At 40.1% G+C, this 70,593-nt stretch overlaps 6 protein-coding genes across 7 annotated transcripts; 3 read left to right on the top strand and 3 right to left on the bottom strand.

Annotated features, from left to right (window-relative positions):
• Nucleotides 1-18,021: 18,021 nt before the first annotated feature.
• slc25a4 (solute carrier family 25 member 4) lies at nucleotides 18,022-20,583 on the top strand. Its single transcript, XM_071895701.2, has 4 exons — nucleotides 18,022-18,208; nucleotides 19,112-19,598; nucleotides 19,694-19,834; nucleotides 19,989-20,583. The coding sequence occupies exons 1-4, from the start codon at nucleotides 18,098-18,100 to the stop codon at nucleotides 20,144-20,146; spliced, it is 897 nt and encodes a 298-aa protein (XP_071751802.1). The 5' UTR covers nucleotides 18,022-18,097; the 3' UTR covers nucleotides 20,147-20,583.
• Nucleotides 20,584-21,280: 697 nt separating this feature from the next.
• cfap97 (cilia and flagella associated protein 97) lies at nucleotides 21,281-27,325 on the bottom strand. 2 transcript variants are annotated; one of them, XM_071895715.2, is made up of 5 exons: nucleotides 27,227-27,325; nucleotides 25,876-26,857; nucleotides 25,211-25,491; nucleotides 22,627-22,789; nucleotides 21,281-21,924 (listed from the first exon to the last, which is right to left on the bottom strand). In XM_071895715.2, exons 2-5 carry the CDS (start codon nucleotides 26,822-26,824, stop codon nucleotides 21,797-21,799), a joined length of 1,521 nt encoding a protein of 506 aa, XP_071751816.1. In that variant the 5' UTR covers nucleotides 26,825-26,857; nucleotides 27,227-27,325; the 3' UTR covers nucleotides 21,281-21,796. The 2 variants fall into 2 exon arrangements, with proteins under 2 accessions (XP_071751816.1, XP_071751815.1); XM_071895714.2 differs by having other exon boundaries at nucleotides 25,876-26,863; nucleotides 27,171-27,319.
• A 1,699-nt stretch (nucleotides 27,326-29,024) lies between these two features.
• On the bottom strand, nucleotides 29,025-34,594 carry ufsp2 (ufm1-specific peptidase 2). Its single transcript, XM_071895713.2, has 12 exons — nucleotides 34,474-34,594; nucleotides 34,026-34,116; nucleotides 32,726-32,909; nucleotides 32,568-32,634; nucleotides 32,109-32,263; nucleotides 31,703-31,895; nucleotides 30,848-30,994; nucleotides 30,551-30,715; nucleotides 30,342-30,466; nucleotides 30,160-30,236; nucleotides 29,619-29,743; nucleotides 29,025-29,522 (listed from the first exon to the last, which is right to left on the bottom strand). The coding sequence occupies exons 1-12, from the start codon at nucleotides 34,474-34,476 to the stop codon at nucleotides 29,436-29,438; spliced, it is 1,419 nt and encodes a 472-aa protein (XP_071751814.2). The 5' UTR covers nucleotides 34,477-34,594; the 3' UTR covers nucleotides 29,025-29,435.
• Nucleotides 34,595-35,512: 918 nt separating this feature from the next.
• Nucleotides 35,513-40,690, bottom strand: map9 (microtubule-associated protein 9). The gene is made up of 13 exons (XM_078282746.1): nucleotides 40,542-40,690; nucleotides 40,308-40,395; nucleotides 39,102-39,644; nucleotides 38,725-38,945; nucleotides 38,515-38,626; nucleotides 38,357-38,424; nucleotides 37,842-37,903; nucleotides 37,570-37,732; nucleotides 37,030-37,116; nucleotides 36,757-36,918; nucleotides 36,515-36,660; nucleotides 36,106-36,241; nucleotides 35,513-35,846 (listed from the first exon to the last, which is right to left on the bottom strand). Exons 1-13 carry the CDS (start codon nucleotides 40,623-40,625, stop codon nucleotides 35,727-35,729), a joined length of 1,992 nt encoding a protein of 663 aa, XP_078138872.1. The 5' UTR covers nucleotides 40,626-40,690; the 3' UTR covers nucleotides 35,513-35,726.
• A 6,859-nt stretch (nucleotides 40,691-47,549) lies between these two features.
• On the top strand, nucleotides 47,550-54,008 carry gucy1a1 (guanylate cyclase 1 soluble subunit alpha 1). Its single transcript, XM_071895698.2, has 5 exons — nucleotides 47,550-47,793; nucleotides 48,978-49,666; nucleotides 50,862-51,374; nucleotides 52,891-53,034; nucleotides 53,850-54,008. Exons 1-5 carry the CDS (start codon nucleotides 47,550-47,552, stop codon nucleotides 54,006-54,008), a joined length of 1,749 nt encoding a protein of 582 aa, XP_071751799.1.
• Nucleotides 54,009-56,359: 2,351 nt separating this feature from the next.
• Nucleotides 56,360-69,884, top strand: gucy1b1 (guanylate cyclase 1 soluble subunit beta 1). Its single transcript, XM_071895702.2, has 13 exons — nucleotides 56,360-56,472; nucleotides 56,815-56,888; nucleotides 58,362-58,462; nucleotides 58,680-58,798; nucleotides 58,948-59,145; nucleotides 60,351-60,581; nucleotides 60,813-60,929; nucleotides 61,880-62,013; nucleotides 64,542-64,739; nucleotides 66,341-66,578; nucleotides 67,301-67,441; nucleotides 68,845-68,999; nucleotides 69,295-69,884. Exons 1-13 carry the CDS (start codon nucleotides 56,470-56,472, stop codon nucleotides 69,446-69,448), a joined length of 1,863 nt encoding a protein of 620 aa, XP_071751803.1. The 5' UTR covers nucleotides 56,360-56,469; the 3' UTR covers nucleotides 69,449-69,884.
• The last annotated feature ends 709 nt before the right edge of the window (nucleotides 69,885-70,593 follow it).

The following is a 70,593-nucleotide window of genomic DNA, read 5'->3' as shown; positions in this document are numbered from 1 at the left end:
TTTGCTAACCATAGATTGTTCTGAAACACTCTTTTGTGAGTGTTTTAATATACATGTTTCTTTGAGGCACTCAACAGAAAAAGTTTTGAAACTGTATGAAACACTTGTTTTCTGATATGAAGATAGAGACTTTTTTCCCTCTGAACTACACAATATTGTTGTTTATCCCTAGTCACAGAATGTGAACCTCGTAACATATTTGTGTAGCATATAGTCCATAGAACTCTTTAGGGCATGCTTTTCACATGATAACAGGAAGGAAATTATTCAGTTTGTTTTTAAGCCTGTTTAAGGTTATTGGGACTTTATCTGTATGCAGCTGCCTCCTGATGCAGTGAACCAGACAGTTTCCACACACACACACACACACACTGCTGTGACCTTCACCAAAATAGTGGGATGGCCATCGCTGTCAGCGAGAAGGGATCGTTACGGCCTGTTGTTTACTTACAAAGCTCTCCAAAACAAGTTGCCTTTTTACCTGACATCTTTATTACACTTCAAACTGTGCGACTACCTGACCCGGTTGCAAACACGGCTAGTGCCAGAGGCTCCTCATGTCGGGGTGAATTACAGTGAATAACAAGCTGTGCTGAAACTGGACGTCCTAAACCCGCTGGATGATTTTAAGACCGTACTTGAAGCGTGGATCTTACATTGTTGTAACTATTTATAGTAACTTCTGATTTCTATTGTGTGTGTCTGTATTGTCTGTCCATGTGGAGACATTTTAAAAACAGGGCTCCTATATGTAAAAAAAAAAATTTGTTTTCTCATGAGATTTCCCTGTACATGGCAGGTTTAAAATAAAAAAAATAAAATAATACAATAAAAAAAATGTTTTTTCCAAACACCTAAATGTCAAAATCCCACTTTTGAACAACAAGTTCACACTTAAAATTATAAGGAACATTTCACAACCACACAACCAACACATTTCTTTCTAATCAAAATGTAGAGATTTGTCTTTCCTTAGCTTTGTGCTCCTTAATAGCTTAAGAGGAAATAAAATACTTTATTGGTCATTTTACACATGGTAACTGGAGGTTTTGTTTCTCTATATCCCTCCTCGTAAACACACATATCCCCTCACAAACATATGAAACCCTCAGTGCCTGAGAAGGTATATTAATATACTGTAGGTGAGGAAAAAAAAACAAATGGACACATATTGCAGAACATTAATCCTAATCTGTAGCCTTCTGCTCCCTCTGAACTTCCACCATCAGTTATGAGTCCAATATATCTGTGGGTCTGTGTTTGTTTTTCCAGGGGTATTTACTGCAGCTTTTCATATATTAGAGAACACACTGGGGAGTGTTGTTTTTTTTTTTGTATACCCAATGTTAATGCTCATTAGGAAAACAAACATGGGCTTGAGAGTGCATCATTCAACGGTTATCTGCGGCAGTCGGAGTTGGCAGCTTTCACTGCCAACATGCCACTTGTGGGAGAGAGGAGGCGGCCGGGTGTGTGTGTGTGTGTGTGTGTGTGTGTGTGTGGAGGGGGGGTGTCTAAATTGTCCCCAGGTGGGTTGGGATCCATTCAGTAAAATGATGAAACTGCTTTTCTGATTCCCTGTCCACTTACAGTACACAAACAATAAATTCTACCTTGTTAGGTATCTGATAATGTCACATAATATTAACTCATATTACATTTTCTCAATGCTGATTTCGGCATCCAGTCTTTTCAGAATAAATGAGCATGAACCAACATGATTTCTGTACATATGCTTTAATAATTTCCAAGAAAATATATAGACCTTTTTTGTACTTGCAGCATGAACTATGTGGGGAGGGATTAACTTGTTACATTTGTATATAGACACTACCCCCCTATTCACCTTTATATTTTTATTTTCAATTCATCATTTTCAGTCTAAAATCATAATGAAACAGAACAAACTCAAAGCATTCCTCCTTTTACTCTACACAATGGAGACAGAGTGCCGACATATAGTATGTGGCTTTCTCTTTTCGCTCCAACATGATGTCAGGGGGATGTATCACTGAGAAATACATCCATTTGTGCACTCTCTTTTTATGGAGAGCTGAGCTGAAACGGCTATGGGAACGCTGGTCCGTGTCAAAAATGAGAAGCAAACAAAGAAGAAAAAAAAATCCAAGTTTTATTCCTTTTGTTTCAGCCGTGTATAATATGTTAAAATCCAGAGGCAGAGGAAGAAATGAAGGGATAAAAATAGACACAGAACAAGTCGCCGTTTGTGGGCAGAAGACACCCACAGATAACTTTCTGAATGGTACGCCTCTCCTTTTCTCTATCCATCATAAGATGGGAGAGGAGAGAAAAAAGGACTAACAAGATGCACATTTTACATTGAAAACTGTTATTGTTCCTTCCCTAATCTGGCCCACCATCTGAGAGGAGGGCTGCGCTAAGAGCGGGGGGCTTGAATGGGAGGACGAGAGCCAACTCAGGGACAGGGGAGTGGGGGGAGAGTAGGCAAGGGGTGGGGGGGGTGGGGTGGGGGGGGTTAGTCTTTGGCTTTAAGGGGGGGATCAGTAGGGAAGTGTAGAATGGATGTTTCTTTTTCTCTATGGGGGGAACTTTGTATTTGACTGTTGTTTGTATCTGTCTTTCAGTGGCCTGATCCCCGTGGGCCTGGACAGCGAGATGCCTCTATATGTGTTTGCGTGTGTGGAATAGTGTGTATGTCTGTTTGTGTGTGTGTGAGGGAGGGAGAGAGAGAGAAAGAGAAAGAGAGAGAGAGAGAGAAAGCAAGGCTGATGGTGGGATCTACCCCTCTTCTTTCCTACAGCTGCAGCTCAGCGGATTAGCCGTCATCCACAAGGCAACATTACACAAGTAGCCTTTGAACAAAAGTCATGGATACTATTAATGATATGGTAATCCTTAATGGAGCTACCTCCCAGTAGTGATTATACTGACATGGGAAGAATGTCCAAGACTCCTGGACGCAACTACCCAAACAACACTGTGACTATTGTTACCAGGCCTGGTCTGAGGCCTGCACCTACATCCACTGGCATCAGCCGACTGACAATCCCTTCCTGCTACACACACACACACAGAACTGCCCCCTGCTTTCTTGACACCCTTCCCTCCACCCCTATCACCCTATGAATAAAAATGAAAACCCAAAAATGGATGGAGAGAAAGAGAGGGAGGGGGAGCGGAGGGAGGGGAAAACAAAGTGTCTTGGCCAGGATCAGCCGGGGATTTCTCCTTATGTGGTTCCCACACACTGATTTGGGCTGGATCCCTCCTCGCTCTCTCTCTCGCTCTCGCTCTCTCTCTCTCTCTCTCTCTCTCTCTCTCTCTCTCTCTCTCTCTCTCTCTCTCTCTCTCTCTCTCTCTCTCAGCCGGGGAAGACCACACAAACACTAAATGATTTCATGATTTAATCTGAGTGTGCTGAAGGAATATGGTGGTGGAGAGGATGAGAGTTGGGTCTGCACTCCCCCTTCATTCCTGGGGTGCTACAAGCCGCTAGTCGGGGTGTGTGGGGGTGAGTGTGTGTGTGTGTGTGTGTGGGGGGGGGGGGTGCTCCAGGGGGGTAGAGAGAGGCCTCTGTTTGCCTGGGTAAATGTTCTCTGTTAGACAGGCTAGGTCACAGCAGGGGTGTTTAACCCTCAAAACTTGTCTCTTTTAAATACAATTACCAATTTCTCTGTTCACTCCTGCTCCTAATCCACTCTGCCATTACTCCAATTATGAAAGTGAACACACTTATAGAAATTCATAATGTCATAACTGTGTATAATGCAATAAATAAAATCTGTAATAACAACTCGTAATTATCTTCTAATGATTAAGAATTAAGTTGAATCCATAACATAACTTGTTGTGCATAAGATATTAAATTATACATTGGTTATTAGTTTTAAGTATTGTTAAATTGTGCATGATATACAGTAGCTATAGAGGGAGAGTAAATGAGTGTGTAGCAACTTGTTGAATACATAAAGTAATAACTTTGCACATAATGTAATAAGTTATTACACTATACACTGGTTATTATATTATAATTTTAAGGATCTTTTTTTAATGAATAATATAATAAATTGACACAAACTAAAATCCTTTAGTAAATGTTTTAGTGCATTTCATGTGTTATATTTGATAAACTTTTGATTAGTTGTGTATTACACTGATCCACTACATTTTGTAATGTTTTCTTGGATGTAATCCATTTCTTACGGTGTTCATTTATCATTCATTCATTCATTTTCTTTACCCACTTCTTCCTGTTCACCAGTCCATCACAGGACTTTCACAGATTGACAATCAATCACATTCTCATTCATACCTGTGGGGCAAATTAAGCTGCCCACTCACCTGATTGAGGGAGGACACCCACCTACACTAGATGGAAACTGCTTTTCTCTCTAACACAGTCTCCATCAGAGGCTCTGTCACGCGCTCCTACTCTGCTTCTCACCGGCTTCAATATGGACTGCCACCCTGACTCTGATGTAGACTCTCACTCTGGCTCTGTCATTGGCTCTCACACTATTTCTCACCCTGGGTCAGATGTAGTCTCTCGCACTGATGAGAACCATTATTGCCATCAAATGTACTTTCAACTACTTCTCAGTTAACCTTCACTATAGACATGTTAGTGCTTAGCACTTTGAACAGAGTGCCGAACCTATTACTCTGCACCCCATTTCTTCGAAGAGTATACAGGATTCCTACACAGGCACAGAGTTTGAAGCTGGAGAAGAAATGAGCGTAATGTAGCTTTATAAAGGTGTTGACTGCAACAGTGGCCTCTCAACACAAAGCAAAAATCTTTCTGGTCAAGACAGCTGCTGGATGTGGGTCTGGATTGCACAGAGGCATACGGCCATTGGCTGGTATAGAGTGAAAGACATCGACTGGCAAACCACAGGACAACAACATGTGAAAGAGTCCACTGACAATCATGCGGACAGTGCCTAGGCATCACAAAGTTTTACCTGCAACTCACACATGTAGCCCACCCTCCACACAGACACACCCACACACACATACACACACACACAGATACAAAGACACAGATGCATTCACAAGTAATTTAATCTAGTGTTTGCACACACACACAGGTGCATACACACAGGTTTCTCAAAATGAAGACCACATTCCCCATAAACCACAAAGAGGATGGTGCTACTCGTCACACCACATACATTTGTTGTAAAGAGAAAGAAGAAGGATGTGAGCCAATAACAGATCTTGATAAGAGATTTCCTTTGTTTTTGTGCCATAAAACAATATCCCTTTGTGCCGTAAAGCAATCCAGCAGATTTATGGTAGAGGCTGCCAATCTTTTCTGCAATAGTCTTGTTTATGTATGGTAGTTATAGGAATGTGGAATTAATGTGGTAATGATTTATTGATGGTAAAATGCTACACATAGCACCTTTAAACTTCAGCGCCATGTTCTCAGTCTTTCAGGTTTACACACTTTCCCTCAGGGCTCCATGCCTCACCCTCAGCTCCCAACTCTTACAACGATTAGACTGTGCTACTTCTGTCAAGTGTTGCTCTGACGTGTGATTAGAGAAAGTACTATTGTATCAGGCAGTTTTCTTACAGTAACAGGTATTCCTGTTACAAATATTCTGATGCATTTAAATGTTTTTTTTTTTTTTACACTTTAGGGGATTTATGTTTAAAATATGATTGTTTGGAGTCAGTTGAAAAAGAAAGACTGAAAAGTTTAGTTTGATTTAAGATTATCTTGAAGCGATCACTTTCAAGGGAGCCCGTTAATTTATGCTAATTTACAAACAACATTTAAAATGCCACTTTTTAACCATTAGGCTGCCTCTGGATCAGCACTCTTTGTAACAGCTCTGTCCTTGCTTGACTGATATGTCAAAGTTGAGGACATGGCGGAAAGAGGAGAATGAAAATACCACACAGGCACTGACACAGGGATCAATCCGATTGGAATGATTTAGCATTTCTACGTTTTGAATAAAAATGAGAGCGCTAGACGGTGGAGCAGTTTGATTAGTGAGATCCTTAAGTCCCCAGAAGCCTCCAAGGCCCTTTCTCTCTTCCTTCACTGCTAGAAGAAAAGTCCTCTTTCTCTCTTTTCAGAAGTCCCTTGGTACCCCGGCTTTTTCCTCACTGTTGGTATTACAAAATCCCCATTCAAAACAACCCTTGTCACCTGTCAACTAAGCCAGGCTGGTTTGCTAGGTCTTTATCCTCAGCACATACACACACACGTACACAGAGGCTGACTCCCAGCCCCCCGCTCCCATTTATGCACATATCCCCTACATTCATACAGATACATAGACACAGACACGACCACAAATCCCAACCACACACACACACACCCACACACACACACCCACTCACCCATGCTCACACACTAAAACCACATGTCTGAGTGCTGTTACTATAGCAGTTTAAAATTCATTACCCTGTTCACTTTTACAATCGTCTACACTGGGATGGGCCGCTTTCAGCTATTCTTTCACTAGCGGTGGTCAAGGCCTAAGTCTTCACGTGCACCAAGAACCAACCAAGAACCAACCATGTTACATCGCACGCCACATCTGCCGACCATATGGGAGAAAACTACACAAAAGCAAAAGTTAAAACATATATGGAAATGAAATGTAAAAGATAAAAGCAAATTAGATGCATGTTGCATTGTTTCTATGGGAAGACAAGAGAGAAGAGAAGATAACCTGAGGAGGGTCTTTTGATTTAATTGAAGTGGACAACAGTGTGCAGGATTTTTTTCCTTTCAGTTGACAAATTTGAGTCCTCTCCTGCGCACCTCTCTGTGGAACATTCAGGTGTGCAAAAGTTTTATTTTTTGAAGTTTGTATGGTTAAAAATGTCGGCTAGTCTGGTTACACTCCACCACATTTTTAGCATATTAGCAAATTACAACCCATAGTTTCTCTGTATGTCTCTGTGCCTGTTTTGATTCCTGACTTCAGTCTGAGTACAATAAATAAAAAAATAAAATGTATATATTTTTTAAAAAGGTACGAGACAGGGCTGTTAACATGTGCATAAAATCAGACATGGCATTTCTCATTTTGATGATGATTTTTTAAACCATCAGAATATTGTTTGCATTATAAAATATATATCAAATTCCATACTTCCAAACATTACTGCTCTGAAAAAACATACAAACATACAGTGAAATGCTATTAGTCTTGTTGTGTGATGGCTATTGACATGCATGTATACATGTCCGTGCCTGCTCTTACCAGCTTTGCACAGATAATGTAATGTGTGTGTATGTGTGTGTGTGTGTGTGTGTGTGTGTGTGCCTATGCTGGGAGGGCCCTTGCTATGTCCCAAACTACCATGACGATGGGGCAGTGAACATTTCCGTTGTTGACCAGGGAAAGCCGGTCCGGCAGCTGTACAAACCTGGGCTTAAGCAAGAGTCCCAGTCTCAATCTGGGAGGGGAGAGAGAGGAAGGGGGGGTGGGGGGGGGGTGGGGGTCTGGAGAGGGTTAGGGGGGTTATGGGTTGGCCGTAGAGAGGCGTAAGGGTCAGAGCAGAGGGTGGTCATCCGGCCCGGTCACTTAGCCACGGCCCACAATGCCCTGAGCAGCCGTCGCTCATTAACCCGCTGACAGCAGCTCTGGACATGGAGGAGCGTCGCCCCACACAGAAAGGTCAGGGGTCAATCAGCCCTCTCTCCGGCCATCACATCGATACGGACGCACAGCCAGAGACTTAACCCTCAATCAAAGGATCAATGGTGCATCGTCAGGCACACCAACATGCAAGCACAACACATACACACACTCACAGACACACACACACACACACACACACATCAAAACAAATTGATTTATCAAAGGTATTTAGGCTTTCTCAAACTAATCTACTTTTCAGGTCTTTGGATGATCCTGTGCCGTCTAATCAATTTGAACGAAGACAAGATGAGCACAAAGACATTACATCTGGCTAAACATTGATGATATTTAGGGCTTTTTCTGCAGTGAAATTAGTTATTAAGGGGAAGATGGGAAGTGAAATACTTGACTAGAATAGAATAGAATAGAATAGAATAGAAGTGTCGGTAATGCTTTATTTTACAGCCCGCTAATTACGGTGTAACGAGTGAAATAACAATGCTGTAGTTACAGGGTACATTTAGAATAAATATTGATTATATTGTTAGTAATAGAGGTATAGAAAATGTTAATGGCCAACATATTGTATATTTACTAATTCCATTACACTTTCACTGCTTTAGGCTACAGGTTTCCTATAACTGCAGGAATAAAGGTGTGTTTTGAAGAAATGCACAAAGACACTGTAACAGTAGTGTGCAAATAAATGTATTCAAATAAAATTATTCAGTTGTTCAATTGTGTAAAGTGGACAGGAAGATGAGAGGAGTTCGGAAGTGGACTGCAGGTGAGAGGGCAGTCCAGCAGGGCTTTGGCTCATCTCCTTCTGTTTGGCAGGTCTGTTGGAGTGGTGTCTCTGCTGTTGCAGCCATGTTGTCAGCAGATTTCTTGTTCTTCCCCTGGAATATGCGGGATAGCCAAGAAAAGAAGCCACACTTCTTCTTCTTTGGTTTTGTCGACAGGCTGTCTTTGGCACTGGAACTGGACACTGAAAGTGTCTTTTCCAGGGTCAGACAGGACAGATCCTTGGTGTCCTTCACAGTTTCAACCACAAGGCTTGGTGGAGCTTTGAACTCAACCTGGATGGCTAGAGCCTGGGACTCCTGAAGCAGGTTGGTTGATCCTTCCTCAAGCAGGTGAATCAGGGTGTTTTCAGCAAGAGAGACGGGGAGAGCCTCCTCTGAGGTGGAGTTATTGTCAGGTCCAGCAGAGAGGACAGGGACTTTTGTTCCCTCACAACATTTAGGTTGATGCAGGACGGTGACAGAGCTTTCAGCAGCGGCCTCAATCTGTGCACAGGAGTTTCCGTCTCGATGATAAAAGGACATTGTTCGTCCTCCTTCTCCAAGTCCTGGAGGAACAGCATCAGTTTAGAATCAGCTTTGACGATTGGCTCCCATTGATCAAGATGATCTTGAGTAGGGGCATGGTGTGCAGCACAGGCAGCCATAAATGTAGAACTCACTGTTGAGGAAGCATAGATGTGCTTTTCACCAAGTTCCTCCTCCTCCAGGAGGAGAGAGAGGAACTGCATCAGGTGAGAATCAGTGCTGCTGACAACAGGTACCCATTTGTCAAGCTGGTCCAGAGTCGGCCCATGCTGTGGGGAGCAGTGAACTGCAAATCTAGAGAGATGTGATGAAGGGTAGAGGAGCTCCTCACCAAATCCCTCCTTCTCCAAGTCAAAGTGGAATTTGACCAGTGGCTCCCACTCATCCAGGCAGCCCAGAGTGGATCCACAGGGTGAGCAGCAGTCAGCCACAAATCCAGATGTGTCACCTGGGGGAGCATAGAGGTATCTCTTTCCAACTGTCTCCAGGTGGTAGTCATCGTCAAAACCAAAGGGGGACTGCTGAAGCAGCCTCAATCTCTCAATGAGTTTGAAGTCATCAGTTATTGGTTCCCATATATTGAGGCTCTCAAATCCACAAGCAGGTTTGGAGCCGAGACCAACAGCAGACTGAGGTGAAAGATCACAGTCGAGCTCAGCAGTCACTCCAGAGAAACTAGAGGCTTCAGCATAAAGGTACTGCTCCTTGTTCAGGACTTTCGCAAACATGCAGTTGATGTTTTCATGGCGATCGTCATTAAGGGCATTGAGTTGAGCGACCATTTGCATGGATGCTGAAAGAAATGCAATGGCAACATCTTAATAATCAAATAACCATAAGGCCACTGTATCTTAATTCAAGGTCAACATGCTTCATCATAGCTTCATCTTATGCCTTTTATCATAGTTTTGTTTCAACAACAAATCTAACTGTGAATTTACAATGTAAATAAAACTAAGGAAGAACTGGACACAAATGCAAATCCTTCAACACAAATAACTAGTCTATCCTGACTGTCAGTCTCTTGTTTGTCTGTTCAGCAAAATCCTCTGTACTAATCTTTTCCTGTTAAAATAATAAAATAAAACTCTGCTGCATTCTGTCCAGCTGCATTATGATTCATCAGATGAAGCTCAGGCCCACAGATGTCCCACTTCGTTCATGGTTTATACTACACCTGATTAAAAAACAAATAACTGAATATTTGGAATTTTTATTAAGATACCATATTTTGCTAGTTAGCTCACTCTAATCTTACTATTACCTACTACTATTACTACTATATATTACTATTACCTATTACTACTACGTACTATCACATCTGAGGGGATACTTTAGGAAAATAAAAATAAAAGTTATTCATCTTCAATTCAGCTTTTCAGGTAGAATTTCTTTTTTCCAGAACAACCTGTGCATCAACCCATGTAGTTAATAGAAACATGGGCAGCACTTTACAATGGCCTTGTTCCAGTGCATGAACCTTTAAGCACCGATAACATTTGTTTTGTCCCCCCTAATTACGTTATTGTACCCTGTAATTATTTTTTAAAGTATGCAGTAATGACAAAAACAGTTACACCATAACAACCTTATAAATCTCTCATAATTAGAGATTTGGCTTCCAACCAGAGTTACATTAATTGAAATGACTTACTTTCAGCCTGCACTTGTTGAATTCCTCCCAAATCACAGCATGTGCGTTGCCATCGACTTGCACTGGAAGCAATTGGATGTGGGTTCTCCGTTCCCCCTGTCCTGTTTGCTTCATTATTTAACTTAATTTCATTATTTAACTTAATTTAACTAATTTAACTTTTAACCCCAGTGAAACACAATACCCACCAAACATTTATTTTGTTTAGCATTCTATTTGTGGTGTGCTATGGGGCCGAGGGTAATTCCTACCTCACAAATCATGTTTGCATCAGTTTATTAGAGGGCGAGTATTATCTGCCCTGTTTTTTAATGTGTTCATTCAATTTAGAAAAAAAGTAACCTTATTCCTTATTAGTTAATTAATGACAAACATGAAGCATGTTTATGGGTACTAAGATGAGAACAAATGGCAAGGTTTATAGACTATTTCTAGAGCCTTCCTATGTTCAACTGGGTGAAGTCATCCAATTTGATTCTTGTTTTGTGGTTTTCACGCTGAACTCAAGTTAAACATAATGATGCTCTCTCCGCCAGCCAGGCACAGACAACCCCTGCAGCTTGTCAATGAAATGGGCTTTCTCACAAATAAATGTAGTCCATCACACTGGAGTTAAGATAGATTGGGCTCAATTATAATGTCCATAATAAAATCAGTACATTTACATACATACAAGTAGATTTAAACAATAGAGCTACTAGAGGATAAACTCTTGACAAGTTGTCCAACAAAATCTCCCTCGTTACACGCTCTAATTCCAGATGAGATTATTTCACAGCTAAAATAACCCCACTAATTTGGCAGTGAGGGCTGTTAAGAGGGTTTCAGAGTGGGTCTTAAATGGCCCTGAGATGTGAAGAGGTTGTTGTCTTATTGAGTAGAAGGAAGAATGGAAAGCTCTTACATGGATCTGGTTCACACACTTGTGAGAGGGCCCATCATCTTAAGGGTGCTACAGGCATATTACTCCTCTGAATTGATTAGTTCGTCATGACTGACCACCGGTCCAAGTGGAATTCTTTCTTTATGAGTGAAGGCAGACTGCTGTGGTTTAGAAGTTTCTACACTTTGGTGTAAAGACAACAGGTATTGAGAGGTAAAAGAGACTGAAGCGTCATCGCAAAGAAAATGGGAGTTTTCATTCTGGTCACACATTGTGTTGCGGGGGCTGCTGAAGTGGAATTCAGTGACCGTACTTACGTATATGCACCTGCTAATATTTGGGATATCAAGTATTCCAGTTTTTTAATTGGTCTGAGTAAACATTATTCAGTTTATATTAACCCTGATGAGCTCTTATCTTTATTTTTATCTTTATTATTGTGGGAATATTATCCATATTACTAAGGCATGGCAGTTCTGTTCCTATGGTTATATTTAGAAATTTCTGTTTATTTGTGTATACAGAGATAATTGTGAGTGGAAGATGAAGACACATTAAAACCTTAACAAGGATGTGAGCTATTTTAGAATAATAAGTGTATCTTTACACCCTCGACAAGCAATAAAGGTGTACTTCTTCTCTCTCTCTCTCTCTCTTTCTCTCTAATATAGTGACTGATCCTGGTAATTCACATCCTACAGCTTCGCTAAACCCTGAAAATGGACTGAGAGCAATGTTTACTTTGACCACTTTATCCAATTTAGGGACCTTAATCTGCAGAAGCTTTGATAAATTAGTTTCAGCTTCTGCATACTTTCCTGCCTCTCAGTCCCAACTTCACAGTAGAAGTATAAACAGCATGACACTATTGAACACTGGAAACTCCTAACTAACCCTAACACAAATGGTGGTAACTGCAACACATCATCTTAATTAGCCTATGCTATTACGTACATACACATATCAAAACTTTTGACTGGGAGATGCAATGCTTTTTTAACTATGTATGAAATACAGAAGGATTTAATAAAGAAAAGAAGTCTCAGCAAGCTATATAGGTCTCAATTTTAAAGAAATAATCCATCTCACAAATTTGCACTTTGCAACAAGCACACTAGGGTTAGTTTAGACAACATTCCATGATATCCCTATATATTTCTTAACATTGCACTTCATGCCTATTTTTTATTGATCCCAAGTTGCAGTCAAATATTGTATTTATGCAATGGTAGGAATTTCTTGGGTTAATTGTACCAATATGTATAATTTAATGCATATATTTCATGGCATTTCTGCTTTATTGGAAAGTAGACCTATATAATTGACAGTGGCAGTAAAAATAGAAGGGAGAGACTGACATAGATAGAGAAGTTGGACTCGCATTGTGATAAAGACATGATGTTCCCCTTAGTCCACTGAGCCTCAGAGTATACCAAACATGTACATACTGGAGAAGAAACTGAATAATAGATAAAGTAACTTATATCAACAAATGGGGATTGATTACTCTTGTGTTCCTTGGTATATGGGATGTTTTGGAGTCAGGACCACCAAGTCACTAAACCCTAAGGCTATAGGCAGCATATATTTTCCCATCAAAAAATTTGAAACACACTTATATCTACTAAATTTGTAGGGTCTGGTGGAGCAATGATTGATAACAATATATTACTATTGGGCCAGTGTGATAAAACATTAGACAACCGGCACAGACACACACAGCTGAACACTGGTCCTGAATGTTTCCCTAGTGATTTGATCTTTCCCTGCTTTTTTACATATGGCCTCCAAATAAATGTCTTGATATTGTTTTGCTTGGATGGTAATTTGTTTTCATGATTATAACAATGCAAATTTTGACATCAAATTTGGACTAACTGGAGCTAAGGTGCGACAAGTGTCACACGTTGCCATTCCCACTTAATACCAATGTTTGGAATGCTGGACCCACTGCAACACTGTGACATCAGTTGTTTGTCATTTTAGTTGTTTAGGGCATATACAGCATAATCACTGGCAAAAACTGAACATGATTTTTGATTTCCCATACTGCCATGTCAACCAGCTTTGCAACATCAGAGCAAAATACTCTGCAAAGTCCCTCCATATCCTGCAAGTGGTTGCTAGACTAACAAACATTTTCAAAAGATAACAATACATGGACAATTGTTGGAGACTTATGGATAAGTCCTGTCACTCAGTGGCAAACGGCAATGGATAATGAGCTTACAGAGTTCACAGTCGTTTGACTCCCCCCCCTCCAACCTCAGACTTCCTACTCTTCCCCCTCTTCTTCTTCTGTCTCTCTCTCCTCCTTTCCACCTCACCACCAGTGTCGCTCTCATCTTCTCTCCCCTTCTTCCTTTCACCCCACCCCTCTTTCTCATGAACCCCTTTCATTCTGCCTCTCTCCCTCAGACCCAACGTCTCTCACCCTCTCCGCCCCCCTCCCACCCCGTCCATCCCTTCGTCCCCCACCGACTGTGTGTCTCCAGGTCTTCCTGATTGGTCATGGGGATTTCTCAGGCCTCCTCCTTCTCCATCGCAGAGTGTGTGTGTGTGTGTGTGTGTGTGTGTCTGCGCGCTCCTGTCTGTCCACCATGGCCGCTCTGCCACTGCCCTGACTGTGGGTGAGAAACGTCAGCTGCATGATGCTCTCACTCTCTTTTTTTTTACACACAGACACACACATGCGCCTTTGACTCATATTGTCCCCAGTCAGCTTCTTTAACGTTTATGAAAACAGGCCAACAATGGCACCAAAGAGAAGAGGGAAACACTTAAATAATCTCCTTCCCCCTGTGCCCTGGAGATCTCTGTTCCTCCGGCCACTGAGCAGTGCCCAGTGTGCATCCTGCCCTGCTGGATTTGAGGCAAGAGGATTGCATTAGCATTGTGACTTTAAACAGGAGGATCTGGCATTGTTGCGGTATAAACAGCCAACACGCTCTTCTCTTGGGAAGGCTCCAAGCTTTTGTTGGCCCACAGCCTTGTTGTTCTGTGTAAAAACTGTTGGATATTATTGTTGGTAGCACTACAAATCGAAACACACATGATGTACTATATGTATGTATGGTTTACTTAGACATTACTTACTGCAGTTACTACTTATATAGGACATTTTCTAGAGAATTGTTGAGGTTAACCACTGATTGTGTGTGCAGCATTCTCAGTAATCTGAGTTACAAATGATTACAATAAGAAATAGACATTATGTGGTTTGAAAAAAAGGGTCTAAACGCCTATGCATTATACTGCTTATAGGGCAGAGGGCATTTGTCTGACATATGTTTTACAAACCTGTGCTACATCAAAGCAAATCTAAAACCCAAACATAACCCATGTTTCAACAGTAAAATCATTTCTCAACGCATTGTATTTTTCATTATTAGGAGAAAATGTCAGGTTGTGGAATGACTCATTTGCAATTTACAAAACTGGAATCACTGAGCTAAAATTCAGGCTGAATCATATGCTGATGTCAGAAGCAACCAGTTGTCCCATGCTGGTGAGTTTTGAACCCTAATATCTGTGGTTTTAACCCTGTCTGACATTCATAATCTCTATTATCCTGGACTCTCTGCTGATCTGAGGTGGACAGTAGGGGGTGGTAGGAATATAAAGATGGTTGTCACTGCCGTCTCTCAACAGATAGTATCAATGACTGTATTGGCGTAAGGGTTGTGTGCAAGTGCTTTGTGTGTGTGTGTGTGTGTGTGTGTGTGTGTATGGGGGGGTTCTAACCGTCTGACACCTGCAGCTCTTAGCTATGGCTCTTCATACTCAAAATGCTAATCCAAGCCCGCTCACCCCCCACACCCTCTACCCCCAAGACACTCACTGAACTGACTGAACAACCGCTTTCCCAAGTCTGGATCAGATTTAACAGTGGATAAAAAAGTTTTTATTGGCAGGAAACAAAAAAATGATAACATGCTGAAAATAATGAGATACAAACTGCTTAATGCACTCAAAAAACATCCTCAATCTGCATCTTCCGTAACAACAAACTCGTGCATCACTCACTGGTTGACAATAATAGGAATTCTGACAATGCAGAGAAATTGAGTAGAACATGATGTTGTAAAACTAGATTGATTGAGGTACTATCTTATTTTAAAGAAAACTGATCTAACAGTAAGCTTAAACCACACCATGAAATCACACTGTCCCTGGCCGCTCAGACCAGACATGTTTTCTTAAAGTTTTACTGGGCAATCTGACCAACTCGCGTATTAGTCCATGCTGTGAAACTGCAAAAGAATGATTTTTGCTTGCGAACGCCAGGTTCGAGCCCCTGAGTCAGCAAGCATCTGCCTTACTGAAGTGTATTTGAGCACTGAATCCCTGCACAGCTCTGTAGCTGATCCTGACCTCTGACCTCCCTGTGGAGGAGGCTATTGAAAAGAGAATTTCCCTATGGGGATCAAGAAAGTGACGCATTATTAGCATTGTTTTGTATGAAGCGTGGGGTAAATAAGGAAAAGCACCTGTTTCACTGGGTCCCAGATTTGGGCTCTATGGAAGTTTGTGCTGATCCTGAAGTTAACCCAGCTCTCTGCTGCCATCCACTGACTGGTCTGCACAACAACACACACCAGCAATTTGTTTCTTCTGGCAGCTTCTTGATAGGCAAGTGTCACAGTTCATTGCATTAATTGCATTATTAGCATTATTGATAATTTTCAGTATGGATTAAATGGCTTTTAAATGGTTTCAACCTGTTAGGGACAGGGTCTACCAGGCTGGCAGAAACAGTGTGAAACCCAGTCATATCCTACAAGAGAGAGAAAACAGCATCTCATACAAAGGGTGTGAAAAGAACATTATTCAAATCAAATCAAACCAAATCAAATAGAATTCACCTCACTGTCTGTTGGTGAGGTGAAATCTAGTAAGAGGGCAACATCCTGGGAGTTAGTTTAGTTGCCTTCTAGTATTAGTATTAGGAAACAAGTTTACAAGCTTGCCCAATCCACACAGGAAAGGAGCGCCACCAAGTGGTCATTTAAGAGGCTGCTGTTTGTATTGAAGGGAATAGAAGAGAAGAGAGTGAGATTGAATTTGATGCTGCATGGGTTAACCTCTAGCCCTAATCCGCAATCGGGAAGCTGCGCTGCTGCTCCTCCCCAGCAAAAAACATACAAATCTCTAAAAAGCCCAAACTCCTAATAGCTTAGGCTGTATGAACAAGCATCCTGGCCGCTTTGAATTTGGCGCAACAGGAGGAAAATCATAGTGTGAATTTACGAACTGCTGTTTGGACACTTCACACCATACAGGTATGAGAAGTAGCCGAATGAGATCAAATCAGGAACGGGTGAATTATATAGGCTACTGCATTTAAACATTACAACAATATCCTTAGCTCTCTCCCTCTTAATTGTGCGTCATGGTCTAGCCAATGCCAGTCCCCGTTCCCTTCACTGCAGCCAGGCGAGTCCAGGGTCGACGGGCCCAGTGTCTGTATCATATTGCTCTTTTCCTGTCAAAACTGCTGGCCGTTGCTGCACCTGTCTCCTCGAAGCCAGCCAGGATAAAAAATAGCATTTCCGGCCATAACTTTCATAATAAAACCCTTACAGACGAACAGCGCTTTTTTCGCGACATTTTTATTTTGAAAGAAAAACAGCCGTGTCCGGTCGTACTCTGTGTATCTGTGGCTGACTTGACGCAGGATACCAACAGGTGCCAAAAGTGAGTGTGCAGCAAACCTGACAGTGTGCTGTGAGGAAACGACAAGCAGTCCGAAAAACAGTGAAAGCAGGTTGGATTTGGTGATTCGACCACGTGATTTCCATGCTTCTGCTCTGAAATAAAGTTACCCCCCCTCCCCATCACACACAACATACACAAATCAAGCATTGACCCCAGGGTTTTGGGATCAACAGGCTAGGCTAATATTAGTTATGGATCTACCTCAACCCCGAGTAAAAGCCTCTTTTCTCCTATTAAAAAGTATAGTTAGCAGGTTCGTGTGTGTGTGTGTGTGTGTGTGTGTGTGAAAAGGTCATCTTTACTAATCCTAAATTCTGACATGAAGGGAATTCATTATGGTCTAACATTCTTTTAATATGATGACTATTAAATAGACTAAACCGACAGACTGGACTGGACAGATTTACCCATCCCTCTTTAATTCGTTAATTCATTTTAGGGCTTTAGGAAACTCCATTGACCTACAAGTGGTCAGTAAGGTTGGAGCATGGATGAGGAGGCCTGCATTACCAACAAGACTTCAATGTAAAGACTTTACCATGATGGGGATTAGGTTAGATTCCAAACAAAATTGTAGTTTTTAAAGAATAGTTCAATTACATTAGCAATTTACAGACTGGTAATTTAGTTGATTGTGCCCTTTAAACGTCCCCGAGGCATTAGTCGAATCTTAATTTCATGAACATGGCGATGGCGTGCGTCTTGAACTTTAACCTCGGATATTTATTCGGCCTCGTTTATCGGTTTGACAAACTGCAAATCCATCACCCTAAATTCTCGCGATAAATGCCTCTGATATATTAGGAGAGATGGGGGGGCTTCGTCCACTTGGAGGGGCGTTGGGTTTCCTTGAGGACCATAGTGAGATTTGGAGCAGTTAAGGATCTCACCTCTGCACAACGAGAAAAAAACAACCATGTCGGACGCGGTGGTTAGTTTCATGAAGGACTTTTTGGCGGGTGGTATTGCTGCTGCCATCTCCAAAACAGCTGTTGCTCCTATTGAGAGAGTAAAGTTGTTGCTGCAGGTAAGATGATTGAGCCAAATGTCGCCCACAGCATAATGGCATAACTCGCTGGCTTGTGCGTAAAGTGTGCGTAAAGATTGGCTAAATGACCAGCCAAACACTAAACACGTACAATCGAAATCTATTTAGGATCACTTTATGAACCTCTATATATGTCAAGCTGTGCAGTGAGTAGGTTCAATTAGTGAGGTTACATAACGGCTTGGAGCATGTGAGAACTCCTTCCTCAATGTGGAGATGTTTTACGCACCGGGTCTGCCGCTTTCCAATGCTGCTGCTTTGGTGGAAAGGATGACAAAGTGTTTTAAAGTGGAAAGCTGATGACCATTTTGGCCTTTCTTTCTGTGACAATTCAAAATTTAGTTTAGGTTTTGAAAGATTTAAGTCACTCTTTGGATTCAAATGAATATACTGTATGCTACCCATTATGCGCTTCATATAGAGGGTTTTAGTAAAATGGCCATTGGTACAACATTAGTTTATGGGCTACATTTGTACAGCCAATAAGTTCATTACTATTCCAATTTAAAACGTGACCGCAGTAATATTCAGTGTAAGGAAATTGCTAAATTTAACTTGAAGCATGCAACCCAATACGCACAGCCGTTTCTCAAGTAACATTAAGGAGTGGGCCTGTAGCCTACTAGGCCTACAACTACAGAATGGCTGGCCAGAGAACATTAAGCACCGTACATCACAGTAAGATGATGTAAATACTAATATTAAAACTGTAGTAAAATATTTAACGAAAACCTAAATATTAGGCTGTGTTGCTCAGAGAAAAGGAGCCATGATGAAGTGCTTTTACGCAAATGTTTGCTCTAAGACTGACCACAATTTGCAGGTTAACAGTAGTCAGTGTGTGTCTTTTTATGACCATTTTGTGGTTTTCTTCTCTCACAGGTCCAGCATGCCAGCAGACAGATCACCGTAGAGACACAGTACAAGGGAATCATTGACTGTGTGGTTAGGATCCCAAAGGAACAGGGCTTTATTTCCTTCTGGAGAGGCAACCTGGCCAATGTGATCCGTTACTTCCCCACCCAAGCCCTCAACTTCGCCTTCAAAGACAAGTACAAGAAGATCTTCCTCGGTGGAGTGGATCAAAAAACACAGTTCTGGCGTTATTTCGCTGGAAACCTGGCATCTGGTGGCGCTGCCGGTGCGACCTCCCTCTGCTTTGTGTATCCTCTGGACTTCGCCAGAACGAGACTTGCTGCCGACATTGGCAAGGGCTCAGCTGAGAGAGAGTTCACCGGTCTTGGAAACTGCATCAGCAAGATCTTCAAAACTGATGGCCTCAAGGGTCTCTACCTGGGATTCAACGTGTCTGTCCAGGGCATCATCATCTACAGAGCGGCCTACTTCGGATGCTTCGACACAGCTAAAGGTGCGCAAATCCCTTCGAACTGACCCTAAACAATGTAGTTTGTATTGTATGTCTATGACTTCAATTCTTTTGTCCCAACCTCTTCATTCATACAGGTATGCTGCCAGACCCCAAGAACACGCACATCGTTGTCACCTGGATGATCGCCCAGACCGTCACCGCCGCAGCTGGTCTTGTCTCATACCCCTTCGACACCGTCAGACGTCGCATGATGATGCAGTCCGGACGTAAAGGAGGTGAGTCACCTGTGCCTTTCAAGTCACATCGTAATCATAATGATTTGCTAATATTGGGGTTCAATGAATGCATTTAATAAGTTTGGCGCAAATGCGCAATTTACGCACGGGAATGGGCACTGTGCATGACTAACCAAATGTGTCCATTCAACAGCGGACATCATGTACAAGGGCACAATTGATTGCTGGAAGAAGATCATGAAGGACGAGGGATCCAAAGCCTTCTTCAAGGGTGCCTGGTCCAACGTGATCAGAGGCATGGGCGGTGCCTTTGTGTTGGTGCTCTACGACGAGATCAAGAAGTACACATAAACATTCTAATCTCCCAGTCCCCAAGGAAACCTTTCACGTTGCATGTGTCTTAAGTCTTGTGATAGAGTGATAACAGCTTGTGGTGAATAACAAGGTAGGCACGTCCTCCTCCGAGGCAGCCAGGGGAGGGAGGCGTATTTGGCCTGGGTAAACATGCCTCCTCGGAAATCTGTATATATCTTACCTAAGTGCCAAAAGGCGCATCTAGTCTTTCAGCATAACAAGGTCAAGCTGGACGCACAATGGATTGTTCCAAGAATTACATGCTGATGCAAAGGATGATGTCACCACCTTGCATTTGCTCCTCATACAATTAGTCCATCATGTTACAATTTGTAGAACAGTTGCTGAGGCCCATGTGTTATGTTGTGTCCATTCTCATCCATGTGTACCACCTCATACATTCTTTTAATAAGAATAAAGATGAACTAGTTCTACTGTTTTGTGTTGCTGAATTTCTTTTGTCATAGCAACATGACCACATATTTTTAGTTTTAGACTGCAGTTAAGATTAGAACACTAACTCAGACAAAGATGTAATATTGAGATTTTTTTTATTCTAGTTGTGGTAGATCTCTACAGGTGTACTGTTCAAATCCCTGACTTTGACCTGTAGTAGTCTGTTTGATTTACAGTCAGTTAATATATGTGATTTGACCAGCTTTGCTTTGACAGCTGCACTATTAACAAAAAGCACCAGAAAATAGATCATTAGGCTTGTAACATGGCTGAGGCCTTTTTGGTGCTATAAAGAAACATTTCAGCATGCATGAAATATTCCAAATGATCAGTATTACAGTAACACAGTGACTAATTCTCATTTTCTGTATGTGGCATGTGTCTGATTGGTGTGAATGGATGTTAAGGTGGTTTGACGGGTGATGAGTGTGGACATCACCTTACTTGCCATTTTTTAAATTAATTCCTATTGTTTACAGTAGATTTTTAGGAATAAGTGTGTAAAAGCAATGATATGCCAGCTCACTGTGCCCCTAGTTAAAGCTGTGAAAACTGTGCACTGCCGACTCGTAGAACAAGCAGCTTTATTTGAAGGAACAGAAGACAGTATCACAATAAAAATATATATAATTTTTCAAATGATTATCTTTCAACAAAACAAAAACAAAACTCTCAAGAGTCTTGTAGAAATGTTCTTTTTCTTTTACAAAACATACAGAAATTGGAGCATATGCACAATTTGCAGCTCATTCATATTTTACAAGGGAACTCCATTCACTGAGATAGGCAACATAATGGCTTTTCTGCTGTTTTTAACATTTAAACAAAGCGGTTAAAGTATAGGCTATATCATCTACAAAAATATAGCAAGTATCTTGTAATGAGCTACAATGGTTTTCAGAAGCCCAAAGTAAAACTATTACAGCACATTTACAATAGTTATGGGTCCGCAGCAAAACATTTACTATCCTTCAGCATCACAGAGCCAAAATTAATGTTCACTTCTTTGGATAAGCGTGACAACACATTCACTGGATAGTTTATTAAGTCAATTAAATTATTTGAGTAGCACTAAATAAAAATAAATCAGAAAAAGTATGCTGATCCCATTATGTGTAAAAAAAAAAAGATCCTTCAAGCTTTGTACCTTCCAAACGTAACCTTTTGGAATGAAGGGGTGCAGCGAGGCTCTCAGCACCAAGCCGGTCGGGGCACGCTGACTTTGTTAGACCTGGGCGCAGGTGTGGCGGCGGAGTCACCAGCGGCAGAAGCTGCTCTGCTGCTGTGGTGGGCAGCGGCGGCCAGCCTGGGGCCCACACCTGCAGGCAACAACACACATCTACATGAGTCAGTCTGGATTTTCCAAATGTACATTATCACAGGAAAGTTTTCAACAAGAGATCGCAACTGACAGATTTGCCTGTTACGATGCACAAATTCCATGTTCTCATGACTAGTGGCTCAAATGTCAAGTGGCAACTTAGAAGAACTCATAACGCCACAAGATGCACTGTTGCAAAAATTAAATGATACATGGTGTAAAACCATTTTCAATAGCAAATTAAATTGCTCTGACAATTTAGCAACAACATAATAAACTGGGTGCATGTGCATATACTGTGTGATTTACCTGAAATACAAAGCACGTAAACAACCATTTAAGTCAAAATTGATTGAGAGACCAATTTTGTGTCTGCAATTACCAGGATGTGCATTCACAGCACAGAATTATCATCATCAGGGGATCTCAGTCTTTGCCAAAATACAACGGCTAATTTGCAGTGGATTTTCAGATTACCTTACAAATTACTTAAATGGCACATTTGCACAGGATAAAAATCACTGCCAAGCTCAGCAAATATGACAGATATGTCTAGGCCTCTAGGTCTCTAGAAAGTGAACAGGGATTTTGACAGTTTGAAGTCGCTGGACTGATAGACTGGCTAATTAATTTGTGATTAGCCAGTCTTGCTTTTATTTATGACATATTACACATATTTTTGGTATCACAGGTCTCCTACCTGATGGTGTCTTGCTGGGGGGCCTCTCTGCTTTAGAGGTGGATCTGAGGATGGGGTATGAGGAAGCTCCCACGTATCTCGCTTGGCGCTGGTAATCTGCCAGCTGGTCTGAGCGCCTCATGCCAGGCGTGGGCTTGACCGACTCCAACCTCTTCAGGAAAGCCTGTAAGAAAATGCATGGGACGTTTCCACCTTGTGTGTAATAATTCAAACCACGCAAACAAATGTCCAAACGCTTACACTGTTAAAGCCATCACACGTTGTCGACAGACATTTGTAATTACTACTCGTGAACTTTCATGGTATCAGGCACTTTCACCTTGGAAATATATGGGCATACAGGAGGTTTGTGTCAGCAGCTTTGACGGGGAAGCTATCCATCACTTTTACGCTGTAAATTTTAAATTTTAAACATTTACTCCGACATTTCTAGGAAAAGAAATGGCACTTCAGAGCAAAAATAGCCAAATAACATGGCCAATTCACAGGCAAAACAAATAGTGTAGGCAAGTGGCACTGAATGTCACACATGCAAGTCACACTTCCACATGCACGCTGTGTGGAAATCCCTCAGTAAGCAAAAACACCTCAGAAAGCAATGCAACTAGAAAGAAGCTAAGGGTCAAGAGACCTTCCTCCTAAATTTCATAGGTCCATAAAAAGGCTATTGGCTTCTAACTGGAAACAGACCACTTTGAAATCTCTTATCTATGCATCTAGTACATTATGTAGTTTACCTGTCTTGAAATTCAAAGAACCAGTTGTACTTTAATGCAGCACAAACGAGGTATCTTACACGTGTAATGTGCAGGGTGGATATACTCATCACACGGCATATTCAATTACTTCACTCTAAGAATAGAGAAGAGAGGGTGCTTTTGCTCTCTGACGATGTAGAGAGAGACTCAAGAGGGAGAACAGTCTGTTCTGAAAAGGATAGGAACACATTGCCCAATAACAGCATCACTACAAATTATTTGCAAGGTCTTTAATCAGCAATAATGAGCAATGGAAGCAACAGTGTGCTCGTTATGTCGAAGGAGGGAATTTTTCTGTAAAGATGTCTTACAAAATGAGATTACAAGCACCCTGGTTGCAAATGGCTAATTCAATTATCATTTCCCAATCCATATTTAAACACTGCTGTTTGTGTGACCCTATGCGTCTCCCACCGAGTGGTCAAGCGGAGTTAATGTATGGGGTGAGGGGCTGGAGGCTGAAGGTGCTGAACTCTCTTATAATGTCAGTCTGCGGCGCTGCAGCCAGCCTGCCACCTGCTACCATCTGTCCCAGTCCGTCCGTGTCTGCTTTCACTGGTGGCTCTCTCAGACTGACACTGCCCTGACCAAACCACATACTGTAGTACCCAGACTGAACTGGTACAAGAATTCATTTATTCCATCCTCCATCAAGATATTAAATAGCAACAAGTGGGGGTACTATATTATTTTAAAGAACCACTGGTTGATTATACCTGGTTTTATTATTTGAAACTATTGTCTTTTTTATTCACTTTTATTATTTTAAAGAACTACTGTCTCACACTCAACATGTGAATTGAAGCACATTTTGCATGAGTTTGTACGTATGATCTATGTACTTGCGTGCATGTGCATTGTGATGTTGTTGACAAATGTGTTGTGTGATGCAGTGGCTTGGAGCCCAAGATAAGTTTCCCTGCGGGACAATAAAGTATATCTTATCTTATCTTATCTTATCTTACCCCGATACATACACACACTTCAGGAGGCAAACATCTATTAAAATAATAAATAATATGTCATTACACAACCACGCAGTCACGCACACACATGCTCACAGGCTAGAAATATAAAGCCTTCACACCTAGAGTGATAAACTACAAAAAAGATGAGAACTTGAAGCAGATGGTATGACTGTAACAATAACTGTAAGTGCAGCCAGACAGATAACTGTATTTCAGGTTGCTCTCAGACTGACTTTTCTGCCTCTAAAACAACCAATTAAAACAGCATTCCATTAACAGTGCATCTGTGTGTGGCGCATGATGGGGAAATGTTTTAGAAGACATCAGTGATGCAGTAACCTTGTCTGGAGGTTTATTTTGCTATCCGGTTTATGAGGACAACTCAATGCCTCTTTCACAGACCTGTGTGAAAACTGATATTAGATAATAGAGGTGCAATGGTATAGTGTTAGTTGAGGACGTGGCTGCACTGCCTGATGTGAATATTATAAAATATGTCAGGAACACTTTGTTACAGATGAAGACAGGATGCCATGAAAGTGAAATAACAATGACAAAATGAAAATGTATTTGGCATATTTGCTGATGGGACAAAACTTCATCAAGAGACAAGAGAATATTTAAATAGTTGGACCTATGTATTTCGTTGTGGGTTTAGAAGGATGTAATTACACAGCTGAGTATCTGGCACTTCTCTCTAGAGATACAGCAACACCACTGTTTCAATGTTGCAACCCGCTGTCATCCGATACCAAGTGCCAATACAATTAATTTATCTGTTCTTCTCCATAACAGTGATCCAACGTCCTTTTCACAATTCACAAATTCACCAATTCAAGTATCTGAGATAAAACTCACCAGGTTCTCCCTCTCGATGCGTTGCTGCTCCCGCTGCCTGTTGAGCCCACTGTGACAGAGGCGGACGAGAGGCGAGTTATTTGCTATTTGGCTTTTCTCCCTCGCCACACTTCCTGGCCTGGACCTGGGAGACGGGCGTGACAACTCTCGAAGGAGCCGCTGGTTCTCCCGATCTATGCGTCGGACCTCGTCGTTGCTGAATGAGTAGTTCTTCCTGTTCCTCCCTCCAGGACAGCTGAAGACCAGTTCACCTCCAACGTGACTCTCTGAACCGAGAGAGCCTTATTGATGAAAGATAATTTATGGAACATGTTAACAAACACTTGCTTTTAAAGGATAATTTCTGGGTTTTTCATGTGATATTTAAATTATTTTTTGACTTGTGAGTATCCTAAGAACCGAGTCGAAAGTATGCGTTGGGTTCTTTGGTTATATTCCTGTTTGTGTGTCGAATACCAGAAAACTCCATATAGGCCCAGTCCAGTTCTGCGCTGAACTTGGACTATGCTAACCATCACTAGACCACATGAGAAAAAACAACAACACAGAAATATCCTTTAGTAGACTTTATATCCCATTGCTTTCACCCAAATCTCAACCAGCAGATCAAGTATGGAGCATAGCAAAAATATCTAATGAGAAAAGAAAGGCATAGTTTTACTCACACTCATCCACATCCTGATCAGAGTCCTGGTCTACCTGGGGTGTGTTGCTAAGACCACCGGAGGGCACACTCTCCTGCTGCTGCTCTTTCAGACTTCCATCCTCAGCCTCTGTCACTCCAGGTCCAGTCAAGTCCAAGGACTGGAGCGGGCTGATATCAGGAGTGGAGAGGGGGGTCACATCTGTCACTGTGTCTTCAGACTCCTCCGTACGGTGCGGGGGCCAATCTCGGGACCCCGCTGAGCCCGCTCTGGTCCTTCTCACTCCGAGAGACGAAGAGGGAAGGGAGGTCTTTGGCCTGGTCAAGGCGGGGGGATCCGAACTGTAACTCTCATCGCTACAGCCGCTGGAGCTGTCTGTGTCCGTGTCTGCATCAGTCGAAGAGGGAGATGGACTTCGGGGGTGGCGCTTTCTTATCAGTTTCTTAGGAGTGCTTACATTCCTCCCTTTCAAGCCTGTGTGAGCCTCTTCTTCTTCACTCTCATTTTGACTCTGATGGTAGCCATCTTCGTCATCCACCTCCCTGCTGTCAGCCAACAAAGCTATAAATGTTTCATTGAGCCTTTTAGAGTGCAAACTAGAAACCTCCTCAACATTGCCACCATTACTGACCACTTTATTTGATGTACAGGCAATAGATGGTATGCTGGATGCCCTGCTCATCCCTTCTACCTCTGATCCATAGCTGTCCTCTTTCTTTTCTGCTCCACTGGTATTGCTCTTCTCCACTTGCTTCAGATGGATTTTTGCTCCCTCAGTCCTTGGGGACAAACGGCCTACATTTTTATTTTGACTCTGTCTAGCATGCAGCTTCTCAGGCACTGGTAGGCTCTCCTTTCCAGCCTTCACACCCTTCTCCAACCTCTTCCCTCCATCTTTGCCGCTATCATCGCAGTCGCTATCAAAAAATGAGTGATCCACTTCACCTTCTAGTTCACTAGGGCTGAACATGTCAGTATGTCCCGACAGTTCAACAGAGAAAAGCTGAATCTGTAAGATAGGGGAACATTAAAACGTTAGGTTAACTTCGACAATAACAACACCAGTAACTTGAGCCATACTGTAGTTTATTGTCACATTACGCGAAGAGCATTTAGCGAGGGATTTAGACATATGAGCCACGGTAACGTTACTGGTAATGAAGGAATTCATCATAAACCTCAAGGAATTTCCCATGGCAAACTAGTTTTACACATTTACACACAGTCAAGGCAAAGCGTGTGCTAACACTAACGTTAAATTGCATACAGTGGCTTGCTAGATTAGCTTACTTAACGATTAACTCTTAGATTCTCACCTGGGGCTGGGCCGCACGATAAACAGTGTGTCATGTTACAATTGCATTTACTCTACGTTTATCTCTCTTAGGGCGGTGTATTTCCCTGGGTATCTAAGAAAAATAACCACAACTTATATCGGCATTTTAAACCATCGTCGTTAGCTGGTTAGATGATGCTATGGGAGCTTGACAAGGGGCCGCGTAACTAGGCAACGTCACTTCCTGACAACGATAGCATTCTAGGCTTGTAACGTCACCGCGTTGCTCAAATGTATTGATTTTTTTTAATAGAAATTGAGAAAGTTGCAGAAAAAAAAAAAGAAAAAACATCACCGTCCATGTTCGTTATCTCTCTCGAAAACCTATAAGGTTTACAATTTCAGGTGGAGCCTATTTTTAAAACTGATAACTTGTCAAAAATGCGGTCAATTTTTGATGATTAATTAGATGAAATTAACCTTACAGGATCTACAGTATATTGGTAATTTTAATCAACATCTAGCCTACTGGATTACTTGGTTTTACTGCTTTCCCAGTTCTCAAATCAACAGTCTACATATCATAGCTGCTAGTTATTAGAAGCAGCGTTTCCATTGGTATTTTCCAGGGTCAGGGCCCTCATAATCTTAAAAAACCCACTCAAAAAAATCCATTTTACCTCTTTTGGTAAAGAGATGGAAGAAGTACCACGTATATTTTATTTGAAGGAAAATTGAGTGACATGACTAATGAGTAATTCATGGGTAGGCATGTAACCATGAACAAAATTTGGCCACTGAATGAGAATTGGCAACAGAGTTGCTGGTCAGCACAATATATAACATATTCGATTTATTTTTGGGTTAACTCTGTGGAGCAGCCAAGGGGAGAATTTATACTGCAGTGTGATTTGCCCTTGCAGTCAAGATTTGGGTTCACTAAACCGTTTTGAAAAGGGAAATAGAATAAAGAAATGTAATTGCCATAGAAGGTCAAAGGAAAAAAAATATGCCAGTCAGTCAAGAAATATGAGAGCGGACATCAGTTGGGTTTCTCTTGTGGATCTATTATGCCAAACTAACTGCTCTGCCTGAGCATCTCCATCAACAAGAAAAGGATTATCTTCAGGCGCGTCCCCTGAAATTACAATTTGTCACGGTTTTTTTTAAATAACATAGTTAGACCTAGAACTGACACACACTAATGAAACGCCAATGGCCCAGAACAAAAGAAGTTTGGGGAATACATCGCATAAACCTGTGTCTGGTCACTGTCATAGGATTTGCATGTCAATGCAAGGGAGGTAGAGTTGGGGATTGGATGGGGGCATTTCTATGGAAGAACCACACTTCTATAGACCCATCAACCCGCAGACACAAAAGCACAAAGGGCCATCTACAAAATGAGCTGTCAATAATAAGCTTTAAAGAATTTTTAGAAAAATTCACATTTCTTTATAATAGGTATGCCTACTGGTGAGGCCGACAGTAAAGCAATCCAACTGACTGGTTGTTAAAACTCAATTGCAGGGAGTCAGTTGTTGTCCAATAATGGGTTGAATCAGCAGGACGCCTTTAGAAGTGTAGCTTCTTCTGCAATAATAGTTCTCAAATTGGGGTCTGGGGACACCCGGGGGCTCTTGAGAGGGTTCCAGGGGGTCCCCAGCAAAATAAGGATTAGTTTAATTTCACTGTAATTTAATTCACTAGAAATTATCCCAATTAGAGAATGTATAAGGAAGACTATTCTAATGATAGGTTTCACTCTGCCAAAAACATCTTCCCACATGATATTGATATACAATTCAATACTAAACTTAAAACAAATCTTTCCATATGGGGTCCCTGGGACAAAAAAATTGCCAAATATGGGTCTGTGGCCTAATGTGTCTTTATTCGGGGGTCTGTGACATGAAAACATTTGACAACTGCTGATCTGTAGCATCTGTTTGAATCCCTAGTGTTTTGTTGTGTTGGGTCGTATTAGCATTAATGCATTTATTTATGTATTTGGATAAATGACAAGACAAACCTATTTCAATACTGTACAATTTAATTATTTGTAAACTGTTGGAAACCCCGATATAATAACTTATTTGGAATTTAATCAAAAACCTTTCTGAGTTTAGATCACAAGAATTTTATATCATTACAGATATATCATCCAAATTTTCAAAGTTCAACACACAACAGTTATTGTAAAAGAAACAGGTTATAGCATCACTTCAAGGAACAGAATGGCTCCAAAGTTTTGCATATGCTTTACCGAAGTCAAATCATATTCATATGAAAGGCCACTAGGAACTCAGATGCTCTTTGGCCTCTGAGGCAGACAGAGATTATAATACGCCGTTTGATCCCAAAAATCTGGTCCTTTCCAGCCACACCAGCCCTGGGGAAGATAATACATAGACAAAGGTCAGACTCATATATGAAACTATACTATACGAAGAGAAATGTAGCCAATGCGGATGCTTATAAAGGTTACCTTGTCTGTGATAACCTGCAGGTCCTCTGCTCCTGTGTAATGTGGATCTAGGATGAGATAGCGGATCTGCCCGGTGGTCTCACTCCATGCCACACCCAGGATAGTGTGAGCTAAAACTCCCCCTCCTGGAAACAGAACAAAGCAAAGTGAAAAGTCCTGTTACATAAATCATATTAAATGCAGGCAACAGGATTTTAAGAAGTCTATCTTACTGATGAGGAATTAAGAGTTTTTTTTGTGTGTCTTTGTTAGTCATCATTAATACAGGTTTCTCAAAATCTTTAACCACTCCGTAAAACAAAATCAGCATTATCTATGAATAATATCATCTGCTACTAATACATGTTGTCGAATACTGTAGGTGTGATGATTGTTTTAATAATGATATGCAGAATCTCACAAAAAAACAACATGTACAAATGGTCTGAAGGTCCAATATATCGAAAAGTTTTAAAGATGATGTAAAATGATAAGTTCCCAAATTAATTAAAGCCCAAAATGCTTGTTTAATCCCAGTACAATAGTTTGAAATTCGGCTCACCAATCATGACAGGAGTCCCTTCAGTGAGGAAGTGGTTGGCCAGTTCTCTGCCTTTGGATGCCAACTCAGATCCCTGACTAAAGAAAATACACATTTTAGCATCAGACAAATCCACATAATCATAATCATCACATATCATACACACAAGGTGTTATCTTCAGGTACATGAGCACACAATTCACCTCACAAACATGATCTTGGAAGTGACTCCGAGCAGCTGGTCCAGAACAGCCTGAACCTCAATGGATCCAATCCACTGGCGTGATCCAACGAATGATGCCTGCTTGTCGCCAATGTCAACTAAAGCCTGGGAAGGAGTGATCCAAATACAGTCACATGTCTATTCTGTTGTGACAGACAGGCAGTGTGTCATATTTACGCGGCCCACTACCTGTTGGATCTCCTTGTGAGTGGGAACAGGCCGCTCTACGTAGCCTTGCTGCTGGAACCAGGAGCAGATGGTCTGGAGGGAGCGATAAGCGCAGCCCCAGCCGTTGTCATCCATACGGTCCTGCATGTAGTGGTGGTAGCTGTAGATCCCCTGGACCAAGTACAGCTAAAAAAACATAACATAAGACAACTCAAGATTATTTTTCCTTGCAGAGCATGTCACCTTAGAAAGAAGTGGTAACATGGAACTGGTCAGACTTTGATTTGGTAATGTATGCAAAGATTTGAATAGCCCAACCTTGCCATTTTCCAGCGTGGGATGTGTGAGGACCAGATGAGGGTTTCGGAGGTAGCCATCTCTGTAGGCCTCACTGGGAAAGTGATAAGCATTGGCTCTTCTAAAGTAGGGCCTGTCCTCTGGGAGATCAAACCGCTGATGCAATTCCTACATAGACAGATTTTTTTTAGTGCAAAATTTAAAAAAGATCTATAACATTAGGGCTGAATGATTTTGAAAAAATATCTAATTGCGATTATTTTGACTGATATTGCAATTGCGATATGATTTGCGATATTAGAGGGAATGATAATTTTTACATCATTATTCTCATTTTCATTGAAAAACGTATTAAAATGATTATGGTTTTATTTTTGCGGGGATCTGTACCAAACAAAGATGTTTTCTTAAGTCTATAGAATATGATGTGTAGGCCAGGACATCTCTGCACCACGACAATATTTAATTTAAAATGGTATTTTGACACACATTTCGCCTTTAACAAATATTGCGCCTCCTGATTCAAAAATTGCAGTAGGCCATATTGCGATTTCAATAAAATTTTGATTAATTGTTCAGCCCTATATAACATACATCAATTGTAAAGCAAAATTCTTTACAAGAAGGCGGATATGTTGAAGAGAATGCTGTGCTTTTATACCTAAGTTAGCGTACCACACAAACACGACATGTTTGATCCATTGCTTGTTGAATCAACTGTTGTATTTACAGTTCTGTGGCTCAGCATTCATTTGTATTCTACATTTTGTTGAGTGACAAAGACGCTAACAAAGTAACCACCTTAATGTTTGAGAAGGTACCTGTCACCTACCCATTTATTTTTGATTTTAAAGAAGCCAAGTCTGTGGTTTTTACCTTACGGTGTGTCTCAAGTTGGCTGTCAGGCACTCCTGCTGGGTAAACCACCGTCACCAGCCCTTTCGGCTCTGGAAGGAGGAAGTGGAGCGGCTCGGGAACCAGCAGAGCCGTCCCCTTCATGTGCTGCAGGGTCACTTTCTCCATCTCATACAGCTGGTGGGTTAGCTCCTCCAACAGGCGTTCACAGGCACTGCAACACCATGACAAACATCCTGCACAGTGAGTGTAAAGCTTCACAAAACAGTACAGTACTTTCAAAACGTTGCACATGTAGCAGAATGAGTGGTACGTAAACAACGGTGAATTGGCTGGTGCAGTAGAATGGAGTTTTTCATTACAAGTTTATCAATATTCAAATAGTGAGTCAGTGATAGAAAATCAAATCCCTCGTGGCGAGACATACACTCTGATCGTGTCGCTGCAGGTGGTTCGGACGACACAATCCATGGGCAGAGTTGTACACAGGAGGTGGAGTTTCTGGACGGTTCTGTTGAGGGTGGGGGCCGAGAGGGGGCCTGGCCTTGTCACCTCCATCATCAGGCGAAGATTTATGACACTCTAAATGTACATGTACACACACACCCACACACACACACACACACACATCACAGCATGCACACACACAAACCACACAGACAAAAAAGCATAGATGAATATCCTCAAGTTAAACCTGCAATGCAAAACACTGCTAACATACTGTAGCAGATTCCTACTGGTGCACTGAAAGGGTGAAAAAGTAAGTATACTACAGTGTTTCAGGGTCATTAGTAAACCACACACAGTGATAGAATGATATTGCATAATTATAATCTCCGCCCCCACACTCCCACATCCACCTCCACACAAGAAACGCTGTACTCACTGCTGCTGAAATCTTTTTGCTCTTCTTTTTTGCAGATTTTTTGCTAGTGCTCTCTTGTTCATCTGTCCTAAAAGTAACAAAGATTTGAATTACCATTCAGCTATACAAAAAATATACACACATACACAATTCGTAACAGACTTAAAAGGAGAACTTACTTTATCCACTGTTGTATGTCTTCACACAGCGTATCTGGAGTTATTTCTTCAGGTGTTGCATAAGCGCCTCTGTTTGGCCAAATAATAACAGGACTTTCACAGACTGTGAGAACAAATGAGTCTGATTTCACTTGAGAGCGAAGGGTCTCAAATGTTCTTGAGATTACCTTGTGCATGAGCGACGCTGAAAGAAGAAAGACAGACAATATTACCCCCTTACCATCAATAATGGGGACATATAGGCATAATATAGGGGGACATATAGGCATAATCCCACAGAGGCCCTGCTCTGCACCAAGGCTCCTGGAAATGTTTTTACCACTCATTTTTAGTTCCGAAATTTCATAAAGACTGGTTTCAAGTGGTTCCACAGATTCACTCAGTCTATAAATCTACCAGTATACAAAGAATGTAATTGCTGTAAGACGAAGATGAAGACCACTTGACCACCAGTATGTGGCCTTAAACATGGAAGTCAGATACATTGTAATGCCCAACTCATATGATCTTTTTAGACTGTTTAGGTAGCTAACAGCCATTTTGTGTTTCTTTTAGCCTATTTGTATACTTGCTGTATACTTGCTGTATGTGGCTGTCACCACTGAATATTTACTAAAAAAAATAGGAAGAATACAATGTAGCGTATAAAGCCTAGAAAGGTTGTTGTCACAATCACTTTGCCAGTGATACTACATTTAGAGAAAATTCATACATAGGACATCAACAAACTTTTCTATCAGGATGTGATGAGTGAAAAACTGTTTTTTGAGATTATAAACACCTAATTGTTTTCACTCTTTGATCTGATGTTATGTCAGATGTAAATGAAATATGTACTGTATATGACCTAGTATAGGATGTATATGATGTGTATATATACATATACTGTATGTAGTATGTATATGTATGTTGCTTGTGTGGTAGAAAACTAACAAAAACAAAAATGATTAAGTGCTCGGGCAGCGGCCCCCAAACATTTTTACCTTACAGGACCCACAAATACACTAGGATAAGGCCCTGATTTGATAACATTTTGCCTGGGGATCCCATCTGAAAACAGTGTTGTCGGTTTGGTACAGCATCCAAACAGTAAGTGGGGAGATAGCAGCAAGGAGAGTGAAACCTGTGACCAAAATCGACATTCCTATATCATTCTCTCACTGTCTCAGCTTCAAATGAATAGCAGTGCAATAAAACTATTACTCATCTTGCTGGAGACCCTGTGGAACCAACTCACGGCCTCGGACCACACTTTAGGAACATTGGCTTTAAGCTATATGGAAAATGTCCCTGAACGTACCATCTGTGCTGTCCAACTGACACTTGAACTCCAGTGGCCCTCTCACACGGAAGATGGTCCCAGACTCGGAGGGATCCGAGTCAGAAACAACCTGAGATAATACAAGGCAAGTCAGCATCAACTGATAGATCTAAATAACGTTACATCCATGTTGTGAGTTTTATGCAAGCGAGCAAGTTAAAGACACCATTAACAAGTCTTAACGTTACAAGTCTCTACAGCATCCCAGACTACAGAAAAAAACACATTTTATTGTGATATAAATGCACTCGTTTGCTTTAATTTGTAAACCAACGTTATATGAGTGGTTGACAGCAAGTTCTACCAGAAAATACACAGATTAACCGCATTCAACCAGCTGGCAGTAAGCTACACAGGTTTAGCATGTAGTTGAACAGAAAGCAACATGAACGTTTCATAGCTGCATTCAATTTAGCAACCAACTTACCATGGTGGAAACCAACACTGAAAAACATAGACCGTAACAAAATAAAAAACAAAAGCTAGGCTATCCGCTGTGCTGAGAAGCGGAGGCTGACATGTCTGTTTGAGAAGCTTCAACGTGTCCCTCGCTGCTGGACTCTATTGGACCAAAATGCTCCCGCCCAGTTACCGCGAGCCTCACTCCGCCCACTTTACAGGAAGTGCTTGATTGTGTTGCATTCAAGGTAACTCGTAACTGGAACATTAAGGACTTCCATACTAACAATAATATAAAATAGTGATAACCTTAGGCTATTTGTTCCGCACCTTCTGCAGCAGTATTTTCCAAGTGTAGATCGAGGAAATTAAGAAAAAATAGTATAAAACAGAAGATTAAAAAAAAAAAAAGTCATCAGATATTTAAAAAAAACAAATCCATGAAAATTGGTTTAGACAGGAGTTCCTTAGCCATATATAACAGTGATTCTGCAATGCCTTCAGCTGGTGTGTGGTGCCCTCAGGAAGCTCAAACTGTCCACCTCCAGCTACTGTACAAAATAGACTTTTAGCAGAGTCCTGCCCAATGACTGACCAACTTGGCATAGTTATCCCCATAGAATGGGATTTACTTCATTAAATCCACAAATGCATGCTAAAGAAATTATTCTGTTTCTCTGTAAATCACTTGGATTTTTATAGCATCAGCTATAATAATTCCAATTAGAATTTTAATAACTTATAATGAATCTTAGATTGTTCAATACTTTGGAACCTCATGTTGTCTACATAAAGTTTATATTGCATACTGTACTGTATGTGCATCTTAATGCAATGAACAAGTTTAGTGTCAGTAGGAAATTAGGCCGTATTACAGACACATGATATTACTTGATATTATTTATTACTGCTTTACATTCTGAAGACAGAACACTGAACACAGTAATAACAGATCACCACATTTATAAAAAGGATTTTGTAATTACAAGTAATGGCATTATTCCTTACATTCAATATTGACATGTCAGGCTGTCACACGTTTAACACATTATATAACTTACTCTACATACAAATGCAAAAGCTTAACTCCAACATTCCTTCTCTGGCAAACAAAAACTGTATAAAAAAATATAAACTGCATTAGGCTACAACTGCTGGCTAATACTAAAAATTATAAAAATAAAAATTGAAAATTCAAGAGTCATGATTAGGTAGGCTATGTTTAAAACACACACTGTAGACATAACATATCATATGGATTGGTATGTTACATTTCAAGAGTTATTTTCGAAATGGTATAGTTTTATTGGGAGGGCTCCAAGGGGGAGGTGGACTGTTTTGCAGTATAGCCTGTATCTGTCTTTCTTCTCTCTGTCTTCTCTGTTCTAGCTCTTTCCTTGTCTGTTGGAGAAATGCAGAGACAACTGTCACTAAAAAGAAATATAATCAGAAACCACCAGATACCATCAATATTGAACACTTCTCTCAGTATTGGGTCAATATATATAAGAAATTACAGCTTCAGTTCAGAGGTAGGGGCTGACAATAATTGCTAACAGATCATTTGTCTCAAAAACAAATTAGCAAGGAAACTGAAACTGTGTGCATCACTACGTTGGATACTATTACCATAGCTACTATTGCTAGTGATGCTACTTACCAGCCACTTTTCGTACATCTCTAAAGCCATTTCATCTCTCTCTTCTCTTTTGTATCTTTCTTCCTCTGCTTTGTTTTTGATTTCCTTGCGCTCCATCATGACTTTTTCATTGAGAACATTCTTCTTTTTCTCATCCCTTAATCATTTTGAGAAAAAAGATTAAAAAAAACTTTTAGATGAGGGCTTATTCCTTTTTGATGTATGGATAGCTTTCCTCAGAGAGTATTATGGCACAATGTAGCAACCTTTCAGTAATTAAGTGACACCTCAGAGGTCAGCGTGACATTTTCATCAAGTGTGACATTTTTGGTGGTTCTCTGAGGTGTTTTAGCTACATTTTCCAATAACCTGGAAGCCAATGGTTGTGATGATTCAACACAAAATGAAAAAGCCATTTATTTACACTCACCAACTGGAAAAAGCAGATTTGCTGTCTCTCTGTCTTTCCTCCTCCGTTTCTTGTTTTTTCAGCTTAAGTTTATTTTCAGCTTCTCTTTGTTTTCTGTTCTTCTCTTTGAGTAGTTCATCATGCGTTTCTTTCCATGTTTCAAACACCTGTAATTATTATAACATTATTGATCAACATTACAGCTTCCCACACAAGTGCTTATTATATAATTCAGCTTAATGCACAATGAATCAGCTACATACCTTTTTAGCAGATTCCCTTTTTTCTTCTCTCTCTTCAATTGCTCTTTGTTCTTTCCTAACCATGTCTTGCTTTTCTTTGGCTTTTGCTTTGAGGGTTTCTGCTTTCTTTTCTTTCCAAACCTCATAGGATGCAACGGCGTCTTCCTTTTTAGTTTGCTCCTCCTGTTTTTTTTAAAGATGGTAAGCAGTGTGCATAGAAATTAAATAACCTAGTTTTCAAGAACTGCATGGTCTGTTGAGCTACATTTTCCTTCTACAAAACAATACATTCACCTTTTTCTTTTTTTCTTTCAACATGTCCTCTCGCTTCTTTAGCTGCATGTTCTCTCTCAACTTCTCCTTTTTCTTTTGAAGCCATTCCTGTTATTTTTAGAGATTAGGAGCACAAGTGAGTGGGTTTGTGATTTAAATCCACTATGTAGACTGACAATGCACTTTTTATATTCTGTTGCCCTCTACTGACATAAATAGACATAAAATCCCAGATGAAAGTAAGGAAGAGCATAAAAAAAATGTTTTTTAACAAGTTTTAAGTATACTTATGACATATAGTATACCTGTACTGTACCCCCATGAATATCACTATCTGAATCAACTTGGATTTAAATGTGTGAGATGAACCTCTTCTCAAAAGTGCTTATTCTCCCTTCCCCATGAAATGATTGTGCATGCAGGGACTACACTCTCTAGATGTTTTATACTCTTTTAAGTGTAGCATGTGGGGCCCTAAAGGCTCTTTCATCCAACATGTGTTTACATTCCAAATGATAAAAAGACAATACAGACATTGATGCATTATCATGATGACATGACCTGGTAAATGGCAGCCCGGAGTGAATCTGCTGCTTCTGGCTGAGACTCCTCTAGAGGCACTTTACGGTCCAGAACCTTCAGTGTTCCCATATACTTTGACTCTACTTTGGAGGAGCACACACTCTGCGGTCTCTGGGAGCTTTTAGTGAGAGAACTTGATGTCCTAATTTAAACAAAAACAAAACAAAACGATGGTCAGTCACTCACCCGTTTTATCCATTAAGCTGTAAAGGTCTATTGGCCCAGCTTGGATAGTGCAAGCATTTACCTACCTGGTATTAAATGATTTTTCATGCACATCAGTGAGTCGACCAATAGAATGTTCAGAGTCTCCCTAAAAGAAAACAATAAAAAAAAGAGCTTTGCACAGAATCTAACATTTACATTTATTATACAATACAACCTTTTTTTCTATGATTTGTTACTTAATGAATTACTGAATTACAAAATTACAGACACAACTATCTATGCTCATCAACTTAGAGGAAGGAGAGGAGCTTTGAATTCTGCCTCTGCTTCTGTTCCTGTCTGTGATGGAATACATGCCATTAACTAGTTGCCAGGGTAGATAGTCAAGTTTAGGCTATAGTGAAAGCTAGTTAGCAAACTAGCCAAAATGGCTTCTATTTAACCATGGACACACTTCCTGAAACTAAACAGAATCAGAAGCAGAATCAGAGATTCCAGAGGTGTCGAACTGAGTAAATGTAACATGAGACTAACCACTTTCTGCAAGTTCAGAGCATCACAAGAGCATGACAGTAAGACCTGATAATGAATATCTTACATGAAATTCTTCAAACGACGTAGAGTACCTTCCCTCATGCTCTTTGCTGTCATCGGAATGAAGGTAATCTAAAACGATAAAAATGTCAGAGGATAAAAATGTGTTAAAAACAAAAGTAAAATAAAATATAAATAAAAAGTGGTGCTGAACATTGTTACCTCTAGATCCAGAACCAACTGTGGACTTGGTGAACGAGTGCGACCGCTCACTCCTCACTAGGGAAGAGGATTTGCTGAGGTTATGCGAGACTGCGTGGTCTCCTTCCGGCGTCTAGGATAAAACCATAAACAATACATGTCTCCAATTGGTTAACAGAACAATTATTTTACGAAAAAACAGCTCTTGAACAAACAAGCAATGAGACTCACGCGCGGACTGCAGCTCCTGGCAGTGAGCCTGTCAGGAGATGAGAGTCTGGTGATGCTGCTGGCTGTATCAGTTGAGAGGGGAATGGACACGGAGGAAGTGGGCGGCCTGCTGAGATCCTGAGATCCAGTGTCTTCAGCGTGCTCCTCCATAGCCTGAAATTTCAATCCAGTGGTCCTTTGCCTTGGTTTGGGTCTGGGCGGCTCGCTCTTAATATCACTATCTGAATAACACAGGAGTTTGTGGAATTATCAAAAATCAGGCGAACATAAATCTGCATGCATTCAGTGCACTGACATTTGCAGGCTTTGTTTAACATATCCATATAAAAGTAGCATGTAATGTGCCCTTTGTGATAAAACACATTGTGGAAACAGACCTGTTGAAGATGTGTGCAAGCCAGTTCCCAGTGACTGTGGAGTATTGGATTTTTGTCCTTCTCCATGAAATGAGTTGTTCCTCTCTTCATTCATTTCAGAAAACAAGGGACCCGGGGTTTCCATCGCACCACTGTCAGATGGTAAGGGCAAGGGTGTGTCCAGCTGACCCTCCGATGTCTGGTATGACAGAGATTCACTTGGAAATGTTCTTGTAGATTGAGGTTGGGAATCCACATCGCTTTTTTCAGATTTTACGTCCTCTTCATTGAAACGTGTGGAGTGTTGTGGGGGAAATGAGCTATTCTGGTTGCTGTGTCCAGTGACGGAGGAGTCGGGCAGCTCATTTTCATGTGAATCTGATGCCATCACATCTTGCAAGGGGGAGCTGATTCTTTGGGTTTTCAGGAATGAAACTTTTTTTGGTCTTCTATGTTTGCCTTCATCGTCTGAAAGCTCAAAGTCGTTGATTTTGGCTTTACTCTTCCCGGCCTTAAATGCATCACTCCTCTTTTTTCTTGATCTCAGAAGTTCCTTCATAAAATCTGTGAAATAATGTTATTCCAGTAAATGAACAAGAAAGAGCAAACTATGCAGAGTATTTACACTGCATCTATCTGAATTCAAGGTAGCTGACTGTCTTACCTATGGATGTATTAAGAAATCTTACCCTAGCTCCTGCCATCAGCTAGAGGGGGTTATTGTGCATGTTTTAAGGGTGTCATTCTGGTTGCCAAATGCCATTTTCTGAACTACTGATGTACCATCTGTGTACTCTCTTTAGTCAGCACCTTATCCTCCAAAGCAGTTATAGCAGTTACCATCCTATTAACATTTGCAGGGAAACATATTATGTGGACTAGATGATCTTTCACTGGCTGTAAAGTATTGCAGTGCTAGATCGACTGTGTTTCTGACTGTATATATACTATACCATAGCTTCATTGATTTGAGTAATGCATTTTTATTGTGAAACGCAATAAGAGGCATGAAAGTAGTCTGATTAGCTAAGCAGTTAGGGAAAGGTTGTTTACATAAAGTACTGTATGTCTCTTCTAGTGGTTTAAGATGAAGGATTTATATAACTGCTGCTAAGGAGGAGGCATCTTTAGAGCCTGAACAGCAGCAAACAGTAGACACACAGAAATGCCCATAGCACCATGTAACATAGTATCTAGGTTAGAGGTTTTGATGCTCTGTGATCTTACCATCATCCTCATTGAAGTCATCTGAAAAGGAGTATTGATCAGCCTTTGCTCTGCCTGCCCTGGCAGAGACAGCAGCTTGAAGTTCATCCTACAATGACACAATTTGAGGATCGACATGATACTTCACAACTGGCTTCAGAGGGCTGACAGTATAACACAGTGTTCTGATCAATGCTCACTCATCATTTCTCCCTTTGTCATAAGTTAGGATATCCAGAATAGCGTAGCTTTTACCTGGAAATGTGTTCTTCGTGACGCTTTCGGGCTTTTCGTGTAAGCCAGTGTCCTGACCTCATGACCTGCCATTGTGAAAACCATAAACAAATGCGATTGTTTGGCTTCACTGGCGTTAGCTAGCAAGCTAGCTGGTGTTAGCTTGCTAAGTTAACTGTTACTTGGGGCAAGTTTAGCAATAAAGCTTCCTAACGCTGCTGGTAACTAAAGTAACATTCTGCATAGTTTAGTTACCAGCGGATAGTTGGCTGACCCGAAACTCATTAATTCATTCATGTTACTGCCGAAATGCATTGGTGAAATAAATAACATAAGCCACGTTAGCTGGCTGTGCTGTTTACAGTAACCCAGGGAAACGAGTGGAAGGAGGAGTTCCGTGTTAAACAGTGCGCATGCTCAAAAGATTATTATACTCATCAGCTTATTGCCTATTATAATGTGCTTATGACTTTGCTCGTTGCTGATCAGAACATGGCATAACAAGGTAGTATAGTATAGTATAATATAGTATAGTAAAATTCAGTACAGTACAATACAGTACTATACAGCATAGTATAGCTCCTCAAATCTTCCACCAGACAAATGAAACCCAAATGAAACTCACTGATGAGCAATATAATGTACTGTAATGCAATAGCAGTGCTATCTACATAAAGTATGCCTCTGGTTCTGGTTCTTACTACTAGGATTGACTGAGGCATACTCTATCTAATTATTCCAGCATCAGTGCCCATGTCACCCATGTTATGCAATACCTGGAAACATGCTTCAATTGTCTTTATATTCTTATCTTTAGTTGTTCTGCTATTTATCTGTACTTTTTGCAAGGATGAAAGATGAAAAGGGAGTGCAAGTAGTCTGAAAAAATACATAGCAAACTGTGAAATCATTTCTTTGGTGCATTGTCTCTTGCTGCAGGGCAGTACATGGCAGCCATGCGTGCTAACCTAGGCAGGGTAAATGCACACAGGGTTTTAGATCTGGGTCTAGGTCTGCTGAGCACAGAAGTGGGAGCTTTCTAACTATGATCAGCCACGGTACACATCACCACGAAACCTCTTTGAACTCAGGAGCGCACACAAACAATGTTTATAGTCTATCATTTCAACATATCATCTTCATCAAAGGCTGTACTTGTACCAAGACAAATCAGATAATATGTATTTACCTGATTTTTATTCTACTGAAGCCCAATTTATTAGTATATGAATTATGGGCAAACTACATGGATATCTGTAAATGAAAGGACATGCTGAAAAAGTATTCAATTATGTATTTATAACATTAATATTTATAGGCAAGGGAATGAACCATTTACAGGGTAATATCAGTCCTTATATTTGAAAGCACATCATCAAGCCAGTAATAAATATTAAACCATCTATGTAGTTGCGAATTGGTTGTGTAACCCTTACCAATATGTGCTAAATATATTAATTCAAATCACTCAGATGATTGAGGCTGAACATCTGTAGTGACAGATTACTGTTGCTGGCCCTAAATGCAGCAACAAAGTTATATGTTCAAACAGACAGGAAACAGAGTTGAAAATAAGGTCTGTTATGAGTTTTGTTCAAACAATGCTTCTGGTTAACATCATCCAAGAGGTTGTTAGGATTACTGGTTAAAAAAAGATTAAATGGTCCTTCTCAACACAGCATTCAGTATGACAAAATCAATCCTCAGGGTCTGGATATAAAGGACTGTCACAAAAATTGCACTTAATAGGAATAATGTACATGGCTGACATAATTTTTGAATTGTGATGTTAGGTGCAGTGATTTACATACAAATGAAATGGTTGCATTGTACCTTAACTTGAATAAAATTGCATAAATAACAGTAACATGAACATGAAACTGAAATCGGCCTGGCCCTAGTGCCATGTCTTGAAAAATAAGCGAAAGTACATAAAGTGCAACACTAATAAGAAAGACTTCAGTGTCCAGTAATGTCCTCTTTGTGCCTGAATGTTGCAATGTGTCTGAACAAACGTTTCTTAATGTCAGACTGAGTGCAGCTGTGTCTACCCATAAAGTATAGAACATTTCATCTCTCTTCATCCGTGGCTCTCAGGTTGCTATGGCCTTGGTGTGTTGATTTGTTGAGTGGCTGGCCATCTTCCTGCTTTTCATAAACACAGCGTTTTGGAGAATTGTGTGCAGAGAATGAACATGTGGCAGACACTATGGGAATTCAAATTATAAATAGACATTAATCATCATATGAGCAGAGGCAAAGTTTATCTTATCTGAGGATATATTTAGCTATGTAATATGTCTGTGACAAAATGACAGATGATAGGCCATAAGAATGCCAATGAGAAAGTAGTCTGAATACATACCTAAATCATCTTTAGGGAGTGTCAAATTTCTTGTGTCTTGATATCGTATAGACATGGAAATTGAAAAGTGTAAGGTTAGGACAAGTTAATTTGAATTTTGGCATGAATTTGGACCACTGGTAATTGTTGGCAACTGAATATTACAGAATTACATGTGCAACTATACAATTCTTCACTTTTAAAAATTTGGCAGTATGCATCTTGAACCAAAGTATCCTGAACATATCATTTTTCCTAGCTGTTTTTGAATAATAGGTGAGTGATGTATACTCTTTATGCTTTATATGTATGTGACAGACACATTGCACAGAAGCTGCTGTGAAGCTCCTGCATTTTGTATACATTTTGGTGTCAAATCTATATGCTTGTGGATGAAGCTGCACAGGCTGAAGCTCACTTAAAGAAACTCTTGTGTTTTTCCTCCTTTTCCCCATTACATTGCCAATGCCTGTCTCATTTTTACAGTCATGGTTTATAGTCGTATTAACAGTCTGCCCACACATTTTCTCCTGGAATTGTAGCTATCTAGTTTTCTTTCCTGTTGCGTGCTACCTGCTTTTAATTATTGTTTTCCTGTTGCACTCTGAGATTTGCTTTTAATGAAAAGTGTCTAATAAATAAAATGCATTATGGCATTGTTCTTATTCTAGCTCATGATGTTGCTATAAGCTCTTACAAGCTTGTTGCTTGTTGTTCTTTAAGAATAGTGTGGCTCTCAGAATGATGTTGTGCTCAGTGATACATTCATTAAACAAGCTACTGCAGGTATCTATATGTATGTGCACTAACACACTACTTTAATTTTAGCTCCTTGGGGTCTTTCACAGCTAAATCAAGAGTTTTGTGTGAGGTAAAATCTCATATATGTGCCATACAATGTAGGTAGGTAACAGTTGCAAATACATACTGTATATTGCACATGCATTGGCAACTTGCTCATCTTATGTCTGCCATTGTGTTTTATCTTAAATAAAAAACATGACATCATCTCCAGAAACAACAGGCACCTTGGAAACTAAGGTCCTTTATTAAAATAACCTGGGAAAGGTTGAACAGGGAAATCTGGAAATATGTTGCTGTGACATACACAGCTTTTCCCTCTGGACATGATATGACCTTGGCTTCATGTCATTGGTCCCCTACTCTGCATGGTCTCTGGATCCACATCCACATCCCTCATGGGTCCACTGGATAACCTGGGACAACATCTGAAAGACAAATAGATGAATGACACAGAAACAAAGAAACCTGTTCAATGCTACCCCTAGTTCCACAGCGTAGAGAAGCAGCTGGACTTTCTTGCCTTCTTTTGCTTCTTCCCTCTGGCCGACACCTCCATCCTCTTTATCTCCTCCATAACCTCCTCAGGTTTTCTTGTCGGTCATCCTCCTCCTTCCCCACCTCTGGATGCTCCATCTTCCAGCTCAGACAATCCAAAACAGCCTGCAGCCTCTGACAGGAACAACTGGAGGACAACTGTTCGACTCAAATTCAAAAGCTCAATTCTGTAGTCAATGTAATGTTGAGGATGTTGTGTCTTCACTTCTGGCCCTCCTTAAAGACCTCCTCTTCCTGTGGATGCAGATCCTCACTCTTACCAATTGCCTGCAGAGGAGGAGAGGCATTATCATTAAAGCATTAGGGTTTCAATTTATTTTCCAGATTAATAGTGTAACTGCAATACTTGTGTCCATCAGTGAGACAATGCACTAACCATTGTCTGTTCCTCAGATAGGAGAACGCTCTTTGTGGACAGAGAGAGAAATAACATTTAAACCATAACCTGTTCCTGTTTCTAGTGGCGTGAGTGGTCCTGTTGGACCGACTCCTTCCTCAGCACCTCCATGTTGAGTTGGTTCCTCCTTTTCAGCTCTGCATTCTCCCTCTGAGAGGACTCAGCGATGAGACGGAGCCAGTCGAGCATAAAGCCAAGGCTAGACTAGGGAGATTACGTTTTATGTACTCAAACTTAATTTATTGTCTCACCTTGGCACAGATCAGTTGGTCCACGTTGTAGATAAACAAAGGGTTTGTCGATGCGTTTGCCAGTGCGGCTGTAGCCGTCTCCTGTGGGTCCAACAGCACCTGTCACCTCTGTGGCAGCAGATGGGTCGCTAAGACCTGAGGATTGCCTGCTTGAACTGTCTCAAAATGCAGCTGCAGTTCATTTGCATTTACTTGTCTCTTGAGTGAAAAGGACAGATGGAGGAAATCTTGAGTACATACAGCAAAAAGCGACTTTTCTAAGACGTGTTAAAGATAGGAATAGTAAAAAAAAAACTCAAAAGTTTTATTTCACTTTTAAAATGAAACTAGTATGTCTCAGAAATGGACCACTCCATGCTGAAGTCCACCATTTAACCCATTGGGAAAGTCTTGTTCTCCTCAATCATGTGGCATGAACATATTGCATTTTGAGATACGTGGATCAAACAAACCCAATAAATGGCCTTGTATGATACAGTATTATAGTCTTGTATATTAGGATTTGCATGTTTGGTCCATGTATCACACAGACACACACCCACCCACACACACACACACACACACACACACACACACCAGGTTTGGACATGCTTTTGTTTAAGGTGGTTTAACCTGACCACCTTTATATTATATTCGAACTAATTTATACTGTCAATACAACTTTTTTTCGTTTCAGTGATCCCGACTCTTACTGTCTGATTATAATCAGGTCTTGCTATTGGTGTCACCCAGTCCAATTACCTGCTTTGGCTTAATTTCCATGTTAAATTTGATATCTCAACTTGTTATTATTGTCCAGATCTTGTTTCAACTGGGAACATATCCCAAAAGGCAAAAAGGAAGAAAACAGATGGTGACTCACTGCTTTTAATTGGTCCCCATCAACTGATGTTTTTATACTGTAAGCAAAAGTGCTTGTAAAATTCATGTCTTCTTTGATTTGCCATCAAAAATAAGAGCACAAGACATGGTTAATGACCTTCATCAGCACAATCAGTTGGCCTTTTAGAGTTTAGAGTTTGAAGGATCTCTTACATTTGGGTGTGTCACTATTTATAGTTAGCCTTAGTGTTTCCTGGTAGGACAATAAGATAAAAACAGGTTAAATTAAGATCTTAAAGTGATAGTTCAGTTTGAGTGCACTTCCCTTATTCCTTGCTGTATAGTACAATTAGAGGTAAGTAGATGCTGCTCAATAAAGAACAGACATGATTTGTACAAAATATTTCCGGTACACTGTGAGGAAAGTTCATACGCCCAGTTACATAAAGGAGTTCAGAGTCTCTAACTTGTTCATTGTAATTCACCTTTTTAAGACCATGGCATGTCATCAAACATGTACAGTACAAATGTTACAGATTATAGTCTGTCAACTTAAGGTACTGAGAAAAGAAAAATCTTAGAAATGGTATCCAGTTTGGAACCCCCCCCCCCCCCCCCCCCCCCCCCCCCCACATGCCTGCAGCCCTATGAAAGTATTCCCCTCTTATTTTTCAGACAGCTAACATAAGCAGCATGCTGGTCAAATGTTACCCCAAGAGAGCTGACAAAAGCTCCCAAGTGACAATGTTTTCTATTATTTAAGCTCTGAAATATGTTACGTTAGACGATGAAATTGCTCTTTTCAGACAGGACAAGGCCAGCTCTATTGAGGGCAATAACATCAAATTTTGACATGTATTTTGAAGATTTGAGACAGCGCACAGCAGGGTTACTCATCACTGAATCTTTTTTCCTGAGAGTTCCTGGAGAAAACACATTTGATTCACTTTATGTACATGCTCTCACACTGTTTTCAACCAAGGTCACGTTGTCAGACGTTGTGCTCTTCTTTTCTGTGATATCTATGAAGACAGAAAAAGTCAGACAACCTTGATACTGCAACAGAAACATTGTTAGTATGGAAAGTGTGTTAATAAGCCTAATATAGTAAATGTGTAGCTTATATGGGAGTAAATTTGTATGTAGGAAAACGTTGAGGGGGTGAGGGATTTAATTTTTGCCAGATATTTGCCAGATGACAGACAGACAGAATGTGGGCAAATGTGAAGAGGCTGCATGGCTTTGCAGTTGGTTTTCACTTCAAAGTAAAATTATCACAGAGAGTAAACTGTAATATTCTGTAGGAATGTAATAGGAATATCAAAGTGAAGCCATAGGGGATAAAAAATAGGGGTCACTATAAACTCACCATTGAGTACCACAGGCACACTATAAGTTCCTATATGCATATTATAGGGATTCTATAGTGATAATTCGTTATGGGGGAGCCAATTTCATACCATGGGACCCAATCCTAAAGCTGATCTATAAAGGTCCATTGCATGCGTGGAGTCGCCTGGAAAGAATTTCTCATTCTGCAGCTGATAGGTCGTTCGGCTACACCAGCCCTGCTTGCGCATGGATTGGCCCACTGGTGTTTTTTCCCCAGCTTCTCATTGGCTTTTTGGTAATGATAGTTTCCTGTCATCACTTGCCCATGTAGTTTTCAATGAATATTGTATGTGGCTTCTAGCTTTGGTGCTGATCATCTGAATCAGCTGGATGCGGGCAGGGAGGAAGGCACACTGGATGAGCACAGCAGATGATGGAATTTCTCCCAGACACCGCAGTTGCTCGACTAGGATTATCCCCCTGTGAAATGAGATAGAGAAAGTCACAGAGATTACAACACTAAGATGTTTTGCGCAAAATTGAAAGAACTGAAAATATCCGGAGAGTGTCCGTTCTCCAGCAGCGCCAAACATAATGAGCCCCGAGACTTTGAGGAGCGCTCAAGTGACGCCGCGGATATATTGCCTATTTCTAAGGACGTGCATGGAAAAATAGGTGAGGATCTACCTCGACAGAAAATAAGCAGAGCCAAAGTTAACCTTCATACACTTGGGGAGAGCATCCGAAAATTGGCATGCCCCGAGGTGAGTTTGAAAATCACATTTATTATTCAGCCTTTATTAGATATGCTGTTTTAAATACTTAAATAATAGAACTATGTTTGACCAAGATTGCATGAAAAACTCAGTGCATCTTGACTCTGCAAGGGTTTGTCAGTCTCGCCTGCCTTAGTGTTAGCCTTCACACACAGTGCTGGACGTCGTTCCTCTTCGTCCACTTGAGATAAAATCCGATGAATCTTTAATCTAATCTATTTATCCTGTTTCCTTATTTTATTAATAATGACAATAATGGAAATGGTTGTTTAGGTATTTTCTTGCTAGTAGCATGGCCTTTAACTTGCTGGACACTTTGTCATACAGTTTCAAAGACTGCATACTGCCCTCCAACGAATGATGAGACTATCAATACATACCAGGGATGATGAAAGGTGAGATTTATTTTAATGCTGCTACTACTACTACTACATCAACAACACTAGCCTGTTAGTGGTACTCGCACTACTACTACTACAATTAGGCCTACTAGTCTACTACTACTACTACTACTTCTACCACAATTACTACTACTACTAGTAGTAGTACTAATACAACTATTACTACAAATAACATGATGATATAGATGCAACCATTTACTACCTGGAGATAAATCCCTTACAAATCTGCTAATAACTACTGCTACTACTATAACTACAATTAGGCCCACTACTACTACTACAACTACTACTACTACTTCTGCTACTACTATGAAAAATGATAATAACAATAACAATGTTATTGATGTGATACAGTCTCAAATATAGAATTTAGCTATGGATACCTGAAGATAAATCCCACACAAATCTTCTGAAAATAACAATGACTATAGTGTGAAATGATAACATTTTATGCTTTGGCAGTGTAAAACGTGCATGATTTTTTCAGGAATTTCAATGATTCCATTGGCCACTGATTAATAGAAAATATGCTTAAGGTTATGTGTATGACTGCGATATTTGTTGTCTTTCCAGTCCAACAATGTGCTGTACAGACTATCAAGGTTGTGTTGATAAACCAGAGCATTTACTGGAGATAATGAACACGTACTCAATCAAAACAGGTAATGTTGAGTTGCAAGACAAGTTGCATATTACAAAATATTTCATTGTCATTTTAAGAAATTGATCATGTGCCCCCCACCCCTTCACCTCTTTCCCTCCATGTGTCCACCAGCTATCAAAATGGATGCTTTGAAAGTCGCCCTCGGTGAGGAGCTCTTCAAAATGTGTTATGAGGAGGACGGACAAATTTTGCGGGTGGTGGGGGGAGCTCTTCACGACTTCCTCAACAGCTTCAATGTCTTGTTGAAACAGAGCAGCACGCTGCCCAACCCGGACAGAGCGGATTGTGTAAACGAACCCTCGGTGCTGTGCTTAGACAAGGATCCGGGTCTGCTTACTGTCTACTACTTCAACCCCCACCCGACCACTGAGCTCTTCTTCCCTGGAGTCATCAAAGCTGCTGCGCGGCTGCTGTATCACACCACTGTGGATGTGTTGATGGACCCCCGTGGTGCCAGGGACACCATCTTGCAGTCCAGCCCACAGCCCAGTCTTCTCTACACAGTAGTAGTAAAGGATGCTAAAAATCTAAGCCCCAGCCCCCTCCGGGCCACCTCAGCCGGGACCCTTCCTACCTCTCTGTTCTCCACCATCTTCCCTTTCCATTTGTTCCTGGACCAGGACTTGGTCTTGCTACAAATAGGACATGGGCTCAGGAAGAGATTGCCCAGGAAGGATGGACTGAGGCGGCCTGCTGCCTTCCAAGAACACTTCTCTATTGTCTCTCCCCAAATCAAATGCACCTTTCAAGGTATCCTGACCATGCTAAACACCCAGTTTATCATTCGGATCAAGCATGGAGTTTCCACCACAGATAACACAGGGAAGGTAGGTTCTGTATCTGTGAGATATAACCTGAAAACAGACATCAGTGACTAATGAGGTGTAAAAGGTCTTCCAAATGTTGACTTGATATTAAATCAGGTAAGACAGAGAAAAAAACAATAAAAATCTGGCTGTTTATAGGCGGTAGGGCTTATTAGTGGCATACCCCGCCTGAGGTAGAGATCAACATTATACCCCCAGAGGAGATTAGAAGCAAATGTCAAACCGCTTTATCCATCAAAGGCACAACGATGCTCATGCTATTTATGTAAGGGTGCACAGGATTGGTCACCATGATGAGAAAAAAGTATCAGTGAATGAACACGGTGATTGTATAATGAATATTGACATTCAATCAAAAATGCCTCCAGTGATAATTCTGATAATGATTTACTCGTCACCCAGTGGTAGCTGTACCTTTAGCAGCAACAGAGTCCAGATAAAACAGGTAAAATGATTCAGTTTCCTATTTATGAACATCAAGAGCTCATAAAATATCTCAATTTTTGACATGTGGGTCTCATGTCATTCTTTCCTTTTACTTGGTGCCAGATCTAAAGGGGTCATTTTGCATCTTTGTATTAATTTATTAGATGTCGTTAATTGCAGGAGATTAAATGGATTACTCAGGTACTTAACATCTTGTTTAGCATGAACAAGATTGTGGAACCTTAACAGAAGTGTTCCATTTAAGTATTTTCTAATATTCAAAATGCTACTGCTTTCCATGGCCCATTTTTACCCAGCTGCTATTGTTATGTTAAACACACTATGATGCAAAATGAAATTTTGCTTTTCTTTGTCTTACTTCAATTGAAAGTTTTCATTGTATTTATGTGTTGAGTGAGTTCCATGACTCTTTGTGCATTTGCAACTTTGCTAAAAGCGAGCTATATAACTTAAAAAATGCATTGGTGCCAATGAAAAGTAACCATTCTTTTCTTATTTCCTGAAGAGTTTTGCAGTGGGAAAATTGTACTGAAAGATAATATGAGAATCTTGTCCCAGGATGTTGACTGGACATTAAATCCAATGAATCCACTGTCAAAAACAAAGCTATTGAGCATGTCTATAAGGACAGGTAGCCCCTAATGTATGTGTATGATTATATCAATTTGTTTACAACTCTCCTAACTTCACTAAGTCCAACAGAATTTTACCTTATCTTTAGTTCTCATCAACTGATTTGTCCTTTCAGCTGATGGACCTGAAAGGTCAGATGATCTACGTTCCTGAGTCCAATGCCATCTTGTTCTTGGGCTCTCCATGTGTGGACAAGCTGGAGGAGCTAACCGGCCGCGGCCTCTACCTGTCAGACATCCCCGTTCATAATGCGTTGCGTGACGTCGTCCTGGTCGGTGAGCAGGCCAAAGCCCAGGACGGTCTGAAGAAGCGTCTGGGGAAGGCCAAGGCCGCCTTGGAGCACGCTCATCAAGCACTGGAGGAGGAGAAGAAGAAGACGGTGGACCTCCTCTTCACCATCTTCCCCGGCACTGTGGCTCAGCAGCTGTGGCAGGGCCAGACGGTCCAGGCCAAGAAGTTTGACCATGTGACGATGCTGTTCTCTGACCTTGTGGGCTTCACGGCTGTGTGCTCACGCTGCACCCCAATGCAGGTGGTCACCATGCTGAACGAGCTGTACACCAGGTTTGACCACCAGTGTGGAGAGCTTGATGTTTATAAGGTAGGTTCATGGAATTCAAGGGCCTACAGTTATTTGAGCTTTGGTTTTAAAGCCATTGGCTGAAGCAAATGTTGAATTTAACAGCTTTTTTTTTTTTTTAGCTAAAGCAACAGTCCAGCATTTTTAATGGAAATTAATCTTTTTGCCACTTTCAGATCTTCAAAGTTCAAATTAGTCAGTTTTCTTCATATTCTTACAAAAAATGCAAATGTAAACAAACCATGTATTTAAATGTCATATTTAGGTGTACTGACAGTCTGTTATCAGGCTCATATTATATCCAACAATAAGAGAATAAAAATGTTTTCATTTTAATAAATTAAGCAATGTCAATAGTTGAACAATCTTGGAATCAGAAGTTGAACTATTGTACTTTTTTATGGCAGTGAGTGACATCATTAGTGCAATACTAAGTTAGATGTAACAGTTCAGGATTTTTTTATTTACAATTTGAGAGAAGCTGCCAATATCTTCTGGACATTTTGCCTACTTGAACAACATTTCCTTGTGATATATTCATTTTGGATTACAGAAAAATGATTGACAATCATGTCTTAGCAAATCCTTTGAAAAACCTGTAGCTCACTTAAACACACCAAAACTTTCACTTTTAATTAATGATTGTAGCTTCTAATGTGGCTAACATCATTAAAGTTTTGTCTTTATCCAGGCCAAGTTCTGTGCTCATAGAGAAGGAGTATATTTGCAAAGCTGTCCATGAAGTGTTTTGTATAAAAAAGTATAAAACTACAGCAGCTGACCGATTCAAAAATAGAAATGCATTCTTTCGCAGGAGAAGGATGAGTAATTCAGTGTATAGTAGGCTACATAAGGTACTAGCATAAGGCATATAAGGTCAAATGATTTACAGCAAGTTCTCACACAGATTTCAAATAGTGAACAAAATAACAGAATCTTGCTTTACATGTGTTTCAGGAACCAGCTACCACACTCTCTGCCAACTGCTCCTAATCTACAGGGAGGTTGGCTAATGTAATCAGAGTGTCATGGAAGCATAACACAGAGAGCAGCATGTTTGACAAATATCTCGTAAAACACTAGGAAGTCAGAGGTTCCTTCGGGACCCTGTTTCCACTCCACATATGTGCCTAAAAATAGTTTCGCTTTGTCTCTGCCACATATCTGTTGAGTGCTCTCCTGTCTGGATTTACATGCGAGAAGAAAAAAAACATCAAGCACATTTTGGACTTTTTAATTTGTTCAAGATGGCCAGGGGTCAAGTACTATTATAATCTTTTAGTTTTATTATTCCTCGCTTTTCGCTCTCTCATTTCTACTGCAGTCTGAAAAACAGGTGAACAGATTGGTCTTAGTCATAGTGTTCACAAGGACTTTTGGCATAGCAAATTTTTAATAAAATGACACATCCTAGGTAAACTAAACTTTGTGCTTTGAACACATTGAGGGAGCTGCCACAGACATGCTTCTGAAAATCTTTTTTAGTGCTTCAGTTGCCAACACAGAAATAATTTTCACAATCCTCCGCTCTGTTTAGGTGGAGACCATCGGTGATGCTTATTGTGTAGCCGGTGGCTTGCACAAGGAGAGCGACACTCACGCTGTCCAAATTGCACTCATGGCCTTAAAGATGATGGAGCTTTCAGATGAGGTCATGACGCCAACTGGGGAGCCAATACAGGTGAGGGTCAAGCATTACTTACTCAAACACTCATTATTCAACTTGATGAGATAATTAATTCCAAATGTATTGCACTATTTTTATATGAAGCGTTTCCATTCAAAACAAGATATCAACCATTTGAAAATAATTGATGCCAACTCTAACAAAATGGTTGTTGTAATGAAAGTAAAGTACATTATGTGTTACTATCAAAGTTATGAGTCGTCCTGAGACCTTTGCTTATAAAATAGTTTTTGATTGATAGTGTGATCTCTGTTTTTGAAATATTGATTGTCCACAATTTTTTTCCAAACTGGATATATGTCTTGGAATGAAACCCATTACATGTATAGAAAACTTACTGTAATAACATCAACCATTGAATACATAAAGAAAAGCATGTGTCTATGTTGTGGTTGAGCATGTTAATTATGCAAATATCTTAGCTAAATCAACCAAATTGAAAGCTAAACACAAGAAATTGTAAATATTTAGATCTGGTAACTGATTTTTCTTGCACCACAGCAAACGTCAAATATACAATGTCTAAATCTCACAGCGTAACTACGAAAAACTTTCAAAAGAAACTTGCTCAGGCACTCACTCAGTGCAGAGAAGACAACAGACAACACAAATGACAGAAAGCAGTTACATAACGCAGATATGGACAATGATATATGGTTAAAAAGAATAAATCACAGTGGAAAGCAAGGCTGTCCTATTTGAATTCCACTTGCTTCAATACATACAATGGATGAGAAAAACAAGAACAATAGAAGCCTGATTCATGTTGAATGTTGCATCTTTTTGGTTTAAACCCACTTGTTTTCCAGATGCGTATCGGCCTCCACACTGGTTCGGTGCTTGCTGGTGTAGTCGGTGTAAAGATGCCACGCTACTGCCTCTTTGGCAACAATGTCACGCTGGCAAACAAGTTTGAATCTTGTAGCCAACCTAGAAAAATCAACATCAGCCCTACAACCCACAGGTGAAGTAACACTCCATACATTATCTAGCCCATGCCCCTATAACCAAGAGAGTGCTGTTACTAAACAATGCTAGTATAATATACAGTATGTGTGTAGTATGTATGCTAGTGCAGGATGCTATTGCACTTTTCTTATTATTATCACAAACAGAACAGCATCTTAAACTGACTCTTCACTCTCCTTTCAAAACATTTTATATGATTGAAGCTCTTACAAACAAGGAAATGCTAAAATATACAGTGGTCAGATTCAAATGATCTAATACATGATGTTACCATTTGTTTCCAAGAGCAAATTGTTCCACAGAGAAAAAACATACTGTGCATGTTTGTTCTACACAGGAAACCTAAGTTTTAACATAGCACTGTGTTTCCTCTTGTGTCAAATAAGTTCCCATATTTTTTTTTTTTTTTAGATTCATGCTTTATTTGTGTGCTCTTTGTCCCAGATTGCTGAAAGATTGGCCAGAGTTTGTCTTCATTCCCAGGACCAGACAGGAGCTTCCGGCCAACTTCCCCACAGATATCCCTGGTGTTTGTTACTTTTTGGAGGCTTTTGATAGTCGCTCCTTCAACACGACAAATGACTCTGAAACGAAGTGAAGTGGCTACAGCGCCGCTAACGTCATGCCTGAGAAAACATAAACCTATCTCGTGAAATACAGTGCAAACACCTTGTATATTTTGGTTTGGATTGTCTAGACATTGAAGATGTTGGTCTAACAATCAAACTCTGACAGCTGCTTACATTTAGAGAGACGTCAGTTTGTTGTCAACAATTGGAGTCTCGTCCCTGTACAATGAACCATGTGAACAGTTTTAGTAGAGGAGAGAATCACCAGTCACATTTACTTCATTTTCCTTCCAGAATGTGTCTTCTATCTCTTGAAATAGATGAATTATGGAAAAGTTTTCTTTGCTGAGTTACAATACAGAGCATGTCAATGAGAGAGACAGTTTTTGAGACAGTTTAATGAATTTGATCATTTAAGAGGAATAAAATCAATGGAACATGCATATAAAGTGGTCAAAAAGAGCATAAGCAAGTCATTTAAAGCAAGTCAGTTGTCATTGTCTTTGATTTGCAGCTCTGTAATGAAATTTGCATAATATATGTAGATATGATATGGCAATGCTTTGGATGTTGATCCTGAAACAGTATTATGTTGTTAAACCGTATGGCTCTTTTTATCAGATTGTGTCATACAAAAAAAATATCTGACAGGTCCATTCACATCTCCCAAGAATAATGTATACTGGTCTGATGTTATGAAAGGAGAAGTCATAGAATTTCATCACAAATCATTTGGAAAAGCTGAAGAAAATGATCTGGTTTCTTATAGATTTAGGGAGATTTCGGTCTCATCCAGGATTCCCTCCTCCCCTCTTAGTGAATTGAAGTGACGGAGATTCAGGTGCCTTATGGGAACTATAGGCAGGATCAGAGACTTTAGTTTTCAAACGTAAGTGAGCTTTTTGTTGCTACCTTTATCTTTTTTAATCATTTTCCTTGGGAATTCTCAATATGAACTTACGTGCCATAATAATCTCTTCCTCAGCAAGCAGGTTTAAATGTTATGTTGATTTTGGGGTGATTGCTCCTTTAAGGCTGTGTGGTTCCAACACAATATATATTTTGAATAACATGTAACTTAAACTGACATATATTAGGTCTAAAGCATTCCAAGAACCCATTTTCCTAATATAAGTCATCTATTTTTACTTTTTCACTAAACACTTATTTATACTATATTTATTACATCGGTTTCATAGCACTCCTTTGGCATACAGTGAGAATAAGACACAAAAAGAGTACAATGAATGTTCTACTATCACTCATAATGATTTACTTTTATCATTAAAAACATTATTTGTAATGTAATCAGAGCGCAATAAATATTGATATTAACCGACTTGTATCCAAGTTACTGTCTCTTCTAGGATTGTTTCTAGGATGTCCACACATAAAAATGATTTGCAGCATTGACTTTTATTGTTGTTTTATTGTTATTGACACCAATAAAAAAAATGAGAATTTTATTATTGTGGGTATGGTATTGTAATTGCATCAGTGACTTTTTAGAAAAATGACTGCATGTCTCATATATTTTTAGGTTGCAGTATTTTTTGGTTGAATTGGCAGATAGAATTAGTTGTAAAGTATACAAACATAAAGTATAAAACATTTTGTTAAGCAGTAGAAACTAAATGTTGCTGGCTGATGAGACCTCAGGTTGATCAACATCAGTGGGACAACCCCGGGCAGCAGACGCTTCGTTTTCATTGGTCAGAAGTGACGTGCGCATGATCTCCTGCATCCACTATTGGACAGACTCACCGTCAATTCCTGGCTGAGGAAAAAAGGGAATGGACGCGCAGAGACTCAGCATCTGTACCAAACGATGAAGGTTGTGTAAGACACTACTGTATTCTCTTCAAAATAAGGAATAAGAACAGCCGTCATCATGGTATGTACATCAGCATCTTACATTATGTTCAGATGTTTTTATCCTAGGATGTTCGCTCCGTGGCGCAGAGTGTTTGCGTTTGACATTTCCTGTTCAGGGACCACTATTTGGCTGTTATACAACAATTTCCATGATTGTAGAGTAGTGTTTGTATTTACTGGTGAACAAAATCTACATGCGAATAGCCTATATGCATTTTATTGACTAGTCTTTTGAACATAGAATCGTGCGTATCAAAGCGCGCATGCACCTACAGGCTGCTGGCATGTTTCATTATATTTTGTCCATTTGTGTGAAATAATATTCCTCTGTTGCCCGTGTTTTTTTTCCATGATTTTCCAGTATGGTTTTGTGAATCACGCCTTGGAGCTCCTCGTTTTGAGAAATTATGGCCCAGAAGTGTGGGAAGACATCAAGTGAGTTTCTGGATCTGTTTACTATTCGTCCTTATTAGTATCACAGGCGCTTCTCTGACCAACCACAACCCAACACAACAAGGCTACAGGACAGGCCCTCTGCCAAACTTTCACTCCAATCTGTTTAAATGTGTTGCCAACAGGGGTAGACTCTGCTTGAAATGATCAACCGTGATGCTTTTAATGCAGAATTACACTGAAATTCAGATGATACATTTGAACAATGGCACTTGTGAAATATGTAATTGCAATAATCCATAATATGAAGATACCCAAACAATTTTACGTTGTATTTGCTGTATATTCCATAGTTGATAGAATTTATGCCATTTAGGTATTGCCATTTAGTACATTTATGCCATTTATGACAGCAAATATTTGTTTACTGGTGTTTTTTCACTGTATCTATATATATATATGTAGTTTGCCATCTACAGAGAGAGAATGTGCCACAGCAGATCAGTCTTCATAGAATAAATGTTTTTTTCTTATGTAACCAGATAGATTTTGCTCAGCTATACAGCGCATAGGATGAATGCAGTGCCATGTAGTCTTCATGATGAAACACTGGGCTGGTTTTCAATGATTTTCAGCATGCTGAAATATTTGGCTCAGTCCAAGTTTATTTTTCATCTGTAGTCTGAACTGCCCTAGACTTGACCCAACCTAAAAAAAAACCTACAGAGCAGCAGCTGCCTTGTGTAAATGTTTTGAATGTGGTCATTTCTTACCCTCCAGAAACACTGGCGCTCCACAGTATCTTAATGTTATCTCTGCAAATGTAACTCATCATTATTTAATACGCAATTTATCAGGCTTGGTCCACTTTCAGATTTTGATGTGCTGAGTAATTTAAAAATGAAGTCCTTATTTTCTTTGTAAAGCTTGCACGATTTGGTATGTTTACTCAGCTGTGCCGGTTCTGATAAAATGGTCAGTCCTACAAATCAGTTTTGTTTTCTCTGTTCAGCAGAGTAATCAGACCTCATTTGGCTTTCTAACAGGCTGCTTATTGGTTTGTCAAATGTATGAATAGCCAAGGTGCACTCTAAGCAGAGAATTGCAAAATTATATGCTGATTTACTAAGAGAACTGTAGTAAATTTAAAGTATGTGTAACTATTTAATCATGTAGGAACCACACAACCAGTCCAAGACAAGGAACAGGATTTTACCTTTTTGAATTATTATTTTCAACACATTAAGTTACTTCACGGAGACCTTTTGTTTGTTATTGTGGTAATTTAGGCAATATAGATTGGGACAACTCAGCAATAAGCCACACATAAGACACAAGGTTGTTACTGTTATTGTTAATCAATTGTTTCAGGTCAGCAAATATTCCTATGTGACTAAAGCAGCAATACCTAGTCAACTCCTTGAGCGTGGTTGCCCAGCCAAGTTGCCCAAAAAGTTGTGTATCACTGCTTGAGGATTCAGTGTTCTGCTTAATAACAGCTTCACATTGTTTCAGGAGGGAGGCCCAGCTTGACGTCGGGGGTCAGTTCCTTGTTAGAATCATTTATGACGATGCCAAAACATACGATCTTGTTGCTGCTGCAAGTAAAGTTCTCAGTAAGTGTCCTCATCCTGTTTTTGATAGAATTGGAATTGTATTTTGTCCTTCTTCACTTGGAGCGACAGTGTAATCACATCCTTATACAAACAGTAAAATTCCATGCAATAGTGTTACACAATACAAATGATGTTGTGTAAAACAAGTAAAACTGTTGTCGTTAGTTGAGTTATTTATTGTTTGATGAGTAAAGCATATATCCTTTCTGTATTTCAGAGATCAATGCAGGAGACATTTTGCAGATGTTTGGAAAGATGTTTTTTGAATTTTGCCAAGAGTCGGGATATGACACCATCTTGCGAGTTTTAGGATCTAATGTCCGTGAATTCCTGCAGGTAAAATTGCTTTGTTTAATGAATAGTCTACTGTTCTACTATTTCATTATATAACTTAAAATGCCTCAGCGTGGTGTCACTGAGTGTAAATTTAGGGTGGGAATGCTGTAATTGAATATTTTTTTCCTCATCTTTGATCTGAATTTCAGAATTTGGACGCTCTCCACGACCACCTGGGCACCATCTATCCCGGGATGAGGGCTCCTTCATTCCGCTGCACCGATGCAGAGAAGGGGAACAATCTGATCCTTCACTACTACTCAGAGAGGGAAGGCCTCCAAGACATTGTGATCGGCATCATTAAGACCGTTGCCCAACAAATCCACGGAACAGAGATCGAGATGAAGGTCTGGCTGCATCTACAACTCACCTCATTCAGTTTTTTATGGTTTACGTTGCTCTGCTGATGAATGCAGATGACTTAACGTTCTTTCCAATTCCCTTTGAAATACTGTACAATGTTCGATGAAGCTTTTTAAGTCGCTATGATGCCGGGATCAAAGGTGTGTCAGAAGGTGTGTGCGTGTGTGAAATAATTGGAGAGATCATAACATGAGAAAACATCAAGATGATACATCAGATCTGTTCTGTTAGGTCCAAAATACCCAGTTGGGAACAGTGCAGAGCGGAGTGGAGAGTTGAAGTAAGATTTTTGGCTAATGTCTGTGACTCAGGAGATATTTTTAGATCTGGGTTATAGTCTGAAGCTTGGGGATGTCAGGAGTCTTTCAGGAACAATTTTTGGAATACTTTTATTGTAACTTTGTCGACATGTGCCTGATTTTAATTTGCCATTGACTGTACATCTTTATTAGATCGTTCATCCCCATCTTTTCAAAGTGAGATCCATTCTTTTTACCTTGGCAGTTATGCTCATCTAGCTCAACCAGACTAATCCGATTTTGCCAGCTGGACACCATCAACTATTTATCATTGGTATTATTATTTGAATGCTAATGTGAAACCCTCAAATCAGAGCTTGTAATCTCTATCAGTAATTGTGGCATGTGATTCAGCCAAGATGTCTACATTCGCTGGAGAAGCCGAGTCTCCCCCTCATTTTCTAGGCAAGCGACATTTTGCTATCAAACCTAATCACATTGCAGAGACAGGATAATGTTCTTTGTGTAATGAAACACACAGAAAATGACAGACGCTCCAAATGTGACACCCAATTTCTGGAAATGTTAGCCACGGTTGCCACAGCAACAGTGTGCAGAGACAGCAGCTTGACGTCAGTGTGCCTTATGCCCATAAACCCATCGAACAATATCATTGCAACATGCACTGTCTTAACTCTGTAATACTACCTGTATAAATAATAGACTCAAGATTGATTACAGTCCTAGATGTAAACAATTCTTCTTCTTATCCATAATTTCTGAAAAGCACATTAAAGTGTAACATTGGGAGGGTTAAATGTTTTATTAAGCACTTACTCTCATCACTGTAATCTGTCACAAAATACCAAAATATAACTTTATTTTACCCAGTTTTCATCTTTAACAATAAGATTAATATTTAATCAATTCGATAACTTCATCCCATGCAGGTGATCCAGCAGAAAAGCGAGGAGTGCGACCACATCAAGTTCCTGATAGAGGAGAAGGACTCGGAGGAAGAGGCTTTCTACGAGGACCTGGACGGTTTTGAGGAGAACGGCACTCAGGAGACGCGGATCAGCCCTTACACGTTCTGCAAGGCGTTCCCGTTCCACCTCATGTTCGACAAGGATCTGATGCTCACACAGTGTGGAAACGCCATTTATCGAGTGCTGCCCCAGGTGTGGATTTAGATCCAATATCGGCTAAGTTTGTCCAGTCAGAACAGTATTTCATCATGTCAGCACTCGATTACATTTATTCATGCAGCAGAATCTGTATCTGGCTCAAATTGAGCAGGTGGCTACGCTATAAAGGTCGCCCAGGATGCTGCAATAAGGGAAATACTAAAGTACAATTTCGAATCTAATCGCATGTAATTGAACTGTGCATATTTGGGTTTTGTTCCCCAGCTCCAGCCTGGCACCTGTAACCTCCCTTCAGTTTTTTCCTTGGTTCGTCCTCACATCGACTTCAGTTTTCATGGCATCCTCTCGCACATCAACACCGTCTTCGTCCTACGAAGCAAGGTAGATATATATAACTTATAACTGTGTTTTTGTCACCAATTCTACAGTATCGTTGGCTGATCATGTCACTGTCTTCCTTATACTAGCAAACTAAACTGCTCTGAGAAGGGAAAAAACACTAAAACAGAAAACAAAAACTGCTAAAAAAGATCAAAACATGGACTGATTGTATGGGATGGAATGTGTTTATAGACTTGTGTATTAATATTGATCAGCTCACTGATTTTGTTAGTAGCTGCATTACATTTTGACAGGATATGGTTTTCTCAGAGACTGTTTGCGGAGGATGGAATGGTTTACATGAACAGAAAGCTGTGGGTCATAAAATCTTTCAAGGCCCTTCTGCATTAGAGACATAGGTATTTACACAAAGGAGATTAGGTTCATATTTTACATAATGCTTATTTGCTATTTTCTATTTATAAGAGTAAGCAGTGCAAGGGTCAGAATATCCTGACAACATGTAACAAAACATTTCTGTGACCTTAGCATGATCATGCAAGATAGACAAGTTCTAAGAAAAGAAATAAAAAAAATAAATGAGAAAGGAGAGAGTAGAGAGGTGGAAAGGATTTGCAAAGATTTCAGTGATAAATCAAACCAGAACTCGGGAGGGCAAAGCAGGAATATAAAAGAAGTTTGATAGTTGCTCATAAATAATTTGGGCTTTTAAATTTAGATCTAAGGGCAAAAAAAGCATAGGAGAGTTGAACTTCTGTACTTGTACTCTGGCAGAGCCTTTTTGTTTAGACTCCTAGAATCCAAACTTTTCCTCTGCAAAGGGGCGACGATAATTGGGAAAGATAATGAGGATGCGACATGCAAGAAAAGAATATGCAGTTTTAATAATAAAGAGTGAACTGATATCCACTTTTGTAGCATGATTACAGAAGGACAAACTATAAAAGATTCACTCTCCAGTGTTTATAAGTGTGATGTAATCCTGACAGGAAGGCCTGCTGAATGTGGAGACTGTGGAGAACGAGGACGAGCTGACGGGGGTGGAGATCAGCTGTCTGAGGCTGAAGGGACAGATGATTTACTTGCCAGAGGCTGAGAACATCCTTTTCCTCTGCTCACCCAGGTAGGCTCACGGCTCCATCTGCCCCGACAGAATCAATCACTGTGTTCATATGCAACACTCAGATCTTACTGCAACTACTGGATGGAAATACTCATGCAGTGACAATCTCAGTACTGGCATCAGAAAAAAATTTTCTCACTATTTGCAACACCTTCACCGTGTTTTGAGTTGTTTATGTTTACACCTACTATGTTTGTTGACATCCAGCCTTTATACCTGTTTCTGCAGTATCTGATTAGATTACAAAGGACCTACAGAAATACCTGAAATACAGTCTGTTCAATCAACAATCACAGTATGCAAGATCGCATGAAAAGAGGAATTTTAGCAGAACTTTCCTCTGCTATGCATGTAAACGTCGTAATTGAAGTATTCTCATAATCAAAGTAAAGGGCAATGTTCAGATTATTCTGTCCATGTAAACATAGTTAGTGATTTCAGTTTATGACTGGAATGAGCCTATGGGGGAGGGAATAAGTGATGTGTGTGCAGCAGTGTATAACTGCTGTATGCAAAATTACATGAAAATATGAATGTCAACATGATAACCTTTTTCTCCTGTGCTTGTTCAGAATCAGAATAAGGGCAATAAGATTATTTATTGCATGTAATTACACAATCATTAAATCAATCACTCCAACTAGCTATCCCAATATATTTTTCTTAAAGCCGTTCATAAATAAATAATATATTACACAGAAAGAAAGAAACCTGCCAGCAGGTAATTTGAAGCAGAAATTGCATTGGTTCTTCTGCTGCTGCCTCCATTAGCCTCTGTGGCCCTTGCAAAACCAATCAGACATCGTGGTGAAGTGTTGGCTGCAGGGGAGAAGGGTTCAAGAGATCTTGTCGTCTGCGAACTGTCTCTGACCTTTTCAGAGGACCAGATCAGTGTTGTCACCAAAGGTTTCTGTGTGACTGGGAATAACACGGACTGAAGCAGCGTGTGTGTTCACCTGGCCTGAAAGGCTTCAGACTGTTAGACTGAACCCAACAAGATTTCAGCACCGGTGGTCCATACTTTGTGTTTTGTTTACAGTTTTTTACGATTGCTAGCAACCTTTTATCAGTTCTGTAGTCACATTTTCATAACTCTTAACACAGTTAGCACAACATCGGTCTGTTGCGGGCCATACCATTAACACATTTCTTGTTCCTTTGACACAAAATGCATTCAGTGAACACATTTTAAAAACTCTTGAATTTCTTTTACACACAAGCTCACCCAAGACCGAAACTATGGATTTTTACTGCCAAATTTACAAATGCTTTCACACTGTATGTCAGAACAGATAACCTCATGTTCTAAACCTAACTTATAGGCTAAAATTGAAGTGAACAGCAGTTCACATTGTATATTGAAACACAAATATATGTCCTATATTTTTTTATTGCTATTACGTAAGAAACAGCTGATTGAAGTTATGCAAATAGACCAATCACAGCTGAACACTGCCAGGGGTGGATAAGGCACGCCAAAAGATACTTCCCATGGTGCATAGCCAGAGAAAATATAAGGAGTGATGTGGACGAGAACATGTGGCCAAATGCAGAAGACCGGGTAGATTAGAAAAGGACTGTGTATTTTTATTTTTTTTTCTTCTGTGCCTTTCTCTTTTTGTATATTTTATTTTTACACAACTGTAACCAGCAGCTATATTGCAGATTTTTGTTGATCTCTTGAAGTAATTTCCTATTGCAAATACTGTAAAGCCTTTACTGCAGCAATTCTGTCACTTATTCCTTTTTCATATACTGTACATTCTATAAAGTAAAGATGAGTCATTCACTTTTGATATAGAATGTTTGCAAAAAAGAAGATAAAAATGCGTACATTTACTACACTCAACAAAAGAAAAATGTAGAGTGACTTCAAAAGAAACTGCAGTGCGAAGAACAATTGACTATCAATATACTGTCTATTGTATAAGGGTAGAACTGACATATGTAAAGTAATGTAATACCATCTACTGTTAGTATTTTGTATGTCATTGTGCTATGATTGACTAAATGTTCCTGTTGGAAGAAAACATGTGCTAGAGTTTTGAAAGAATTATTTGATTTTGAGACATGTTTGCAGTGTTTTGGTAGAGTTAGTGTATTTTGACAAAGTATTCTTGCATTTAGAAAATTAGTGTTGGTGTTTAGTTTACAATATGTGATTTTGACCATAAAATTAACCGTTTTGCCAACTGTGTGTTGTAGGTGAGTTGGTGTGTGAAGAGTTTAGCAAAAGTATTATAAGTATTGAAAAACGCTTGCTAGCGATCGTAAAAAACTGTAATTTATGTTGGTGCCAAATAAACTGTGAGCGAGATCTTGAAACAAATCTCTACTGCGCTTCCTACCCACAGACTGAAAACATTGTCACAGTTACAAATCACACATTCCCAGGTGTTTTTTTTTTAAAAACAATAACACTCTTGTTAGCAGCATTAACTAATGAGAGTTAATTATCTCACTGTTTTTCCTGATTTTCTTCTTTCTATTTCTGTCTGTTTTTCTGTGCTCCACTTTGTGTGGCTTAGCGTTATGAACCTGGATGATCTGACGCGAAGAGGGCTGTACCTGAGCGACATCCCGCTGCATGACGCCACGCGGGACCTGGTGCTGCTGGGTGAGCAGTTCCGCGAGGAGTACAAGCTGACCCAGGAGCTGGAGATCTTGACCGATCGTCTGCAGCACACGCTCCGCGCCCTGGAGGACGAGAAGAAGAAGACAGACAGGTTTGACCATTTTTCTAGGTTTTCTGAATTGGCCATCAGTGTAGCCTACAAACCAAGCATGTGCTGTAGCTTTAGCATATACAGTAGGCAATGAGAGGCTCTCCCCACCCAGTGATCTTGGCATTATAATCACATATTAATGTAGAAGATGTACCATCAGTAGAGTTTCAAACCAAATCCTGAAAACTGGCTATGTGTCTGTTTGACCCGAGCTCAATGATGCAAGAATATGTTGTAAATAACCATCCAGACTATGGCATAATTTGTGCTATTGCTAGTATGCATGGTATGTCAAAAATAAGAGTCTTCTAAACATTAACTTAGCTTTTCACTCACACCCAAATATAGCAATGTTTACAAGATTTTTTCCCTCCACTAGGCCTAAGCTATCTCAAACGACTCAATTAATTATGTAATACAGTTATTACTGTGTGTAATTACATACCTACGTGAACAGAGCCTATTAATTGTCGGTTATAAGTCAACCATGAACTTGCGATGATAAATGCAACATAACACTGCTATTCTTTGGTTGTTGAAAAAGTCAATGGCAAAGAGTGAATAGTTTTTCTATTAGGCAGAGTAAAAAGAAGACTCCTGAAGCATTCCCTTTTAAGGATGGATTTGAGACAAAAAAAAATGTTGGAGATGCATAGGATAGCCACTAGCAGGTCTCAGACCCATGCAGTTGTGTTCAGGCTACAGGACGGCAGGACCACCTAGGGTCAGAATCTATTGTTACACCCAAGCAGATATTTGCCTGAGCTACTTTTAAGTCCTTGTTATGGTGAAGACACTAGTAATTTGGCACAGCAGTGGGAGACAGCTGGCGAGGAACATGGAGGTGGAACACGCTCTTTATTAAGAGCGCTGTAGCGGCCCTATCTTCTCATAGGAAAAGACTTTCGCTCTGCTGTTGGATTGCATTATTATTCCTCTAGTCGTTCTCCAGTCTGAGAGTGCCTCAGGAGATGACTCGGGCTCAGAGCGTTGATTAGAATTCAGGGCTCCTCTCTAAATATTTAAGGGCACTGCTGCACTGTGATTGCTTTTCAGAGGGTTTCAACAGTATGGTTTCTGATAATGAAAACACATGAATATGTATATTCACCTCCATGCTGTATTTGTTGCTGTTTGAGCGGGCGTCTGTGTGCCTCACTGACACTTGGAGAAAAACACGCAGGTGTGTATTTCAGTAAATACACCAGAGGGTCAGTGGAATTTGTACGCCCTGTTATGTGAATAGTAAAAGATATTCCAGATAAATCAATTATCGTATTTGCTGGGTAAATACATTTGCATGCGCATGTCTGTGTTATCTGTATGTATCAGGTCCCCTCCTCTGATTCTGATGCATCATTTAAGGCTTTTTGCTTTTGACAGGCAGCCATGATCTACCCTGTTACCATAGAAACACCGCCCATCCCCATCTCAGAACAGCTTGCATAAAGAATTTACCAAAAGGCGGTGGGTGAGCAAGTAAAACGCTGATCCAAAGGATGGACTTTGGGCAGCCTCAGCCCATTGCTGCTGCTGCATGAGTTTGCCGTCACTTCACTTTCTCTCAAAATACACGTGTTCGTCTCTCTGCTTCCTTTTAGACTGCTCTACTCCGTTCTGCCCCCGTCCGTTGCCAACGAGCTGCGACACAAGCGGCCAGTCCCGGCAAAGCGCTACGACAACGTGACCATCCTCTTTAGTGGCATTGTGGGATTCAATGCCTTCTGCAGCAAGCACGCCTCGGCTGAGGGAGCCATCAAGATAGTCAACCTGCTCAATGATGTTTACACACGATTTGACATCTTGACAGACTCTCGGAAGAACCCTTATGTATACAAGGTTGGAGGCAATATGTTACCATGACAGTATATTATGTATTTGTGTACATTTCTCTATGTGTTGGAATATAAAGGAAGGAATGTATACAACAAGATAGGGATGATGAGGAAATTGTACGCCAGACTCTTATCTTTAGTGACCTAAACTAAGGAATTTGAGTGTCTTTAACTTCTGTGTTCTCTACTGGTTCTGCAGCTCAAATCCTCCAGTTGAGACACACTGCCTCAACTCTCTGCTGAATAGTATTATGCAATTTAAGCACATACAAGTCAGTAAGGGAGCATTTACATCAATTGACTTGAGTTTTTCTCCATAAGAAAAGTAGTACTACGTTCCAAACAACTTGTAGTTTTACAGAGGGACTCCACCATTTTATAGGCTTCATGCAGCAGATTTACACTCTAGGCTTTCAGACAAGAATGCACTTTAAGAAGTCAAACAGACCTCGCCACTTCCAAGGGATGGGTTTCAGGCACTGGGTCACCAAAAGAAGTAATATTTACTCTACAAGCCCAATGACTAGGTGGTCCCGGGTTTTTAGCGGGCCTCTGAGAGGCCCTGAATGTCTTAAAGCTGACGTAAGTGTTTAAGTGTTTGTCTCAGGGTGTTTCAATTTATTTCTGGCTGTGGAGTGAGTCAGAAAACTGCCATTGTTACACAATGGGATCAGGTGGGATTTTACATGAGTGTGATAGAATGACAAAGTGTTCTTCTTCATGCAGGTGGAGACAGTGGGTGATAAGTACATGACAGTGAGCGGCCTCCCGGAGCCGTGCACACACCACGCCCAGTCAATCTGCCACCTCGCTCTTGATATGATGGAGATTGCCGGACAGGTCAAAGTGGATGATGAACCAGTGCAGGTGTGAGGCGCTAGATGGTTCTTAGGCTTCAGAAAAAAAATGTTTTCTGTATTTCTTGGCAATGGATTCATCAAAATGCTATATGATAATGTGTTAAACTTTTATTATATGTCACATATTACATTGTGGTGTCATTTGTAAGCTTGAGAAGTTGTACACCACCTACTGCTGTATGATTACCAACACAAAGAATGTGTTTTTTTCCTTTTTTTTTTTTTTTTTGGTTTTAGCGAGAAACAAGAAAAAGATAGAAAGAAAGAAAACACGACAACACAGTACATGTAATTCAACAACATACAGGCCAAAATGATGTCTTTATGTTTAGACATTTTTTGATGTATGATTTCAGAAGGATAATTATCTTAAATATGTCTGTGGACAACTGGACATATTTCCATGCTGACGTAACACGCAGCAATAAGTTGGATGTAAAACAGCAGACTTTTGTTTAACTGACCGTTTGAGTGTGTTATTGTATCAATGACTGTTGAGACTTAACTTTGGAAAATCATGTCTGGTTAACAAAAGTCTGTTTATGAGGGAACATGGCATTGGCTGAAGAGGAGTCCAGTTTGGCAGCAGAAACAAACTCAAATCATCTTACCACCCTGTGGTTAAAAATAGATTCCCATTACACTTGTCCCAGGCACTCAGAGCTTGTTCATGCTCTGAAGACAACAAGCGCTGAAGTGCCTTGTACCTACAAGGGAAAATGTAAATATTAGTCTATACATTCTGCAAAATGCTATAGAGTATTTTTGGAAGTGTTAGATCATGGCAAACCTAACACACTGCATCCATTTTTGTCCATGTACTGATTTCTGGCAAAGTTAACCTTACAGCCGCCCACCAAAATGTTCTAAACCTTTTCATTAGATAGCTGTAGGAAGACTAAAGGCAACATTCAGCTGGATAGCTTCTGACAAATCATGCCTCGTTTTTTTTTTTTTATCCCTGGGTCTGTGGAGCCCAAATGGTCTTTCATTTAACTTTGACACAGACTGACTCAAATGTTAGGATGTGTCTTTTCAAACTCATGCACAAACATGCATTTACTGTAGGCAGATCGTTTTGAAATGGATGAACTGTAGATCATGTGCTGCTTCAAGTAATTCACTTATAGCTTGTCAAAATACAAAGAGCCTTTTCCATTAGTTTTCCCACCAATTATCAGTACAGAACCGACATGTTTCCTTATAATTGATTATGAGTGCTGTGGATGTCAGTTCTATGATAACATCATTTCAGCTTTGTTTGCCAGTATTGAACAAGAGCTAGGTAATATCTTTACTTTGGCATATTTATTTGCTGTGGGTTAAATGACAACCGACACACAATGGAATGACAATGGAGTGCATTTATTACAGTCAGTTATCATGATCAGCCTTCTCCTCTCTCTCCAGATTACTATTGGGATCCACACAGGAGAAGTGGTGACTGGGGTGATTGGCCAGCGGATGCCCAGATATTGCCTTTTTGGAAATACAGTCAACCTCACAAGTCGCACGGAAACTACCGGTGAAAAGGGGAAAATAAACGTCTCAGAATATACTTACCGGTAAGAAGACCCGCCGTTTGGTTGTTTTTGTAAAACTATTGTGATGTTACCGCTGGCAGTTGGGTGACAAGGTGGGTTTGAGGAAACTTGGTAAATGGTTATCAAGAGTAGAAATAATGTGTTTGTATAAAGTTAAAGTTGGAATCCATTGGAAACATCAACCAGTATATGAGACAGAGACAAAGTTTCACTGTGCCAAAGACTCAAAATATATAATATACCGTAATAAGATACAAAATCCCATGAAACTGTACAGATTGAGTCATTTTGTGATGGTGTTGAAATTGTATTCCAGGTGTGTGCAGTCTGCTGAGAATGCAGACCCTCAGTTTCATTTGGAGTATCGGGGGCCGGTCACCATGAAAGGAAAGAAGGAGCCAATGAAGGTGTGGTTTCTGTCGAGGAAAACCACAGACGCAGAGTCCAACACAGCTAAGGCTTCAGCTTAACGATTTCTAATGTAACACTAGAAGACGTAACACCACCGGTGTCATCAGACACTATTAATGGAAGCTTCAGCATGGTGCTGCGTTCAGCGAATATCTACATAAATTCTGATGAAAGAATGAGATAGATCAGGCCAAATGAAACTAGAAGAGATTATCTATCCACAGACTCATAGATATTTTTAATATGATGAAGCAAAGTTAGTTACAAGTGAATTTGAAGTTGAGTGTCCCAGTGCTTTTGCTTATTTTTGTCTGACCATGCTTTCTCTTTGCTTCCAGATGCGCCATATTTTTAGTGTATACACTAAGTGTAGTGATTCGAAAGTAGTTGAAGTTGATGATATACAATACACTCATTTGATACAATTTTTTGGGTATTGAAGCTTTTAAGTGAAAGGAGATGTTATAGCTGTCTTGAAGAATCCTTTTTTGACAAAATATATTATATATATATACATTTTTTCCAGTCATCTTAAAGGTTTTTTTTTGTTGTCATTTTTGCCATTTATTCCTACTTACTCATGCCAAAAAAGCAGAGAAATTGTAGTCTTCACTCTAAAACAACTATGTAGCATTAGATGAGTAAGTTCAAGCTTTGCGAGGAGTCGAATACGTTTTAACCGTTCTCATTCAAATTTGGCAGAATAAATAAATCTTGAACACATTTACGAGTGTGTCACCAGCTTCAGTCTTAAAATTTTGTAACAGGTTTGGGAAAACTCCACCCCGCTGTATAGATTGAAAGCCGAGTTAAATATCATGTTTGTGTGCGATATTTCATACCAGGCAGGTCTTCTGAAGGACCTGTTTTTGTTCACAGGATGTGAGAGTTATAATCTGTCTTACGCTGAAGATGCTACATTGGTATTCAGAGCATGAAAAGTTTGATTCAGCTGCACCAGAGCCAGTGCCCTTCTGCAAGCTCCCCTCAATGTTTGTGCAATGTGTCTATATTTGCCTCGCAAAACTGATTAGAAATGAGAATTTAGAAGCTATGTATATAGAAAATCAACCTTGAAACACCACTGATTATCAGTTGTTTGCCACAGAAACTTCTATGCCAGCTAGTTTGATGTGCTACAAGTGAAAGAGGTATTTTATGTTTGGTTAGTTTGTATTTTCTGAAAGTCACAAGGGTTTGTCCA

This window comes from Centroberyx gerrardi, chromosome 3 (assembly GCF_048128805.1).
Source record: "Centroberyx gerrardi isolate f3 chromosome 3, fCenGer3.hap1.cur.20231027, whole genome shotgun sequence".
NCBI lineage: Eukaryota > Metazoa > Chordata > Actinopteri > Beryciformes > Berycidae > Centroberyx > Centroberyx gerrardi.
This window is presented reverse-complemented; position numbering and strand designations above follow the sequence as displayed.

Excerpts from the sequence above, each read along its gene's own strand:
- slc25a4 (XM_071895701.2), top strand. The coding sequence starts at position 18,098 with ATGTCGGACGCGGTGGTTAGTTTCATGAAGGACTTTTTGGCGGGTGGT. Across the intron at positions 18,209-19,111 it reads GAGTAAAGTTGTTGCTGCAG|GTCCAGCATGCCAGCAGACA; the intron begins GTAAGATGATTG and ends CTTCTCTCACAG. Across the intron at positions 19,835-19,988 it reads GCAGTCCGGACGTAAAGGAG|CGGACATCATGTACAAGGGC; the intron begins GTGAGTCACCTG and ends TCCATTCAACAG.
- cfap97 (XM_071895715.2), bottom strand. The coding sequence starts at position 26,824 with ATGTTCAGCCCTAGTGAACTAGAAGGTGAAGTGGATCACTCATTTTTT. Across the intron at positions 22,790-25,210 it reads GCATCGAGAGGGAGAACCTG|GCTTTCCTGAAGAGGTTGGA; the intron begins GTGAGTTTTATC and ends ATTTTCTTACAG. Across the intron at positions 21,925-22,626 it reads CCCCAGCAAGACACCATCAG|GTGTGGGCCCCAGGCTGGCC; the intron begins GTAGGAGACCTG and ends TGTTGCCTGCAG.
- ufsp2 (XM_071895713.2), bottom strand. Across the intron at positions 32,635-32,725 it reads GACATACAACAGTGGATAAA|GACAGATGAACAAGAGAGCA; the intron begins GTAAGTTCTCCT and ends TGTTACTTTTAG. Across the intron at positions 29,523-29,618 it reads TGCAGGTTATCACAGACAAG|GGCTGGTGTGGCTGGAAAGG; the intron begins GTAACCTTTATA and ends TATCTTCCCCAG.
- map9 (XM_078282746.1), bottom strand. The coding sequence starts at position 40,625 with ATGGTTTTCACAATGGCAGGTCATGAGGTCAGGACACTGGCTTACACG. Across the intron at positions 40,396-40,541 it reads CACGAAGAACACATTTCCAG|GATGAACTTCAAGCTGCTGT; the intron begins GTAAAAGCTACG and ends GTGTCATTGTAG. Across the intron at positions 35,847-36,105 it reads AGATGTACGAAAAGTGGCTG|ACAAGGAAAGAGCTAGAACA; the intron begins GTAAGTAGCATC and ends TTTCTCCAACAG.
- gucy1a1 (XM_071895698.2), top strand. The coding sequence starts at position 47,550 with ATGTTTTGCGCAAAATTGAAAGAACTGAAAATATCCGGAGAGTGTCCG. Across the intron at positions 49,667-50,861 it reads TCATTCGGATCAAGCATGGA|TTCTCATCAACTGATTTGTC; the intron begins GTTTCCACCACA and ends CCTTATCTTTAG. Across the intron at positions 51,375-52,890 it reads GAGAGCTTGATGTTTATAAG|GTGGAGACCATCGGTGATGC; the intron begins GTAGGTTCATGG and ends CGCTCTGTTTAG.
- gucy1b1 (XM_071895702.2), top strand. Across the intron at positions 64,740-66,340 it reads GAGAAGAAGAAGACAGACAG|ACTGCTCTACTCCGTTCTGC; the intron begins GTTTGACCATTT and ends GCTTCCTTTTAG. Across the intron at positions 67,442-68,844 it reads TGGATGATGAACCAGTGCAG|ATTACTATTGGGATCCACAC; the intron begins GTGTGAGGCGCT and ends CTCTCTCTCCAG.